Consider the following 72,089-nt stretch of genomic DNA (forward strand, 5'->3'; position numbering starts at 1 on the left):
TTGACCAACATATATTCTCTAGGTTGAGATCTATGGTTACTTTGCATTCCAAGTTTCGGTCACATTTCGATGAATGAATTTATGTGCTGCTAAGGTGAGTTTCATTTGCTCCCTTTTTAATTGCTTTTGCAATCTATATTTTGGGGCTGAGAATACATGCACTTTATTTTAAACGCAATGGATACAAGTACATACTAAATTCTACACCGAGTTTGAACCAAAAATCCCTTAGCTTTAATAACTAGTAACTGTCGGTTATAAGAACTGGTGGGCGCGAGTAGTTATATATGGATCCATAGGGCTTGACATCCCCGTTTGTTCCAGGTACAGAAACCCTAGCCTGAACTATAAAACAGACGTATGCTATTTGAGTTTAGTACACGTTGGATTACGTGTATTGTACATGTTGGTTGCATGTATGTTAAAATAGGGGTACTTATTATAGACGTTAAAGTTTAGTTACCAGGGTGCTCAATTTCGTAGAATATTTTGATAAATGTTTCTGGATGAAACAACTGAAATCTTGTGATCCACCTTTATATACAGATTATACGAAACATTAAAACTATGAACTCACCAACCTTTGTGTTGACACTTGTAGGCATGTTTATTCTCAGGTTCCTAGAAGTCTTCCGCTATTTGCTTATATGTGATACAAGCTATGTGCATGGAGTCATACATGCTTTATTCAAGAAAACATTGTATTCACAAAATCATCACCATGTATCTTATTTTGACTGCATTATCAACGGATGTAGTATTGTAAACTATTAATTACAGTGATTGTCTATATGTAGAAATCATTAAACATCAAAAACCTTGGAATTTGATATTCAATTACGGTGTGCCTTTTTTCAAAAGAATGCAATGTTTACAAAACGTATCATGTAGAGGTCAGTACCTCACTATAAAATCGATGAATCATGTGTTCGTCCAAAGAGATTTGGACAGATCATCACAGTTGGTATCAGAGCTTGTGGTCATAGGGAACCAGAATTTGCATTAGTGTGTTTAACTGGTAATTGTTAGGATGCATTAGTGAGTCTGGACTATGACCGTGTCTGTTTTTACCAAGTTTTGCTTATCATTTCTTGTCAGAAATTACATGCTTACCATTCTTAAGTCTAGACATGTTTGCCTGCAGTTATTGCATGTATAGTGTATAGACAAAATTCATATCTTAGAGTATATGTTACTGTAAACTTTTCCTGACATCTTCTGATAATTCCTCCGTGATTTATGGAATTTTGGTATTATATATACATATGTAAATTATGTATTGAAGAGTACCAATCTAAATTCTATGATCTATTTCATATCAAAAATCATCTCCCTAATTATACAAGATGAATCCCGTATCTAGTTCAAATTCCTTAAACTCCGACAGATATTCCGATATGGATATTCACCTGAACTCCGAAGACAGTGTAACCGGAATGGATCAACCAATCAGCCATCACTTATTCTGGATGAATTGAGGATGGGTTCGTAGCCTGCTTAGTCATTGGAGATAAGAAGAAGGTGATCCCTTCCATCCACCACATTTCCCTCTTGGCGAAGAACCTGAAGCACTTACCGGCGAACCTGTTCGAGACACCATTTTCTCTCTCATTTCCAGAGTATCTCATCACGATAATATACTATCTCAAATTCTGAATCTTATTCATCCGTTCGTCCGAACCAACAATCATCCCGGTGTAATATAAGAAGTCAACGAGCTTCGCGCTCGGATAGTTGTGATGACCCGGGAATTTTCGACCAAATTTAAACTTAATCTTTACATGTTTCGACATGATAAGCAAAGTTTATATGGTTGAATCTCATATATTTTGAAGTGATTTCATTTATGCAATCACCATTTGTCAATGCTCGACGATTCACGAACAATTATTTATAAATGAATATATGTGTAGATATTTATATGATAAAATAATAACTTGAAATACATTAATAAAATATTATACGATTTAATTACTGGAAGTAAAGACTTAAGATAAGTTATGACATACAATAAAAAATTTTGATATTTAAAAACATAAATTATATGTATAGTAGTTTGAATACATATATGAATTCGATACATAACTATTACTATATGTATATTGTTAAATGTATAAATAATAAATAATGTATATTATATAAATATGAAATATTACAAAACTAATAAGGTATATGTAATTACAAGTTAAAAATATAATTATTAACAATATTAGTATTACATCCAATACTAAAATAAATATTAATATTAATACTATTATCTGTATTATGAATATCACTATAGATATAAAATTTGATACATTTAAGTTGTAATTAAAATGAAGATATATACATAAATAGATGAAAATTATTATGTTATATATATTGGAATGTATATAAAAGATATAAATATTATATGTATTATATATTATACAATTATTAAATACTGTATAATTAGTAATAGGTAATATTAATGTATTAAAATACAAGTTAAGTTATAGTTGTTATATTAATATATTATTAACATTTGTATTATCAATATATATATATATATATATATATATATATATATATATATATATATATATATATATATATATATATATATATGAAATTGGATATATTTAATTGCTAGTATTATTGTTATCATTATTAATACTAGTATTATTATATATTGTAGTAAAATTTATAATTTAGTTATTATTATGATTTTAATATTATATTTACTAAAAATTATCATTCTCATTTATAATTTTTTGTTATCATTATTTTATTACTTTTAACATTATTCTTATTATAATTTGTATTGTTTTGATATTATTATGATTAATCTTATTATTACTTTTAGTATTATTAGGTACATTAATATTATTAATTATTTTTATCATTTAATACTATTATTAGTAGTATCTTATTATTAATAAATAGTCTGTGTTATTATTAATATATTTTATATTTTATAATTATCCATATTAATTGTATATATGTATTAAATCGGATGAATGAACCTGTCTTATATCATTGCCTTTTTTTTTTCTCTCTCTCGTTTTCTTCTGCATATGACAAACCACGATTTCAAAATTATCACTACAAAATAACTTATGATCAAATCTTGTCTCTGCATCAATTATTCGATTAACATCATCATATACAGTTACTCCACAACTGAATTTCGAATTAAAAAAACGAATTTCATAAAATAACTGGTTCAGGTACCTGTTCGTTTTTTTTTAAAGCTCGAATTTTAATTAAAATTCAAGAATGTATAAATGTAGTTTGGTTAGAAATCTTTCATTTTAACTATCTGCAAAGTTTCAGTTATCAATTCGCAAAATCGATGAGTAATTTTTAAGTCAAAGTTTGAATTACAAAAAGTCAAATATTTTGTTCATGCGAAATTCGTGATTTTGTTGATGTTTCTGTTAAAATTGAGGATTCACAAAGATTATAGGGGTGATTTGAAGTGTATCTTGTGTTGAAACCTTTTGCTAAAACGTACTCAAAACCTCAATCAATTTTTTTTTCTCTTAACCGCGACTGCAGCAGGGACCTTATTATTTATTTATTTTTTTTCTTTTTTCGCGTTTTCAATAATAATAACTAATTTGGTTTATCATATTTCGGTTAGAAAGTTTAAAGAACAAATTCTATTACTTGTTGCTAAATTGTTTGGATTGATTTTGGTCGATGATAATTCTGTGAGGAAGAAGAAAGATTAGCAAAGTAGTCGGGTTATAAAGTTTGATTTGTCTTATAATTCAGAAAAAGTGAAACGGTTCAGATGGTTAGAGTGTTGTGCTACTAAGTGAGAGGTCTCGGGTTCGAGCCCGGTGAATGGCATTTTTTTGTATTTCGACTAGTTTAAGGTAGTTTCCTTTTTCTTTAAAAATTATCATTATTATTATTATTATTAATGTTATTATTATTATTCTTATTGTTACCACACATATAATTAATTATTATTATGACTTCCATATTTATAAGTATTATAATTACTACTATCGTTAGTATTAGTATATGAGTATTATTTATATAATTATTGTTAATTTTATCATTTTATGTATCGTTACTAATATGATGATTAATATTGTTGATGTTGTTGTTAAGTATTATAACTATTATTATTAATGATAACATATTTATATTTATAGGTATTAAGAATGATATTAACATTAGTATATTTATAAGTATTACTGAGATTGTTATAAACTGTATCCTTTATATATTATTATTAACACTATTATAACTTTTATGAAAATAATAAAACCTATTAGTATTTTCGTTAATACTAGTATTAGTATCATTTTAAAATTTTAAGTATTATTAGTATTGACGAAAGTATTATTACTAATATTACCACTTTCGTTAACATGAATATCAATAACAAGTACTATTATTATTGAAAATTAATATAATTATTACCAAAAGTATCGTTACTTTAAATCTATATGTTATTAAAAACTATTATTAATATAATCATAAATATTATTAGTCCTATAAAAAATTATTATTATTATTATCAGTATAATTATTCTAGTGTTATTATAACTAGTCTTTTGTAAACAAAAGAGTAACTACATAAAAGTATATATTTAATATGCATAACTTAACTATAATAATATTTTTATATACAAAATAAATACATTTAATTAAATAATGAAATATATATATGTTGTTAATATAAAAATTATATCACTAATAATAATATAGATATTTATTCGATTACAATTATATATATTAATGAATATACAAATGATATAGGTTCGTGAATCCGAGGCCAACCCTGCATTGTTCAGTTGTTCAATATCGTCATATGTATTTTTACTACAAAATACAGTACTGTGAGTTTCATTACTCCCTTTTTAAATGCTTTTGCAATATATATTTTTGGGACTGAGAATACATGCGCTTTTATAAATGTTTAACGAAATACACACAAGTAATTGAAACTACATTCTATGGTTGAATGATTGAAGCCGAATATGCCCCTTTTTGCTTGGTAACCTAAGAATTAGTAAACCAGTCTACTAATTGACGCGAATCCTAAAGATAGATCTATTGGGCCCAACAAGCCCCATCCAAAGTACCGGATGCTTTAGTACTTCAAAATTTATATCATGTCCGAAGGAGGATCCCGGAATAATGGGGATATTCTTATATGCATATTGTGAATGTCGGTTACCAGGTGTTCAATCCATATGAATGATATTTTTGTCTCTATGCATGGGACGTATGTTTATGAGAAATGGTAATATGAAATCTTGTGGTCTATTAAAATTATGAAATGATTATTTATGTTAAACTAATGAACTCACCAACCTTTTGGTTGACACTCTAAAGCATGTTTATTCTCAGGTATGAAAGAAATCTTCCGCTGTGCATTTGCTCATCTTAGAGATATTACTTGGAGTCATTCATGATATATTTCAAAAGACATTGCATTCGAATCGTTGAGTTCATCAAGATTATTATTAAGTCAGTTATAGTTAGATATATTATGAAATGGTGTGCATGCCGTCAATTTTTGATGTATTGAAAGATTGTCTTTTCAAAAACGAATGCAATGTTTATAAAATGTATCATTTAGAGGTCAAGTACCTCGCGATGTAATCAACTATTATGAATCGTTTATAATCAATATGGACTTCGTCCAAATGGATTAGGACGGGGCGTTTCAGTTGGTATCAGAGCAGTGGTCTTAGTGAACCAGGTCTTGCATTAGTGTGTCTACCTAATAGTCGTTAAGATGCATTAGTGAGTCTGGACTTCGACCGTGTCTGCATGTCAAAAGTTTTGCTTATCATTTCGTGTCGGAAATTATCTGCTTATCATCCTTAGAAAATTACCTGCTTATCATACTTAGTCAAGACATGTCTTACTGCCTCTATTGCAAAGACAGTGTATAGATAAAATTCATATCTTAGTGTATCTGTTATTGTTACCATTGCCTGACAGCTTCCGTAGATTCCTCCGTAACTTATGGAATTTTAGTATTATATATGCATATGTAAATTATGTATTGCAGGGTACTAATCTACATCCTATAATCTATTTCTTATCGAAAATCCTTCATTTGATCGTACGAGATGAATCCCTCAACCAGTTCGAGTCCCTCAGATTTCGATAGGTATTCCGATAGTTATTCCGACAGCTATTCCGATATGGAGTTTCATCTAAGCTCCGAAAGCAGTATCACCAGAATGAATCAACCAATCATCCATCCCAAATTCATCTGATGGGTTCATAGTCGACTTAATCAATGGAGACGCGTAGAAGGCGATCCCTTCCACCAATCGAATTCAACTCTTGGTGGAGAACCTGAAGCACTTACCGGTTGAACCTGTACGAAACACCATATTCACTCTCATTGCCAGGATATCTCACAACGATTATATGATGTCCCAAATTCTGAATCTTATTTATCCGCTCGTTCGAACCGACAATCACCCCGGTATAATAGAAGAAGTCAACGAGCTTCGCGCTCGGGTAGTAGCATTGGAGAATATGGTGCAAAGGTTACAAACACCAGCAGCAGCATAACCAGTACCACCATCATCAATGCCAACAGTACCATTACCACCAAAAACAACCGCATCGCAAATCTAAACTTCATAATCGGTCACACGAACATAAATGTCATACGCACCATAGATACCAAGGGATACCAACAACAATGAACGATGAAGTATTAATTTATAACTTCATTGAAGAAATATTCTGCAAAGAATATATGGTTTCTAAAAGTTTTAGAGATTATTTATTCTAGCTCAAACCGAAAATCAAATGAGTTTAATATCATATTGACTCGTTAAATTCATAATTACGTCTGGAGAAAATATATATGTATATATATTTTTATAAAGATTGTAATTAAAAAATTCTTTCGTACAAACTGTTAATGGTGAAAATATTTTAACGGGTAGGTAATACCTGAGGAATATTTAGCTTTCACATTAATAAGTTACATTGTACGTTCTTCGAATCTGATTCAACAGTCTTTTACTATCCTACTCACAACCACCGATATACGTATCTGTTCACCGCAGAATAACCATTTTCATTCAATTTCATATTTGGATTTTGACCTATCAGAATCCAACAAGTGGCATAATGAAGAAAACATTGGACAAAAAAATAAAATTTGTTAAAAATAAACGAATTAACTATGAGAAATTCTATTAAGAATCCACGCTAACAAAGTCCTAGCTAACTGTTAATTCCGTATTACATTTTAATTATCGCAATTTATTTATCGCAATTTAATTATCGCAATTTTAATTCTTGCAATTTTATTTATCGTCATTTAATTTCTGTTATTTATGTTACGCACTTTAAATATCGGGACACGTATACAAGGTTTTGACATATCATATCGACGCATTTATATATATTATTTGGAATAACCATAGATACTCTATATGCAGTAATGATCGAGTTCTCTATACAGGGTTGAGGTTGATTCTACAATAATATATAGTTTGAGTTGTGATCGAGTCTGAGACGTATACGGGTCACGACACGTATTAATTAATTCGAATATTATATATATATATATATATATATATATATATATATATATATATATATGAATTATTGGACTGTCAACTGCGGACTATCGACTGTGGACTAATAACATTGGACAATTAAAATGAATTAAAATATTGATTATAACATATGAAACTAAACAATTCTTCAAGTTGCCACTTGATTTCATCCTAAACTTCATTTGTATCTTGACGATTACAATCTGCGTTCAAACCTTTCATGATTCTTGAAAACACCTCAATCGAGAGGATGAACCAACCGCACTTCATCTATGAAAAATAAAAAAAAAAAAATTGACGCATATAGTTATGCACCTGAAAACTCCCGGACCCTAAGTAAAAGTTTAACACGTGTCTGTGTTAGCTCCTTTGGCATTATTATTACCGAAAATAATATTGCAACTCTTTTTCAAATTAGCCAATTTTATCACAGCTTCAACAAATCAACTTCAACTTCCATTCGAATTAGCCTTATTATAACCTCGATATATAAGTTTGCCTGTCTTCATCGTTACCGAAGAACCGTTTATATTTCACCACATCAGCAGTAAAATTACCAGCAACTTCAATGAATTTGGACTTTCCGAAAAATCATTATATTCATTGAAACCCCATCTTGTATTCATCTATACCCTGTAACAATAATTGCCATACTAATTACCGGGAATCAGCAATCAGTATTTCGAATCTCGTAGCATTTCTACATCAATAGTTATATGTATACATATAACAATTATCTCCTAGAATTACGATCTTCAATTCTGAAATTTTGAAAAGGCACCCAGTTTACGAATCGATACTCTGAATGTTGAAAAAGCTGAATGAAGCAGCAGAAACTGTAGGTAACCGTAAATGACCTTAGTCGTTGGAAGTTTGATGATAAAGAATAATATGTTGGAAAAGCTTAGAAACGTTGGAACTGGAAAACAGATAGAGTTAACCATGAAGGAGACCAAGGATAAATACAAGGACCATACTCTATATTCAAAGAATCCAGATAATTCTGGATCCGTTGAAATCTTTAGAGAATATCTTGCTCCGAAGTCATGTTAAAATCTTACGGAAAATCTTTCTCTATCAACCATCGAACTTAGAAATTCCAAAATATCATCATCAATATCTTCGATATTTCTGAGGATATTTTCATAAATATTCTCGTCCGAAATTATATACCTATTCGTGCTTCCTGTGTTTCGTTAAATTAAAAACTTCTGTAAAATCTAAGTTTAATTTATGATTGAATTTTGGAGAAATGTAAAGAAATTGATGCATGAGTTAGTATAATATAATGACACTTGATCAACGTGATTATATTACAGTAAGTCATGCTGAGTTTCTAATGGGACATGATGATTCACAGATCATAACGTCATCATGTGCCATGTTACATAACTCTTTCATTCTGCTTAACTTCAGAACATATCAAGAAAGTATATTCTTGATAGTTCTATTCTCAGTAAATCTGGTAATTTGATAAATCAAATCGTGTCATTACGATTTCCTTCTTAGAACATTAACAATGTTCATTCCGAAGTTTATATCTGCGAATTCTGAACCATTACAAGCGGTGTTTAATCGCAAGAAGAAGAAACGAAGGGACAAAGTTCCAAAATATCAGAGAAAATATAAAGCCCAATAAATAACACGGAGGTTACAAACTATGGATATTAATACGAATAACAATATAAAGACATGGTATAAGTAAGAATAGTATTACCCCAAGGTAATAGTAGGAGTAAACAGATTCTTCTGGTGGAAGATTGAAAAGAATGATGACAGAAATGATAATTGAGAAAACATCAAGGATTAGAACGGGATTAAGCATTTTCACAATCTTTTGTATGTATGGACTAAGAAAGAAAGTATAGGAATGATGAGAATAATGGAACGGAAGAGTTAATTTATAATGGAAATATCAGTCAGAGTAATCGAGGCAGATCACCGTAATTAATTATAGAGATCTTAATTTCCTTACTCGCCGAAGAATCAAATCTTTTAGATTTTGAAGATTTTCTTTAAATCCCTTGAATTCCGGAATTCAACCAAGTCAATGTCAAAAGCTAAGACGCACCATATTTTCTAAATTCAACCATGACTAGTCAAAAATTATGATGAAACTTGTCTTCTCACTTCACTCTTTTGTGATAACTTCACTCATACGTTTCGAATAATCGAATTGTTTTATCTGTATTACTTAATAATGATAAAACTCTATTTATCAACCCATATTCGTCATGAAAACAATTTTATTGTTAGCCATGATCACCTCACTCAAATTTCAGGACGAAATTTCTTTAACGGGTAGGTACTGTGACGACCCGGGAATTTCTGACCAAATTTAAACTTAATCTTTATATGTTTCGACACGATAAGCAAAGTTTGTATGGTTGAATCTCATATATTTTGAAGTGATTTCATTTATGCAATCACCATTTGTCAGTGCTCGACGATTCACGAACAATTATTTATAAATGAATATATGTGTAGATATTTATATGATAAAATAATAACTTGAAATACATTAATAAAATATTATACGATTTAATTACTGGAAGTAAAGAATTAAGATAAGTTATGACATACAATAAAAAAATTTGATATTTAAAAACATAAATTATATGTATAGTAGTTTGAATACATATATGAATTCGATACATAACTATTACTATATGTATATTGTTAAATGTATAAATAATAAATAATGTATATTATATAAATATGAAATATTACAAAACTAATAAGGTATATGTAATTACAAGTTAAAAATATAATTATTAACAATATTAGTATTACATCCAATACTAAAATAAATATTAATATTAATACTAATATCTGTATTATGAATATCACTATAGATATAAAATTTGATACATTTAAGTTGTAATTAAAATGAAGATATATACATAAGTAGATGAAAATTATTATGTTATATATATTGGAATGTATATAAAAGATATAAATATTATATGTATTATATATTATACAATTATTAAATACTACATAATTAGTAATAGGTAATATTAATGTATTAAAATACAAGTTAAGTTATAGTGGTTATATTAATATATTATTAACATTTGTATTATCAATATATATATATATATATATATATATATATATATATATATATATATATATATATATATATATATATATATATATATATATATATATATATATATATATATATATATATGAAATTGGATATATTTAATTGCTAGTATTATTGTTATCATTATTAATACTAGTATTATTATATATAGTAGTAAAATTTATAATTTAGTTATTATTATGATTTTAATATTATATTTACTAAAAATTATCATTCTCATTTATAATTTTTTGTTATCATTATTTTATTACTTTTAACATTATTCTTATTATAATTTGTATTATTTTGATATTATTATGATTAATCTTATTATTACTTTTAGTATTATTAGGTACATTAATATTATTAATTATTTTTATCATTTAATACTATTATTAGTAGTATCTTATTATTAATAAATAGTCTGTGTTATTATTAATATATTTTATATTTTATAATTATCCATATTAATTGTATATATGTATTAAATCGGATGAATGAACCTGTCTTATATCATTGCCTTTTTTTTCTCTCTCTCTCGTTTTCTTCTGCATATGACAAACCACGATTTCAAAATTGTCACTACAAAATAACTTATGATCAAATCTTGTCTCTGCATCAATTATTCGATTAACATCATCATATACAGCTACTCCACAACTGAATTTCGAATTAAAAAAAACGAATTTCATAAAATAACTGGTTCAGGTACCTGCTCATTTTTTTAAAGCTCGAATTTTAATTAAAATTCAAGAATGTATAAATGTAGTTTGGTTAGAAATCTTTCATTTTAACTATCTGCAAAGTTTCAGTTATCAATTCGCAAAATCGATGAGTAATTTTTTAGTCAAAGTTTGAATTACAAAAAGTCAAATATTTTGTTCATGCGAAATTCGTGATTTTGTTGATGTTTCTGTTAAAATTGAGGATTCACAAAGATTATAGGGGTGATTTGAAGTGTATCTTGTGTTGAAACCTTTTGCTAAAACGTACTCAAAACCTCAAACAATTTTTTTTCTCTTAACCGCGACAGCAGCAGGGACCTTATTATTTATTTATTTTTTTTCTTTTTTCGCGTTTTCAATAATAATAACTAATTTGGTTTATCATATTTCGGTTAGAAAGTTTAAAGAACAAATTCTATTACTTGTTGCTAAATTGTTTGGATTGATTTTGGTCGATGATAATTCTGTGAGGAAGAAGAAAGATTAGCAAAGTAGTCGGGTTATAAAGTTTGATTTGTCTTATAATTCAGAAAAAGTGAAACGGTTCAGATGGTTAGAGTGTTGTGCTACTAAGTGAGAGGTCTCGGGTTCGAGCCCGGTGAATGGAATTTTTTTGTATTTCGACTAGTTTAAGGTAGTTTCCTTTTTCTTTAAAAATTATCATTATTATTATTATTAATGTTATTATTATTATTGTTATTGTTACCACACATATAATTAATTATTATTATTACTTCCATATTTATAAGTATTATAATTACTACTATCGTTAGTATTAGTATATGAGTATTATTTATATAATTAATGTTAATTTTATCATTTTATGTATCGTTACTAATATGATGATTAATATTGTTGATGTTGTTGTTAAGTATTATAAATATTATTATTAATGATAACATATTTATATTTATAGGTATTAAGAATGATATTAACATTAGTATATTTATAAGTATTACTGAGATTGTTATAAACTGTATCCTTTATATATTATTATTAACACTATTATAACTTTTAGGAAAATAATAAAACCTATTAGTATTTTCGTTAATACTAGTATTAGTATCATTTTAAAATTTTAAGTATTATTAGTATTGACGAAAGTATTATTACTAATATTACCACTTTCGTTAACATGAATATCAATAACAAGTACTATTATTATTGAAAATTAATATAATTATTACCAAAAGTATCGTTACTTTAAATCTATATGTTATTAAAAACTATTATTAATATAATCATAAATATTATTAGTCCTATAAAAAAAATTATTATTATTATTATCAGTATAATTATTCTAGTGTTATTATAACTAGTCTTTTGTAAACAAAAGAGTAACTACATAAAAGTATATTTAATATACATAACTTAACTATAATAATATTTTTATATACAAAATAAATACATTTAATTAAATAATGAAATATATATATGTTGTTAATATAAAAATTATATCACTAATAATAATATAGATATTTATTCGATTACAATTATATATATTAATGAATATACAAATGATATTGGTTCGTGAATCCGAGACCAACCCTGCATTGTTCAGTTGTTCAATATCGTCATATGTATTTTTACTACAAAATACAGTACTGTGAGTTTCATTACTCCCTTTTTAAATGCTTTTGCAATATATATTTTTGGGAATGAGAATACATGCGCTTTTATAAATGTTTAACGAAATACACACAAGTAATTGAAACTACATTCTATGGTTGAATGATCGAAGCTGAATATGCCCCTTTTTGCTTGGTAACCTAAGAATTAGTAAACCAGTCTACTAATTGACGCGAATCCTAAAGATAGATCTATTGGGCCCAACAAGCCCCATCCAAAGTACCGGATGCTTTAGTACTTCGAAATTTATATCATGTCCGAAGGAGGATCCCGGAATGATGGGGATATTCTTATATGCATATTGTGAATGTCGGTTACCAGGTGTTCAATCCATATGAATGATATTTTTGTCTCTATGCATGGGACGTATGTTTATGAGAAATGGAAATATGAAATCTTGTGGTCTATTAAAATTATGAAATGATTATTTATGTTAAACTAATGAACTCACCAACCTTTTGGTTGACACTCTAACGCATGTTTATTCTCAGGTATGAAAGAAATCTTCCGCTGTGCATTTGCTCATCTTAGAGATATTACTTGGAGTCATTCATGACATATTTCAAAAGACGTTGCATTCGAATCGTTGAGTTCATCAAGATTATTATTAAGTAAATTATAGTTAGATATATTATGAAATGGTATGCATGCCGTCAATTTTCGATGTATTGAAAGATTGTCTTTTCAAAAACGAATGCAATGTTTATAAAATGTATCATTTAGAGGTCAAGTACTTCGCGATGTAATCAACTATTATGAATCGTTTATAATTAATATGGACTTCGTCCGAATGGATTAGGACGGGGCATTTCAATAGTGGCTTTGGAGAATATGGTGCAAAGGTTACAAGCACCAGCAGCATCACCAGCATCAACAGTACCATCGACAACAACACCAACCGTACCATTACCACCAACAACAACAACCGCATCCCAAACCTCAACTTCACAATATGTTCTACGAGCATCAACGTCATACGCACCGTAGTTACCAAAAAATACCAGCAACAATAACCGATGAAGTATTAACTCATTTTCCCTGAAGAAATTATATGTATATTTAATATATATGAATTTTGAAATCAAAATAAATCTTTTCGTACTTAGATATTACGTGTGAATCTTAACTGGTATCTTAACTGGTAGGTACTACTCGGTTAGTTCATATTACTAATATGCAATGATGTACATCTTACATTAACGACATAACCATCGTTAACTACAGTCTATGTTTCAAATTCAATGAATTCCTTTTCATAATAAACTAAGTGTATTATTCAATTACACGTTTGATTTTACACTTTCATTTTCGATGTAATCGAAACTTTCTAGAAAATATCATTCGTACCTTGCGAAGTTAGCAAGAGTTCCATGAACACCAACATGATTCACTGAGAAAATATCAATAAAACTGAATAATGAAGTATTGATTACATTATTAAAATACTCCGCGAAGGTTATGAAATCTTTAATGTTTTAAAGATTTTTCATTTCTAATCCAGCCGAAAAACAAAGAGCTTAATATGATATTAACTCATTAAATCCGTATTACATCCAAAGAAAATATACATATATATTTTCATAAAGTCTGTAGTAAAATTCTTCTGTACAAAATATGACTTGTGAAATTTTTAACGGGTAGGTAATACCCGGGAAATATATAAGTTCACAATTAATATGTTACACTGTACATTCTTCAATTTTGATTCAAGAATCATTAACTATACTCACTACATTCACAGCGATATACATTCTTTCATAAGAATCATAACAACCATTTTCATACAAATTCAATTATACATTCTGATTTTTGACAGATCAAAATCCGAGTCAAGATTTAACAGAAGATATCACTATTAAATTTTCACATCTCACAAAACCATACTTTGAATTCAAAACTGTGCTAGATCCTTTGACATTATTATTACCGAAAATAACTTTGCAATTTCTTTTCAAAGTAGCCAGTTTTGTCACACCTCCAGCAAATCAACTTCGATTTTTCATTCGAATAACCCTCATTATAACCTTGATATATAAGTTTGCCCTTTGTCATAGTTACCAGGGAACCGTTTATATTCCACCATATTAGCAGTAAAATTACCAACAACGTCATTGATCTTTAACTTTCTGAAAAATCATTATATTCATTGAAACCCTATCATGTACTCATCTGCATCTTATAACAGTAATTGTCATACCAAAAAGTTTCAATCATTATTCTCGAATTTCCCAGCAATTCTACGCCAACAGTTATATATGTACATATAACGTCTATCTCCAAGACTTACATACTTCGAATGTGAAGTTTCTGAAAAACAACCTAAACCGCGAATTAGTTCTCGAAGTTTTGAAAATGCTGATGAAGCAGCAAAAACTCTAAACGACTTTAACAGCCAAAAGTTTGATGATAAAGAATAGTGTGTTGGCAAAGCTCAGAAAAAGAGAAGGTTTGGAACTGGAAAACGGATTGAGCAAACCATGAAGGAGGCTGTGGACAAATCATAAAGACTAAACCTACCTTCAAAGGATCCAAATGATTCAGTGTCTACTGAAGTCATTAACGAATACCTTGCTCCTGACTCTAAACCTTTACGGATAAATCTTCTTTATCATCTTTCGATATTAGAAATTCTAAGATATCATCGTATCTTTCATTATAAATATCCTCAATATTTCTGAAGATATTATTATAACTATTCTTATCTGAACTCATTTATCTTTTCGCGATATCAGTATTACATCAGAAAGGAAACTGTTTTAGGTTCTAAATTCTGAAAATTTTGAACTCAAATTATGAATGTTATTGAAGTAGTGTTGGGAACTGAAGCATGAGTTAGTATAATATAATGACACTTGATCAACGTGATTATATTACAGTAAGTCATGCTGAGTTTTTTTAAATGGAACTTAATGATTCACAGATCATAACGTCATCATGTGCCATGTTACACGACTCTTGTATTCTACTTAAACTCTAAACATATCAAGAAAATATTTTCTTGATGATTCGGCCTTTTCCGAGGTATTCTGGTAATTTGACAAATCAAGATCGTGCCATTACAATTTCCTTCTTAGAACATTAACTATGTTCATTCGGAAATTCATATCTGCAAATTCTGGACCATTACTTGCTGTGCTTAATGGATAGAAGAGAAAACAGAGCATGAAGCTCCGAAATAGAAATGGGGGTATAAATCACAGCAAAAAGGAGAGAGCATTAACTGTGGATGTCGATGATGATAGAAAGACAGAAGCAGGGACTCTGAAAAATAAGGAAAGATATAAAGCCCGACGACAACGCATAAATTACAAATCATGTATATAAATAAGGATTGCAATGTAAAGACACGGGAGAACTAAAAACACTATAAAGCCAAGAGTATAGTAAAAGTGAATAGATTCCTCTGGCGGCAGATGAAAAAGAAGAATGATAGATATGAAAGTTAGGAGTATATCAAGAATCAGAACTAGATGAAGCATATTGACGAATACTTTAAAATATGAGTTGAGGGAGGAAGAATAAAAGATGAGCTGTGGAAATAAAGAAACGAAGGGAGTGGATTTATAGCAAAAAATATGACAGAGTAATCGTGACAGGTTATCGCATTTAATCAAAGAAAATCCTAATTTCCTTAATTACTGAAGAATCAAATCTTATTACGAAGATTTTCTCTAAATCCCTTGAACTCCGAAAATCAATCCTATCTACGTCAAAAGATATGACGAATCTACATTTATTCATTTCACTCTTTTGTGATAACTTCACTCGTACTCTTCACAAAATCGAATTATTTTATCTATATTACTCAATGATGATAAAACTCTAATTTTCAGCTCGTATGCGTCATGAAAACATACTTATTGTCATCCATGACCATTTCAATCAAATTTTGGGATGAAATTTCTTTAATGGGTAGGTACTGTGATGACCCGAAAATTTCTGACCAAATTTAAACTTAATCCTTAAATAATTTAATGTTTCCGACACGACAAGCAAAGTCTGATAAGTTAAATCTCAAACATTTTGAACTGTGTTCATGTATTCATTTAACCTCGACCAAATTTCGACGAGTCACGAACGATTGTAAACATAAGATATGTATATATATATATATATATATATATATATATATATATATATATATATATATATATATATATATATATATATATATATATATATATATTATAACTTGAAAACGTTAACAAAGTATTAAGTGTATAATACTTTACATTAAACGTATTTGTCTCAATATATGTTTTACATATTTATCGATAGAATTAAAGGATATTATCAAAAGATCGAAGTAGAAGATATTTTGATAGCATCTAACAATCACATAGCTATTACGATTGTTACGAGTCTCTGTTGTGAGATCCACTTCGATTTAGAAAATCTTTTCCTTTTGATTATATTTGGAATTAGATATATAAAATAACTTGCAACGTGTTTATATTTGTTGGGATTTAACAAGTTTCATGATACATAAAACCTTTTAAGAATCAAATTAAAGCGGAAGCATGTTGTTATTACCATTTAAACTTGTTAATCTTTAACCAATTAAAGTTAAATCCCAATTAGGATCAAGTAATGAAGTATTCTTACAAACTACAAGCAAGTAAAGAGTTTATACCTACTCCAAGCTTGTAAGTGATGATGAAGATGTTGAAGAATGGAGCTTCAAAATGAACCCTCAAGTGTGCAATACCCTAATCCTTTGATGAACCAACACCACCCTTTAAGTTAGTTAAGATTTAGACACTTAACTAGCTAATTAACCAAGCTTAAAACCCTTTTATTTGCACCCAAAATTCTGATCAGCAGCAACTAGAAAGATGATGGTGAATGGAGCCTCAAAACTATGAAACCTCAAGAGATAATACCCCAAACTTTTACCCAACACCTAATACTATGGTTAGGATTTATTGACACTTGAAGATAAGCTTCCAAACAAGCTCAAGGACTCTCTATTCTAGATCCAAAATTCGGCCAGAATGCAGCAAGTTTGAAAACGAGCGTGTTTTTGCATGTATGGATGTATTATGTATTCTCTCTTGAGTCAAGGACTTGATACCCATGTACCTTAATACTTGTGTTATGTTAAAAGTAACAAAACAAGCATGGGATGCTTGTCTTGGAGTCCCAAAATCTGCATTCCACTTCATATGGGTTTTATATAAAATAACCCTTTTATTTTTATAAAACTTGTATACAAAAAAAAACATGACTTGTTAAGTTACATACATATTTATTTTATAAACCTTTTATAAAATATAACACAATGTATTGTTTATCCTTATAAACAATTAAGTCCTTAATTTACAAATTATCCAAATAATTTATCTCAAGTAATAATATTTTAGAAAACCGATTTTCAAAATTCAAGTGTCGCGTATTGATTTAATGATCCATTCATTAAGATCAAATACAATTAAGGTGTGGGTAAGCTTGTTATTGGGTATGACCCAACTTGGATCATAGCATATTAGCCACATTAATTAAATATGTCTCTCGGGCATACGAAAACCTTCAATCTCCCACTTGCACGAGAAACATAAGAAATTAATGCAAGTGATGGATACCACCTAACGACCGTCCATCACCCCCAATATGTTATGACTTTGTGCCATTCAATAACATCATCCCTTTCGAGTTCCCATATCGAATATGAATAGGTGAATCTTTCATCACATCCTTTCGTCCTACATGTCATGTTAAATCCAAGAGATACAGAGTGATCACTCTCTTTTAGATTTAACTTTATCAGGCCTTAGACATCTGACTCTCAATGAATAAGAGGGACAAATTCCATCTTGACTACATACGTCCTAAATATATACCTTGCATTATACCTGAGCTCTTCCTTATGAACTACCATATTTCAGAATAGCGAAGGAAAGAATCAAGGCACAATACTCGATAAATATCTGAACCCAATATGTATCTCAGGTCAGAGGATACAATGATATTCGCCTTTACTCAAGATTACACGTGATCAACCACAAAGGCTCCATTCAGTAAATCTTGAGGGCGGGTCTTCCAATATTTGTATCCCACAAATATCTATGAACCTTGGTTGCAACCTTTCCCCACATTCATTCCGTGAATGTATACCAATCCAAGTTCATAATAGTCTAAACCTCACACTTGCTCCCACAAATGTGATCGACTACGGAATTTAGAATAATAGCTTATTCATGGATAAAATATGCAAAATAGGAACCTGACTCATGATTAATAAATTAACACCATAATTATATTAATGAGTTTGAACAAATTTCGTTCTGTTACAATACTTAAAACAGATCATGACCAATCACTAGAATATCGAAGCCCTAATGCACAAACATGTCCTGCATGTTTTGCTCCATGTAAGAGCTTCGTGAGAGGATCCGCTATATTAAGATCTGTGTGAACTTTGCGAATACATATCTTTCCCTTTTCAACTTCATCCCTTATGTAGTTGAATCTCCGCTCAATGTGACGGGTCTTTTGGTGAGCACGAGGTTCCTTGATTTGAGCAATCGCACCCTCGTTGTCACAAAAGATCTCAAGAGGGTCCTGAATGGAAGGGACTACTCCTAAGTCGTCGATGAATTTCTTCATCCATGCAGCTTCCTGAGCTGCCAATGAGGCGGCAATGTACTCCGACTCTGTAGTGGATAATGCAACAACATCCTGTTTTGAACTCTTCCAAGAGACCGCACCTCCATTTAATGTGAAGACATAACCGGATTGTGATCGAGAATCATCACGATCAGTTTAGAAACTCGAGTCCACGTAACCTTTCACAGCGAGCTCCTCCTCACCAGACCCATATATTAGAAACATATCCTTAGTCCTCCTAAGGTATTTCAATATACTTTTAACAGCAATCCAATGACTGTTTCCTGCGTTATTCTGGTATCTACTTGTCAGGCTAAGAGCGCATGACACATCTGGTCTAGTGCATATCATTACATACATGATTGACCCAATAGCAGACGCATATGGGACTTTCTTCATTCTTTCATGTTCATCTTTTATGGTGGGACACTGAGATGAACTAAGGAGCGTTCCTCTTTGAATAGGTACCAAACCTTTCTTAGAGTTCTCCATCTTGAACCTTTTTAAGATCTTTTCAATGTATGCACTTTGATTCAAACCTATCAATTTCTTGGATCTATCCGTGTAGATCCTAATCCCCAAAATGTATTGTGCTTCTTCAAGATCCTTAATGGAGAAGCAGCTTTTCAGCCAAGTCTTAATACCTTGCATTGTTGGAATATCGTTTCCAAATAACAATATATCATCCACATATAATACAAGGAACATGATAGTGCTCCCACTAGCTTTCTTGTATACACAAGCTTCATCACCATTTTTAATGAAGCCAAATTTCTTGGCTTTCTCATTAAAATGATGATTCCACATTCTAGATGCTTGTTTCAATCCGTAGATTGATTTCTTTAACTTACATACTTTGTTAGGATGTTTCGGATTGACAAAACCTTCAGGCTGAACCATATAGACATCTTCCTCAAGATATCCATTTAGGAAAGCGGTTTTGACATCCATTTGCCAAATTTCATAATCATAATGAGCAGCAATGGCAAATAATATCCTAATAGACTTTAGCATTGCCACAGGCAAAAAGGTTTCATCATAGTCAACCCCTTGAGTTTGAGTGAAACCTTTTGCTACAAGTCTGGCTTTATATGTATTTAAGTTTCCATGCATGTCGGTTTTCATCTTGAAAATCCATTTACAATCAACTAACTTGGAGCTAGCAGGTTGTACAACTAGTTCCCAAACTTGGTTGTCATACATGGATTGCATCTCAGCGTTCATGGCTTCCTGCCATTTATCTTTATCAATCCTTGATAAAGCATCTTGGTAGTTTGTTGGTTCATCCAAATCAACCACATAGCAATCATCCATGAGAAACCCATATCTCTCAGGAGGATTACTAATCCTACCAGATTTGCGAACGTCTTGTATACTTTGATCATCCATTTGATCATTCTCAACATTTTCATGTTGAGTGCTAGTGTCAACCAATTGTGTATCATATACTTGATCTTGAACCTCTTCAAGATCTATCTTCCTTTCACTATTACCTTCTATTAGGAACTTAGTTTCAAGGAATTCCGCCTTCCGAGCAACAAATACATTCTGCTCGGAAGGATCATAGAAATAATATCCCATATCATCCTTGGGATATCCTATGAAGATACACTTCGTGGATCGAGCATTCAACTTATTAGGGACGTAACGCTTAGGATAAGCTTCACATCCCCATACCTTTAAGTATGATAGAGATGGAGGTTTTCCAAACCACATCTCATGAGGAGTTCGTTCCACTTTCTTGGTTGGGGCCATATTTAAAATACGAGCCGCGGAGCATAGACAATAACCCCAAAATGATAGAGGTAATGAGCTTCTAGCCATCATAGATCGAACCATATCCATTAGGGTTCGGTTCCTCCTTTCGAAAACTCCATTAAGTTGGGGTGTTCCAGGAGGAGTAAGTTGCGAGATAATCCCACAACTTTTAAGATGATCTTGGAAAGCATCGCTTAGGTATTCACCTCCTCTATCGGTACGAAGTACCTTGATTGTCTTATTGAGTTGATTTTGTACTTCGTTTTGATATTCCTTGAATGCTTCAAAAGTTTCGTCCTTGTGTCTTAATAAGTAGACATATCCGAAACGACTGGAGTCATCAATGAAAGTAACGAAGTATCTTTCACCGTTCCTAGTTATGGGCTTAAAGGGCCCACATACATCCGAATGTATTAATCCCAATCAGTCCTTAGCCCTTTCATAGGTCCCTTTGAAAGGTGCTTTAGTCATTTTTCCTTGTAAACAAGATTCACATACATCAAATGAGTCTAGTTCATTTGATTTCAAAAGGCCATTGTTTTGAAGTGTATGCATTCGATTCTTGTTTATGTGACCAAGGCGACAATGCCATAAGTAGGAATCACTCAAATCCCTTTTGAGTTTCTTGGTGTTTGCATGGAACATTGAGCTATTGTATGATGTGTCATCATGAACCAATTCATAAATACCATTCGTGTAACATCCCGCGTTTTTCCGTTAAATTTAATTTTAACACCGTCTTTTTTTTTAAAACATAATCTTTCGTATTTAAATTAATAGTTTCCGTGAGTAACGTTCATTATATTCCCGCTATTTAATTTTGACATCACCCGTTTACTCGAGCGTTTTAAAAATATTCGTTTGGTTAATTCCCGCACCCGACTACAAACATGAGGGACTTAAGTTGACAAGTGGGCAAAGTGGTGACTAGGTCAACTAGTCAACCACTTCACCTCCTCCATCCATTTCCATCCATCTCCCTCATCTCTCTTTCTCTCTAGCAAGAACACACACACACAACACCCAATTCAATCATTCATCATCTAAATTCGATTTAGGAGGCTTACAACAAAACAAATTACATATTTGGAATCCTCTCTTCATCCTCTACAATTTGATACCAACTTCATCTCGTTTGGGTAACATTTCTAAAACTCTAGATTTCTCTAAATTCGTGTTTTTGATTTGAAATGGTGTTAGTTAGTGTCTATGGCTCAAGTCTAACATGAATATATGTTTGGTTTGCTCGATTTGTTGTTTTTGGAGTAACTAGCATGAACTTGAAATGGGTTTGCTTAATCCTTGATTTTGGATGAGTAAATGTTGTTAGATTGTTAAAGTGCATGTTTTAATTGTGTTACTAGTATCACTAGCTTCGTTTTGATGCGTAGGTTGATTAAGAAAACTTCAAAAACATGAATATTGATTTTGTGATGTTTGACTAGGGTTTGATAGTTCTTGACATGAACTTTTGATGCTTGAATGCCATGGAATGTTAATTGTTAGTGATTAGTTGTAATGTATGCTTAATTACCTTCGAAACGGCATATCGTATGTGTAAATTGGATTCCCGAAACTTAAAATGCAATTGATGAACTTGAAACTTTGAAAATGGACTTTTAAACGATCACTTGACGAGAAATCGGTTATGGAAAATGTTGTTTTTGTTTGATGAAACATGTTTAGTTGTGTTCCTTGTCAAAAGAGCTTTCCAACGGTATAAGATACGCTTCCTAATTGTTTACGGTTTGAGTTTTGCGTTTGTTTGAAATTTTACCAAGCCTTGAACAAGTGAAACAGGCCAGGGACCAGGCCACGGCCATTGTCGCGCCGCGGAGCAATTTGTCGCGCCGTGGCCCAAAGGGTGATTTTAGAACATGTTTTTCAAGCTTTCTGACCTTCAACATAGGCATTTGTCGCGCCGCGGAGCAATTTGTCGCGCCGTGACAATTGCCTGTTTCATCCGAACTTCAGCAAACTTGTTTTGGCCATAACTTTTTGACCGTAACTCCGTTTTCGATGAATCAAATATCATTGGAAACGTAATAAGATTTCCTTTCTAATGGTAAGGTTTTGAAATGTCAACTCAAACTTTATTACAATCGTTCTAACATGCTTTTATACTTGATTCTTGCATGAAACTTGACAACGTGATTCACATGCTATACTATTCGAGTCGTAACGAGCCATAGGACTAATTGAACACATTTCACCCGACCTTGTGTCGTAACCGGTTAATTGATATAACTTACTTGTTTAGGTCAAGGCTAAGCAACTTTCATGCACACGTTTACTTGTTGAAGTACTTTTATACTCGTGCACTCGAGGTGAGATCATAGTCCCACTTTTTACTCTTTTAAACTTACTTTTGGGATGAGAAAACATAAACGATTCTTTTGAACTAAGTGAACACAAGAACGGGAAAACAAACATTCTACATACGAGTTTAGAACGAAAATCCTCAATCCGATTATCATTAGTTACATCAGATGGTGTAAGCGAGAACTTATGTTATATGGCCATATGGGTTTGACAAACCCTCATTCAAACGGTTCGCTACCGTTTACGAATGAAATATATTTTCGGGAACAGTGTTGTTCTAGCACTAATTAATGGGGTATTCAACGGACGGAACGTTAAGCTTTGATAATTGGGTGCTCGTGAATATTAACTTTTAGAATGTACTATGGCTTTATCAATGTTGCAAATCTTGTGGTTCAACTTACTATTACTCATTTACTTATTAAACCTATGATTTCACCAACGTTTTCGTTGACAGATTTCTATGTTTTTCTCAGGTCTTGCACGATATGTGAAACATGCTTCCGCTTACTATTTGATACTTGCATCCGATGTCGAGTATACATGCATTTCATGGAGCGTCTTTTGACTTTACTTTAAACCGTGTCGCCTAGATTTCAATCGTATCTATAACGTTGTAACTTAACTTTTGGTTGAAAAATTCTTGTAAACTTTGAAACAATCTTTATTTTGAAATGAAGGCGACATATTTTGGTCAAACGTTATCTTAAAGACTTATAATCAGGTAATGGGACCCACGTAGCCGACGCCGTCACTTGACGATTTGTCGGGGTCGCTACAAGTGGTATCAGAGCTTTGGTTGTAGGGATTTAGAGTTCATTTGTGTCCACCCCGATTCATAGGGTACATAGGTGAATCTAGACTACAACCGGCATATAGACTGAAGTAGGAATTACTTGACTATTTGTGCATTTATACTCGAACTCGTCTATCATATCTGACTCGTATTCGATCTTGATCTTACGTTGATAAATTTTGTTGATGCGCCACCTTGACTTTATGAAGTAATGTTAAATGCACATGAGAATCAGGGTAATATAATTTCCGGGATTATATTACGGTGATTCACATGGACGTTCCGACATTATGACATAGAGAATTTAAGGCGAGTCAAGGAAGATTTTCTCTCTATCCTTATTCCATGCCACGGTTAGTATTGTTGAAAATACTAACCAACGATATTCTTGTCTCATGAAGGAACAATGGCTCACCAAGGTCAACACAATACTCCTCTCGAAACTCTAGAACAAGCTCTTCAACGAATGATAACCACCGCCGTGGGTACGGCCGTGGCCGATCACTTTTCTAACAACAACAATCATGGAGCCGGTAATTCAATCGAAGATTGCTCCTACAAGAACTTCATGAAGTACAATCCTCCCACTTTCGATGGAACCGGGGGACCGGTTACTCTCACCCGATGGTTTGAACAAATGGAGACCGTTTTTAACACAAGCGGTTGTCGAGACCAAGATAAGGTCAAGTTTTCCACCCTCACTTTCACCGGTATTGCTCTCTCATGGTGGAACACGTATGTACAATTAGTGGGAAGCGATGAAGCCCACACACTCTCTTGGACCGAATTAAGAGAAAGAATGATCACCGAATACTTCCCGCGCGACGAGACTCGAAGGCTCGAACAGGGTCTAAGGAATTTAAAAACGGCCAGAAATGACCTCAAGGCTTATAATCAACGGTTTACCGAACTAGTCTCGATGTGTCCAATTCTCATGACTCCCGAATCCCTAAGAGTCGAACTTTACATGGATGGCCTCCCTAAGAGCATTCAACACGGGGTAATGGCATCCCAACCCACTAACCTACAAGAGGCTTTAACAAAGGCCCACCAAACTTTAGAAACGGTGAATGAAATGGAAGCACCGGTACGAATGGTCGAGAACCACCCGGGTAACAACAAAAGAAAATGGGAAGCCTCGCAACCAAGCAACCACAACAATAACAACATCTCCAAGAAGCCTTTCACCCCCAGCGGCAAGAAGGGGTATGCCGGAACCCTACCTCACTGTAACAAGTGTCGCAAACATCATTTTGGTGAATGTGGCAAACCATTTTGCGTCAAGTGTCAAAGAAGTGGCCATGTGGCCCATGTCTGTAAGGGTACCGTTACCGTCGCTCGAAGGGTGCCCAACGCACACAGGACGGGTGCATGCTTTGAGTGTGGCCAACTGGGTCATTTTAGGAATGTGTGCCCAAAGAAGAAATCAACCCCAACGCACGCCATTGAACTTTCAACATCGACACCTAGGATGCCCGAGACGACGATGGACTAGTCACGGGTACGTTTCTTCACAACAAACCGTATACTTTATACTTGTTCGATTTCATTACCGTTAGACGTTTTATAACCAAGTCTTTGACTCGTGCTCTTTGCACTCTATTTTTTTTTTCCTAGACACTACTTAGGCAATTTAAGCGACCAACGGAAAAATATTGTGTGCCTATAAATTTTATTGGAGGAAATACGTTAAGACTTTTGACTTGACACCTATAGAACTAGGGAGCTCGGAACCTATTCGTAAAAAAAAAAAAAAAAAAAAAAAAAAAATGTTTCCCCATCATCTTGTATAGATTATTGTGAACTGAGAAATTTTCGGTTGGAAACCGATACCCTCTCCCTCGCATCCATGACCTCATGATTATTTGCACGAATCCCGTATGTTCCAAATCGACCTCCGTTCCGGTTATCATCAATTGGGGGTTAAGTGAGACGATGTCTCCTAAGCCACTTTCCGAACTCGCAACGTTAGTTGTAAATCTCTCTTAGTACCGCTTGATTTATTTAGGGCTCGCCCGTATCCATAAACCTCTTGAACCGCGTATGCAAATTCATATAGACTAATCTGTTATCGTATTTATAGATGACATCTTAACTTATTTAAGTAAAGAAGGAAAACGAACAACATCACCATCTTAAGCTCGAACTTTTGAGAAAAGAGCAACTCTATACCAAATTCTCCGAGTGAGAATTTCTGTTAAACGAAGTCAAATTTTCTAGACCATGATGTTAATGGTCAAGGCATTACAATCAATCTCGAAATCAAGCCACACGTAATCATGAAACTCTCTCAACTCAGACTTGTATTCGTAAAATCCTAGATCTCGTCTATTTTTACCGAAGATTCATTTCTGACTTTTCTCGTGTTACACGACTTTTAAACTCGTTAACTCACTAAGGAAAACTTTAAACCTCTTCATGTCTGAGCCTTGAATGTGATTCTTCACACCAACCTTCCTAGCTAAATGCGTATAGCACTAGATGGAACTCAAACATGGAAATATTTCTACTTGAACGCCGAAAGGCATACTCTCTCGTCTCAAAAATCAACATAACTAAAATTCGTTATTTTGCACGAAGAATTCGAATACTAAATTGTGGATCCGATCAATTTTCTCGTCATCCCGTACCACACTACCTACCTCTGTTATTTCACCGTCACCGTCTGATATTACTGGGATTTAAGATAACACACAATCCAACGATACTTCACTCTTCTTTGACGTAACGCCCTTGTGTTTCTGATAATCGGTCAACTATTATTCAACCCCGAACTATACAACTACGTGTACTACCTCGTTTCTCTTTCAGACTTCAACTTTTGACAACTAGAGGCACGTTATGGCAACCTCGAGATGTAAACTCATCCTATTCTAAGTCCTCATTTCACTACTATCTTTACCGTTCGCATTTCCGTTTAAAGAAACTCCTTGTAACATTTCTCCATGGATAGAGAAACTCCTCATATTACATAAGTATTCGCCACGAGGGTGAATAGTCCTAACGAACATTTTTTTCGAACCCTAACTGACTCGTTCAAACATATCTTAAGAGATTCTATTCCAACACGGTGTATCTTTGTTAATTATCCCGTATCGAAATACTCGTTTCACTTCTAGTTTTACAAGAAGCCTCGGGACCGCGTTTAGACATGAGTACCGCGTACCATCCACAACCCGACGGACCGAACAAACATGTGATTTAAACCTTGGAAACCATAATACAAGTTTGTATTACCAACTTCAAATTTACTTGAGAAAAGTATTTTCCTTTAACCGAATCCTCGTACTACAATGATTTTCATTCAAGTTTTAACGTCACTCCTTTCGAAACCACATGTGACCGGAAACGTCATTCTCCCTTGTCGAACCAAGTAAACGATGATCAATTCACCGGGGCCGAGGTTGTTCATGAGCAACCGAGAAAATTTATTCATATTCAGGTAAAACCCTACGCGACTCGTAATCACCAAGAGCTACGCCGATGTTAGACGTAAACATTTCAAATTCCACGTGGGAAACCGCGTCACGTTAAGAGTCGCACCTTGGAAAGGTGCAATCCGTTTCGGGAAACGTAGGAAGCTAAATCCGCGATATTTTGATCCTTTAAATTCTTGGGGTGTTTTGGACCCGTCGCTAGCCGTTTAGACTTTTCCGACTCATTTTGGGTCTCCGTTTATCCTACATTCGATGTATCAACTCAAAGACGTGTTTTGCGAAACGAGAACTTGTTATCTCCTTTGATGAACTCACTATCGACGATAACCCTCACTTCCTAGGAGGACCGGTTGAAACCATAAATCGTGAAGCCAAACCTTAAAACATCGTATGATCCCGACCGTCAAAATTCGTTGAAATACCCTAGAACGTACTTCTCCCTCACTCGTAGAATTGGCAACGCAAGATCTCGAGGAAGATTCAACAACTACTACTTCCAACTAAATTTCGGGACGAAATTTCTTTTGAGGTGTGGATAATGTAACATCCCGCGTTTTTCCGTTAAATTTAATTTTAACACCGTCTTTTTTTTAAAACATAATCTTTCGTATTTAAATTAATAGTTTCCGTGAGTAACGTTCATTATATTCCCGCTATTTAATTTTGACATCACCCGTTTACTCGAGCGTTTTAAAAATATTCGTTTGGTTAATTCCCGCACCCGACTACAAACATGAGGGACTTAAGTTGACAAGTGGGCAAAGTGGTGACTAGGTCAACTAGTCAACCACTTCACCTCCTCCATCCATTTCCATCCATCTCCCTCATCTCTCTTTCTCTCTAGCAAGAACACACACACACAACACCCAATTCAATCATTCATCATCTAAATTCGATTTAGGAGGCTTACAACAAAACAAATTACATATTTGGAATCCTCTCTTCATCCTCTACAATTTGATACCAACTTCATCTCGTTTGGGTAACATTTCTAAAACTCTAGATTTCTCTAAATTCGTGTTTTTGATTTGAAATGGTGTTAGTTAGTGTCTATGGCTCAAGTCTAACATGAATATATGTTTGGTTTGCTCGATTTGTTGTTTTTGGAGTAACTAGCATGAACTTGAAATGGGTTTGCTTAATCCTTGATTTTGGATGAGTAAATGTTGTTAGATTGTTAAAGTGCATGTTTTAATTGTGTTACTAGTATCACTAGCTTCGTTTTGATGCGTAGGTTGATTAAGAAAACTTCAAAAACATGAATATTGATTTTGTGATGTTTGACTAGGGTTTGATAGTTCTTGACATGAACTTTTGATGCTTGAATGCCATGGAATGTTAATTGTTAGTGATTAGTTGTAATGTATGCTTAATTACCTTCGAAACGGCATATCGTATGTGTAAATTGGATTCCCGAAACTTAAAATGCAATTGATGAACTTGAAACTTTGAAAATGGACTTTTAAACGATCACTTGACGAGAAATCGGTTATGGAAAATGTTGTTTTTGTTTGATGAAACATGTTTAGTTGTGTTCCTTGTCAAAAGAGCTTTCCAACGGTATAAGATACGCTTCCTAATTGTTTACGGTTTGAGTTTTGCGTTTGTTTGAAATTTTACCAAGCCTTGAACAAGTGAAACAGGCCAGGGACCAGGCCACGGCCATTGTCGCGCCGCGGAGCAATTTGTCGCGCCGTGGCCCAAAGGGTGATTTTAGAACATGTTTTTCAAGCTTTCTGACCTTCAACATAGGCATTTGTCGCGCCGCGGAGCAATTTGTCGCGCCGTGACAATTGCCTGTTTCATCCGAACTTCAGCAAACTTGTTTTGGCCATAACTTTTTGACCGTAACTCCGTTTTCGATGAATCAAATATCGTTGGAAACGTAATAAGATTTCCTTTCTAATGGTAAGGTTTTGAAATGTCAACTCAAACTTTATTACAATCGTTCTAACATGCTTTTATACTTGATTCTTGCATGAAACTTGACAACGTGATTCACATGCTATACTATTCGAGTCGTAACGAGCCATAGGACTAATTGAACACATTTCACCCGACCTTGTGTCGTAACCGGTTAATTGATATAACTTACTTGTTTAGGTCAAGGCTAAGCAACTTTCATGCACACGTTTACTTGTTGAAGTACTTTTATACTCGTGCACTCGAGGTGAGATCATAGTCCCACTTTTTACTCTTTTAAACTTACTTTTGGGATGAGAAAACATAAACGATTCTTTTGAACTAAGTGAACACAAGAACGGGAAAACAAACATTCTACATACGAGTTTAGAACGAAAATCCTCAATCCGATTATCATTAGTTACATCAGATGGTGTAAGCGAGAACTTATGTTATATGGCCATATGGGTTTGACAAACCCTCATTCAAACGGTTCGCTACCGTTTACGAATGAAATATATTTTCGGGAACAGTGTTGTTCTAGCACTAATTGATGGGGTATTCAACGGACGGAACGTTAAGCTTTGATAATTGGGTGCTCGTGAATATTAACTTTTAGAATGTACTATGGCTTTATCGATGTTGCAAATCTTGTGGTTCAACTTACTATTACTCATTTACTTATTAAACCTATGATTTCACCAACGTTTTCGTTGACAGATTTCTATGTTTTTCTCAGGTCTTGCACGATATGTGAAACATGCTTCCGCTTACTATTTGATACTTGCATCCGATGTCGAGTATACATGCATTTCATGGAGCGTCTTTTGACTTTACTTTAAACCGTGTCGCCTAGATTTCAATCGTATCTATAACGTTGTAACTTAACTTTTGGTTGAACAATTCTTGTAAACTTTGAAACAATCTTTATTTTGAAATGAAGGCGACATATTTTGGTCAAACGTTATCTTAAAGACTTATAATCAGGTAATGGGACCCACGTAGCCGACGCCGTCACTTGACGATTTGTCGGGGTCGCTACAATTCGAAGGCGAAGCCTTAAAATAGAACACATTATCTAAAGAAACATGGATATCATCATTAATGAAATTAAGATTAAAACCATATTGTTTCAAACGGGATACAGAAATAATGTTTCGAGATAAATCGGGTGCATACAAAACATTTTTCAAAATAAGCTCCAAACCACTTGGTAGCTTCAAAACAAAGTCTCCTTGAGCTTTCACTTGCACCCTTGCTCCATTTCCCATGAAGAGACTTGTTGTTCCCGCTTCTTGATCACTTCTTTTGAACCCCTGCAAAGAATTGCAAATATGAGTTCCACATCCTGTGTCTAATACCCATGTATTAGAAGAAGTAATACTAAGCTCAATGTATACCATATATACATTACCTGAGGTTTGCTCTGCATCCCTCTTTTCTTTCAACTCTTTTAGGTAGACCGGGCAATTGCGTTTCCAGTGACCCATTTCACCGCAACCAAAGCACGGATCTTCCTTGGGGTTAGCCTTTCCGGCAACCTTTTGCTTCTTGTTGTTATTGGTTGGGGTAACCATCTTCCCCTTTCCCTTGCCCTTGCCTTGGTAGGTGGGTCCTTTCCTCTTAGCCGCCTTCGGCTTAGAAGTGTTATTGTTTTTGGACCCGCCTTCATTGATCATATACATGGGTGAAGCCCTTTTACCCATGCTCGCTTCGGCCGTCTTAAGCATGGCATGTAATTCGCCAATGCTTTTATCCCAACCATTCATGTTGTAATTCATTACAAATGTGTCAAACCTTTTTGACAATGAGTTGAGAATAAGGTCTGTGGCTAATTCATTAGACACGTTGCAATTTAGACGGTTTGCTCGATCAATAAGGTTTTTTATCTTAAGGACATAAGATGAAACGGATTGAGAGTCTTCCATCCGACATGCATGAAGTGATCGGACCGTTTCAAAGCGCTAGACACGAGCTTGTTGAAGGAACATCTCCTTCAACTGTGTGATCATGTCATATGCACTATGATGCTCAAAGTCCTTTTGGAGTTCGGGTATCATAGTCCCAAGCATGAGGCAAGAAACTTGCAACGAATCGGTGTAATATTTCTCCCAATAGGCCATGCCTTCCGTATCATCCTCGTCCGGTTGATCGAGAATGGGGTCTTCCAACACATACGCCCTATCCTCAAGTTTGAGGACAATTCTTAGATTGCGGAACCAATCCATGAAGTTCGTATGGTTGAGTTTTTCTTTTTCGAGGATTGACCTCAATGATAGGTTGTTAAATTCGATTGGTGCGTTTGGAATGTTGTTGTTATTGGCGGCCATCTACAAAATTTAACAAAGTTGTTTAAGTATCAATTTTAATTTAACAATCAATACCCTTTAAATCCAATTGATATTTATTAAATTTTAGAAACCAACGGTAAACCAAATTTCGGTTAGGTGACCTTTATCCCGTCATTTGATTTAGCTAGGTAGTCATTGTATGACAATTGCAATCCTTTTGCAACTTCTAAGTTATGGAATCATGCAATCCTTTTGCATGGCATATTTATCCCATCAACGCCTATTTGTTCCTCATGCTTCGGTGACCCTAAGTTCATGATTCCCAAATCAAGTCATCCTACTTGTGTAAATGTGTAAATCTAACATACAAGTGGTTAGGTGACCTTTATTCCACAAGTGTGCCAAATTTACCTTAATCATATTAGTTTGCTCGTAACGGTTAGGTGACCTTTATCCCATTATGAGTTCCCTAATATTTTTAAGTGTCACACAAAAGGATGGCGTTTAACTTGTTTGCCTTGTTAATAAGGGATTTTAAGTTTTCATTAATTCTAGTTTGAGAAAACTTTTACACCATACACCAACATGCATTTAGTGTATGGTTTGTATGAAAATCCATTTTCATGTCTTGTAATTAAGCCAATTACATGATTTGATATAAACCATTTTATATGTGTTTTAATAACCATTTATTATGTGTTCTTAATAACCGTTTATTAATGTCTTTTTGCCATTTCAATTTAACCATTTAAATTGTCGTTTTGCATATTGTTAATAATGTTTAATTTAACCAATTAAATTGCCATTTTGCTTGTTGTTTTACTTGTGTGATTAACTTGTAGCATACAAACATGCAATTCACAATCATACAATAAACAACCATGCATGCAAAACAAATATGTTCACAATCAAGCCAATTTGGTATACATTTGTTTAGCCGAAAACAAATACCACCGGTAAGGGTTATAACATAAAGTAGGAGATTTCAAATCTCCCACTTAATCTTGCATCCAAATGCATGTGTTCTTCCTTTGCTCCATCTTGTGCATCTTCCTTCTCTTTACAAAAAATATATCCTAATACATTTTTCTCTAGAAAATGAAATACAACCTAATCTATTTTACATACCAAATATAAAATAAATTACATAACAAATGAATGAATAAATTACATACCAAAAGAATAATTAATATTACATACCAAATGAATAATTAATCAACCAAATAAGCATGCAACCAAACACAAGGTCAAGGCTTAGATTGTGAACATTTACATACAACAAAAATATGACCAAAATGGAAGAACCCAAACCCACTTTTGGGTCTCCCAAATTCGGCCAAAACATACACCCACCTGATAATGCTAAAAACGAACATATATTTCATAGCATTATTCCTCAAGAAAGACAAGCTTTTAGTTGCAATTGTTCTATTTACAAGTGATATTCTTTTAAATAATAAAAGGTGAAGACAAAAGACAGATTCGACGAATTGAAGACGCAAACGACCAAAAAGCTCAAAAGTACAAAAGACAATCAAAAAGGTTCCAATTATTGATAAGAAACGTCTCGAAATTACAAGAGTACAAGATTCAAAACGCAAAGTACAAGATATTAAATTGTACGCAAGGACGTTCGAAAATCCGGAACCGGGACCAGAGTCAACTCTTAACGCTCGACGCAACGGACTAAAAATTACAAGTTAACTATGTATATAAATATAATATAATATATAATTAATTATATTAATTATATATATATTATATTTATAAATAAAAACCGTCGGCAGAGAAAGACTCCAAGGGACTGAGCTGTAATTTCATTCTCCGCGACTCGCGGAGTTTGAAGGCCAAAATGGCCGCGAGTCGCGGAGCCCCCAGTTTTGAAACTCCCTATAAAGCAAACCGAAATCTGATCATTTTCATCATCTTTTTTCTCCTCATTCATACGATATATTTATATTTATAATTTATATTTTAATTTTAATTTTAATTATAATTCTAATAATAAGGGTATGTTAGCGAATATTGTAAGGGTGTAAGTCGAAATTCTGTCCGTGTAACGCTACGCTATTTTTAATCATTGTAAGTTATGTTCAACCCTTTTATATTAATGTCTCGTAGCTAAGTTATTATTATGCTTATTTAAAACGAAGTAATCATGATGTTGGGCTAATTACTAAAATTGGGTAATTGGGCTTTGTACCATAATTGGGGTTTGGACAAAAGAACGACACTTGTGGAAATTAGACTATGAGCTATTAATGGGCTTTATATTTGTTTAACTAAATGATAGTTTGTTAATGTTAATATAAAGATTTAAAATTAGGCGTCCCTATAAATTACTATATACACTCAATCGGACACGATGGGCGGGGTATTTATATGTACGAATAATCGTTCATTTAACCGGACACAGGAATGGATTAATAGCCACTAGAATAATTAAAACAGGGGTGAAATTATGTACAAAGGACACTTAGTATAATTGATAACAAAATATTAAAACCTTGGGTTACACTCAGTCGACATCCTGGTGTAATTATTAAACAAAGTATTAAAATCTTGTTACAGTTTAAGTCCCCAATTAGTTGGAATATTTAACTTCGGGTATAAGGATAATTTGACGAGGACACTCGCACTTTATATTTATGACTGATGGACTGTTATGGACAAAAACCAGACGGACATATTAAATAATCCAGGACAAAGGACAATTAACCCATGGGCATAAAACTAAAATCAACACGTCAAACATCATGATTACGGAAGTTTAAATAAGCATAATTCTTTTATTTCATATTTAATTTCCTTTATTTTATATTTAATTGCACTTCTAATTATCGCATTTTTATTTATTGTTATTGTATTTAATTGCACTTTTAATTATCGTACTTTTTAATTATCGCAAGTTCATTTTATCGCACTTTTATTATTCGCAATTTCATTATCGTTATTTACTTTACGCTTTAATTTAAGTCTTAATATTTTACATTTGGTTTTAACTGCGACTAAAGTTTTAAAATCGACAAATCGGTCATTAAACGGTAAATACCCCCCTTTATAATAATAATATTACTTATATATATATATATATATATATTTGTATTTTTATAAAAGTAAACTAATATAGCGTTGAGCTTTGCTTAAAAAAGATTCCCTGTGGAACGAACCGGACTTACTAAAGACTACACTACTGTACGATTAGGTACACTGCCTATAAGTGTTGTAGCAAGGTTTAAGTAGATCCATTCTATAAATAAATAAATATCTTGTGTAAAATTGTAGCATATTTAATAGTTTTTCCTAGTAAAATATAAACTATTTCGTATCCCTTAGCTTTGACATCAAGTATTTTTGGCGCCGCTGCTGGGGATCTCTCTTAAAAGCCGGAAGCGCAACACTAATAAAAAAAAAAAAATTTAGTTAACTTTTATTAAAATTCGTTTTTGTAAAAATACGTTTTAATTATTCGAAAATATAAAAAGAAAAACAAAAATTTATGTATTTTTAGGAGTTTAATAAATATAAGTTTTATTTTGTAAAAATATGAGTTTTGTTTAATTTATTTTATAAATATATTTTATAAATATAAAAAAACCGAAAAAAAAGAAAAAAATACATATATATAAATCTATTTTTTTTTATTGTTATAAAGTATTTTATTTTTATCTTAGTTATTAAAGATAAGTTTTATTTAGATTACATAAATATTTTAATAAGATAATATAAACAGAAAATATAAAAACAGAAAAAAAAAACGCGTAAATTTTAAACTGTTTCAGATCTGAATTTCTGAACCCCGCGACTCGCGGGGTTTGCTGCATTGATTACCGCGACTCGAGGAGATTTTCTGACAGACGACAAAACCCTAATTCAGCATTTATTACGGATTATTAATTATTATTATTATTATTAACCCTAATTATTATTATTATTATAATTAAGTTTATTTTTAATTTAAGTTTTATTTAATTTATATTTTAGTTAAATTAGTTTAATTAAATTGTAAAATTAGTAGTTTTATTAAATAAATAATATAAAAATAATATTTTTATAAAAATTGTAATTTTTACAACTTTTTGTATATTTTTATATTTTGTCCCTTTTTTAATCGCTTTAGCGTAACTTTTGTATTTTTAGCTCATATTTAATTTTAAACTTAGTTTTTGCCATAGTTATTTTTACTCCTAGATTTTTAGGCTTTGCCGTAGAATTCCTTAAGTGCTTTTTCTTTAGACTAAGATTTAGGTGCTTTAGAATTTTGCGACGCCTTTTTAAGTTTTAGTTTCTTTTTAAGTTATTTCCATTTGGGATATAGTTTTTCTTGTAAGCTTTAATATTTTTAGACGACTTTTACCTATGTATCAATTATCATTCCAATTAGTAATTTCAATTTGCGATTATAATTTTAAGTTAGTTGTAGTAATAAGGTTAGGTTAGTCAAGTATTTTTAAGTTTTATAAGTTTCTTTTATTTTTCCGTCACCTTTTATTTTTCAACCATTTTTCTTTTTCGACCTTTTTCGACGAACTCTTTTTCTTTCTTATTTCTCGCTATTCTAGTTTTAGGACATAGATTTTTATTCTACTTCTTATCTAAATTTCTTAAAATTACGAAAATTTATTTTAAGTGGTTAAATTAATAGACATCAAAATTTTCTGGTTCGTAGTGATAGTTGGATTTGTACGTGGACCGGGTTATTGGAGCCAAACAGTCCTCAATTATATTGAGACCAAACGAATCCTGCCCCTCTGCTGCATCTTTTGGCTATTCGAAACGTGGGCAAAATCAGAAAAGTCTATTAATTGGATAACTTATTATAATTTTTCTTTCCTTTTTAAAACTAATAGGATATTCAGTGAATGCACCGAGCAAGACGTTCACCACCTTTTGTACGTTCACCACCTGTAACTAGATCAAGACATTTAGCAAATATAACCGCCGTTGATTTTTCTTTAGAATCGTTATCCAGTCGACCAAGTACTTCAGTTCAAATTTCCGATAATCCATTTTTTGAACCCAACCTCACAATTGAGAATCCAGAGAATATTCAGGAACGGTTCGTAGATCCTGAACCATTAAACTTTCCTCCGGAGCCACCAATCATTCAAACAGAGATTGTTGAGGAATGAACCATTAAATCAGAATCATCTAGTGATTCCGATTCAACAAATTCAACTATGGAGAATCTGGAACCTTTAAGTATGGAAGACCGAATGAGAGCTAAACGCACTGGCCAAGGTCACGCAATTACTCATCCAGACATTAATGTGCCAGATTATGAAATCAAAGGACAAATTCTACACATGGTGACTAATCAATGCCAATTTAGTGGTGTGCCGAAGGAAGATCCAAATGAACATCTACGTACCTTTAATAGAATCTGCACACTATTTAAAATCCGAGAAGTGGAGGATGAACAGATATATCTCATGTTATTTCCCTGGACTTTAAAGGGAGAAGCCAAAGATTGGTTGGAATCGTTACCTGAAGGGGCGATCGATACATGGGACGTTTTAGTTGACAAATTTCTTAAACAATTCTTTCCTGCATCTAAAGCCGTAAGACTTCAAGCAGAAATTGTTACGTTTACACAGAAACCAAATGAAACTCTATATGAGGCATGGACAAGATATGGAAAGTTGTTAAGAGGATGTCCGCAACATGGTTTAGACACCTGTCAAATAGTACAAATATTCTACCAAGGATGCGACATCACTACAAGGAAAGACATAGATATAGCAGCTGGTGGTTCTATTATGAAGAAAACCGAAACTGATGCTTACAAAATTATTGATAATACTGCTTCCCACTCACATGAGTGGCACCAAGAAAAAGACATCATTAGATCATCTAAAGCAGCTAGAGCCGATTCTAGCCATGACTTAGATTCCATTTCCGCAAAGATATATGTTGTGGAAAGACGAATGGAAAAGATGACTAAGGATATTCACTCAATACGAATTAGTTGTGAGCAGTGTGGAGGACCACATTTGACAAAAGATTGTCTCGGTATTGAATTAACAATGGAACAAAGAGAGAATATTTCATACATAAACCAAAGGCCTGGAAATAATTATCAGAATAATTATCAACCGCCAAGACCGATTTACAATCAAAACCAGAATTATAACCGAAATATACCATACAACAACCAACAAGGTCCTAGCAATCAACAAGTATCCAATAATACTTACAATCAGCAAAGACCTAATTTTCAAAACAAACCACCACAACAAACCGATGATAAAAAGCCGAATTTAGAAGATATGATGACGAAGCTAGTTGAAACTCAAACGCAGTTTTTCACCTCTCAGAAACAAACCAATGAACAAAATGCTCAAGCATTTAGAAATCAACAAGCTTCTATTCAAAATCTGGAACAAGAAGTAAATAACCTAGCAAGATTAATAGGTGAAAGAAAACCGGGAAGTCTACCTAGTGATACAAATGCTAACCCCCGAAATGAAACAGCTAAAGCCATTACCACAAGAAGTGGTACAACGCTTAAACCACCTGAAATACCTGTAACTTCTGATGAAGCTATTCCTACTCCACGAGAACCACAAACTGATCAAGATAAGGAAAAAGAACCGGTAGTTGAAAAGATTAATGAAGATAATACAGCTAAGGCTAAACCTTATGTTAAACCATACCAACCACCACTTCCTTACCCGAGTAAAATGAAGAAAGAAAAACTTGAAGCCGAGCAATCCAAATTTTTGGATATGTTTAAACAGATAAATGTAAATCTTCCTTTCATTGATGTGATTTCAGGAATGCCTAGATATGCTAAATTCTTGAAAGATCTAATCTCAAATAGAAAGAAAATGGAAGAACTCTCGGCTGTTACTATGAATGCTAATTGTTCAGCAGTGCTGTTGAATAAGATACCAGAAAAACTATCTGATCCAGGAAGTTTCACAATTCCATGTTTTCTGGGTAGTCTTAATTCAATAGAAGCATTGGCAGACTTAGGTGCTAGTATAAATCTAATGCCGTATTCACTATACACTAAACTAGACCTTGGAGAATTGAAACCAACCAGAATAAGCATACAACTAGCCGATAGATCAATAAAATATCCTAGAGGGATAATGGAGAACATGCTAGTTAAAGTTGGTACTTTAGTATTTCCAGTAGATTTTGTTGTTCTGGACATGGAAGAAGATTCTCAAGTTCCTCTCATATTAGGAAGACCATTCTTAAACACGGCTAAAGCAATGATAGACGTGTTCGGTAAGAAACTGACCCTAAGTATAGAGGACGAGAGTGTTACCTTTTCAGTTGATAGAGCAATGCAACAACCACAATCTGCAGATGATACATGTTATTATATTCAAACTATAGATGCACATGCAGAATTATTAGAAGAATTTCCAGAATTACAAGGAACAGGAGAATGTTCTTTAGGAGAAGGTAATGAACCAATTGATGAAGCTGAAATGTTAGCTACACTTATAGCTAATGGATATGAACCAACAACAGAAGAAATTCAAATGCTAAAAGAAGAAGACAGATATCGATACAAATCATTGATAGAAGAACCACCGAAATTAGAGTTAAAGCCACTTCCAAACCATTTGGAATACGCTTATTTACATGGTGAATCTGAATTACCTGTAATAATATCGTCTTCTCTTACTGAAAATGAGAAATCACAACTCATTTCTGTGTTGAAAGCCCATAAACCAGCCATTGCATGGAAGATTCATGATATTAAAGGAATAAGTCCTTCATATTGCACACATAAAATCCTTATGGAAGAAGGTCATAAAACGTATGTGCAACGCCAACGAAGACTAAATCCTAATATGCAAGATGTAGTTAAGAAAGAGATTATTAAACTGCTAGACGCAGGTCTAATTTATCCAATCTCTGATAGTCCATGGGTAAGCCCAGTTCAATGTGTGCCTAAGAAGGGTGGCATGACTGTCATTACAAATGAGAAAAATGAGCTTATTCCTACTAGAACTGTAACAGGATGGCGTGTGTGTATTGATTATAGAAAATTAAATGACGCCACCAGAAAAGATCACTTTCCCTTACCTTTCATAGATCAAATGTTGGAAAGATTAGCCGCAAATAGTTACTATTGTTTTCTAGATGGATTTTCCGGATATTTTCAAATTCCAATAGCACCCGAGGATCAAGAGAAAACCACATTCACGTGCCCCTATGGTACTTTTGCTTGCAAACGCATGCCATTTGGACTTTGCAACGCCCCTGCAACCTTTCAAAGGTGTATGATGGCGATTTTTCACGACATGATAGAAGAATGCATGGAAGTTTTCATGGATGACTTTTCAGTCTTCGGTGATACATTTGAATCATGTCTAGTTAATATGGAACGAATGCTTCTTAGATGCGAACAATCCAATCTAGTACTTAATTGGGAGAAATGCCATTTCATGGTTAAAGAAGGCAACGTTCTTGGTCATAAAATTTCAAAGAAAGGAATTGAAGTGGATAGAGCTAAAGTAGATGTAATTGCTAAACTTCCACATCCCACAAATGTTAGAGGAGTTAGGAGTTTTCTAGGGCATGCCGGTTTTTACCGACGTTTTATAAAAGATTTTTCTAAAATTGCCACTCCTTTGAATAAACTCCTAGAGAAGGATGCTCCATTCATCTTTTCAGATGAGTGTATCAAATCTTTTAATATTCTTAAAGAAAAACTCACTAATGCGCCGATCATGATAACACCAAATTGGAATCTACCATTTGAACTAATGTGCGATGCAAGTGATTTTGCAATGGGAGCCATTTTAGGACAAAGGATTGAAAAACGATTTCAACCTATTTATTACGCTAGTAAGACATTACAAGGAGCACAGACGAATTACACAACTACTGAAAAAGAACTCCTTGCTATTGTCTTTGCTTTTGACAAATTTCGTTCATATCTCGTTCTAGCAAAAACGGTGGTCTATAACGACCATTCTGCTCTTAGATACCTATTTTCAAAACAAGATGCTAAACCAAGATTAATCCGTTTGATCTTACTCTTACAAGAGTTTGATATTGAAATCCGAGATAAAAGAGGAGCAGAAAATCTCGCCGCTGATCATCTTTCTCGTCTTGAAAATCCTGAATTAGAAGTTCTAAATGAATCATCCATACAAGACAACTTTCCTGATGAATATCTATTGAAGATAGATTATAAAGAAATCCCATGGTTTGCAGACTATGCAAACTACTTGGTTTGTGGATTTCTTGAAAAAGGATTATCGTACCAAAGACGAAAGAAATTCTTCAGTGATATAAAACACTATTTTTGGGAAGATCCACATCTGTTTAAAAGTTGTCCCGATGGAATAATACGCCGATGTGTATTTGGAGATGAAGCTAGTAAAATATTAAACCATTGTCACACAGGACCAACATGAGGGCATTATGGACCTCAACTAACAGCAAGAAAAGTTTATGAAGCTGGATTCTATTGGCCTACAATTTACAAAGACGCACACCTTCTTTGCAAATCCTGTGATGCATGTCAAAGGGCCGGAAAAATAAGTCAACGTGATGAAATGCCACAAAATGTCATCCAGGTATGTGAAGTATTTGACATTTGGGGTATTGACTTTATGGGTCCATTTCCAAAATCTCATAATAATCTATATATACTCGTAGCCATTGATTATGTATCTAAATGGGCGGAAGCACAAGCTCTCCCAACTAACGATGCACGAGTTGTAGTCAACTTTTTAAAACGTCTTTTTGCAAGGTTTGGAACACCGAAAGCTTTAATAAGTGATCGGGGTACTCATTTCTGTAATAATCAACTTGAGAAAGTTCTTAAAAAATATGGAGTAACTCATAAAATCTCCACCGCATATCATCCACAAACAAGTGGACAAGTTGAAAATACCAACCGAGCTTTAAAACGTATTCTAGAGAAAACCGTAGGATCAAATCCGAAGGAATGGTCCATTAAATTGGAGGATGCACTCTGGGCTTTTAGAACAGCCTACAAAACTCCAATTGGAACCACACCTTTTAGACTTGTTTATGGAAAAGCATGTCATCTTCCAGTAGAAATTGAACACAAAGCATTTTGGGCTTTGAAGACATGTAATCTTGATTTACATGAAGCCGGACGTCTACGATTAAGTCAACTAAACGAATTAGAAGAATTAAGACATGAAGCATACGAAAATTCGTTAATCTATAAAGAAAGAACGAAGAAATGGCATGATAAAAGAATCAGAAGTTCAAAAGAATTTAAAGAAGGAGACAGAGTTCTTCTTTTCAATTCACGATTCAAGCTATTTCCTGGAAAATTGAAATCAAGATGGTCTGGACCATTCATAGTCAAAAGAGTTTTCCCATACGGAACGATAAAATTAATAAATTCAAATGGGATTGAATTTAAAGTTAATGGTCACAGAGTTAAACATTACATACATGGTCCGATGGAAGTCGACAACGAAGTTAATCACAATTTCGACACCACAGCTAACTAAGTATGGGGAGAATCAAGTCTTTAAAGGATAATATGTATTTCTGTTAGAGTTAGATTGTCTGTTTTCGTGTAGTTCTCGAAAATGGAACCCGAATGGTCTTTCCCTAGCAGACCCTAAAGAACTAGTCTTCTCCCCCCATTCTGAATTTTTATTTTTTTTAGGTTTTTACGAAATGAAGACTGCCTGTGAACTAAACCATGGTCTAATGCTACACGCTTTGATCACTAAACGTAATAATGACATACTACCGAGTGAATTAGTATCAGTAATCAGAGAAAGAATGGACGGAGTTAGAAAAGAATCCAGATGCGAAGATAATAAGTTACAATTTGGTAAAGGAAAATCAAAATCCGCAGCGAAAAGAAGAGCACGACACCTAGAAAGATGTCACAAATGCGGAAAATGGTCACATGGAGGTAAATGTTCAAATAATCAAACCTATTCAAATACCGAATTTGTTACTTTATGCAGAGACGGACCGTTCATATGTTTAGAAGAAAAGACACTGAATGCTCGAGGTTACGCCTATGTAGCCATGGAAAACCAATTAAACCGACTATCTTATGAATGGGATAGATCATATAACTAAGAAATGTATTTCACAGGTATGTCTGTACAGTTTTTATTTTTATTTTTAACCTTTTGATAATAAACGCTAATTTATTCGCTAAAAAGTATTAAATTGGTATTGAATAAAATTAGGTTTGGCGACCGAAATTATTGATATCATTCAAAAATTTATTACATCACTGCGAAATTTAACGTTTATTCTTAAGGTATAAATATCTTTAATCAATCAACACAAAATATTTCAAAAATTCATCATGAGTTAAATTAGGTCTTGGAACCGAAATTACTTTACCGAAAAGAGGGGCGCATATTTTTGAAAATATTTGATTGATTAAAGTGGGATAAAAAGCCAAAAAGATTTTTTACCATATTTTTAAAATTAACATATAAATCTTAAATTAATATTGTAAACATTGTAAAAACAATATATTTAAAATTGTAAATATTTGAAAAATTAATATAAGCTTGGTGTGAATTTTTAAAATATGAATTTTTAATTTTATGCATTTCAAATTTTAAGTTTGGTGTAAATTTTTAATATTAATTTTGAATTTTATATTTAAGTTGTGTAAATTTAAAAACAAAAATTTACTTTATCTCATTAAGTTAAAAATATGATTTTTAAAATTCATCGTAAGTTGAAGACTAGGTCTTTGAACCGAAATTGCTTTACCCGCGGGAGGGACGAGAACTTTTATTATCATTATTTTTAATCTTATTGATTTAAAGTATGCCAAAAACATTAAAAAAAACCCAAAAATCTTAGCTTTTAATACAATCGCTACAAAAAGACAAATTTTAAAATTTTGTCGAGGGACGGACTAGGACATCGATCCGAAACGACCTCGTCCTAAATAACAAGGGAAACAAAATTTTAAAATTAATTACTTAATTGTTTTAATAAGTTAAAGATTATAAAAAAAAATAAAAAAAAAATACCAAACTCCGCGACTCGCGGAGGGGTCGAAAAATCAGAAAAAAATATAAACACCCGAACTGATCAGTCCCAACACAGAAAAAAAAAACTGCGAAAACCACACCCCAAAATCACAATTTTTAACCGTTAATCATCAAATCTTTTGCTAAAATCATGTTGAGAAGGATGATATCTAGGAATTACTCAAGAAAAACGGTAAATTTCTACACCTAAACACCATTTAATCCGAAATTTAGTGTTCTTGAGCAATTTTTTTCCCAATTTGATTTTGATGCTTTTTAGTGTAATTAGGCTTAAATTGTTTATGTATTATGCTTGTATAACCTAGATTGATGCTGTTTAACATGATTAGAAGCCTTAAACTTCAATTTTTGAGTAATCTAGGGTTTGTGTTCTTGAGCAAATTTGGGGCTTTTTGATATAAACAGGTTATGGCCGATTTTTGTCATGAATTGTTGCTAAATTGAGTAGTGTAACATGTCTAGGTAGTTAAATGATCCAAACTTTGAGCCTAAACATGATTTTGAGAATTAAAGTGGACTTTTTCAAGTCTAAAATTCATGAACTTAATTTTTGAAAGATAATGCCATTTGAGACTTGTTTAATTGCTAGTAATGATTATTTTGACATGTTATTTGAGTTGAATGCTTATGAACTTGGCGAACATTTTCGTATATGCTTATTTGAAAAAGTGTAGATTTGATAAAAATGTGAAAATGAGCTTAAGTTTGATATAAATTGATAATGTCATTGTAATTATTTTGATTGATGATTTTGCTGACACTAATGCATATTTGTATACACAAAATTTGTGTTTGATGTGTTTTGCAGACTGAAAGGGGTGAATCTTCATCCCAAGCCCGCAATGCTCCTGCTGAGAATGCGAAACAACAGGAGGTGGATAACTACTACAAGCAGGATATACCTCATCCAGTCATGACCTTTTCCGATATGCACTTGGAAGAGTTGCACCCGAACCTGAGATTTGACAGACTTTGGATAGATTATCCAAAATATCAAAGGGGTTTGCATACTCTTCATTCTAAGGTTGTTGAGGTACCGAGGGTCATAGAATGGGGACCCTTAGAAGCTGTAGAATTGGCCGGGCCAATTAGGGAATTACTTGTACAGAGGTATGGTAATTCTACTTTTAATGACTGGGTACGTTTATTCACCATGCGTAGACCTGTATATAAAGTATGGTGTGAAGAATTGTTATGTAGTATAGAGTTGAATGATCGGGTAGCTAGTTTAACCGATCGTTCTTTTATTAGATTTTTGTTAGGCGGTTTGATGCGCCACATGTCTTTACTGGACATGGCTCAGGCTTTACGTATATATACGCCTGAGGAGTTAACGTCTGCCGATTGTAGAGGATTGATACTAAACGGTAGAAAGATAGATGAAAATTTTGATACACACGGTGTGTGGAGTCAAATGACAAGCCATCACCGTTTCAAAGGGGGAAATTACTCTTATTTGGATATAGATAGAGCCGAATTAAGAGTGATTCATAGGTTTTTAGCTAATTCGATTACACAAAGGGGTAAAAACAAGGAAAAGGTAAATGAACAAGATTTGTTTTACCATATGTGTATTCGAGACCCACAAAGCGCTGTAAGTATACCATATTGTGTGGGTTATTATTTATCAGCTATGGTTCGGGGGATGCGACCGCATAGCATAATAGGAGGTGGTATTTTTATTACTTTGATTGGTGAATATCTCGGTGTGGATATAAGTCGGGGGGGATTATTAGTAGAAGAACTAGAACCCCGCGATACTATAGGTTTAAATGTATACCATGGTGCGAAAGTTTTGAAGAGGCGAAATAACGCCGCAGTACGATACCATGGTAGACATCCACAGGTGGAGAGAAACCAACAGCAAGGTAATGTAGGAGGGGGGAATGAGATGCAAGAAATGCAAAGGTTTATAGCTTCTCAGGAATACGAAAATGCTAGACAAAGAGCATTTGAAGATTGGCAAGTTCATCAGAACCAAATCATAGCTCATTGCCAACATATAGGTAGAAACTATATTCCTACACCGAAACCCATCTTCCCTCCCTGGTCTATAGAGATGCAGCCACCGTATCCTACGTATGACCCTGCCGAAGCATTCTATAGCACCTATGGTTATGCCTGGAACCCCTATTGGTACCAGTATCATCCCTAGTATACTTATTTTTTTTTTAATTTGTAATTATTGATACGTTTAATACTTTTGTTAATATTGTAATCATTTTTATAATTATCTAACTTTTATTCTTAGATTTTAATAATTTTTGAATGTGGGGTAATATACCAAACTTCAAAAATATGTATATATGTTTGCAGTTTATCTTATGTACACAACAGGGTAAAACAACGCATTTTCAAAGACTGGCATTAAGTTCAGCAAAAGCAACTAATTTTGACGACAAGATGCAAAATATATGTGAAATAACAACAAGACGGAATGAACAAATGATGTGCACCATTTATCATTCAGCAAACAAACGCCAATATATTTGGAAACTTTGGTAAAAATTTAATCATTTTCACACAAATCACCCTCAATAATTTAAATAATTACTGATTTCTTGCAAATGAGGGCATTGCAAGATCTTAAGTGTGGGAAGGGGTTAAATTCTTTCGGATTTTAAAATTTTTTACTTTATACACTTGGTTACCATTAAAAATACTAGTAAAGCAGTAGTTGTATTAGAATCTAGTGCTCTCTGATAATAAAGAACAGCCCTAGTCTTATATACTGACTACCCAATTCTAGTAAAATTTTTCAAAATTTTCAATTAAATGAACTCAAAATCATGTTTATACATATTTATGAACGATAAAACTAGGTTTTAACACTGAAATTATTGTTACCTCGGAAAGGACATAAATTGAGAAACAAACCAAAATGTTAAAATTCATTTAAAATGGAATAGAGGACGATAAAAAGGAAAATAAAAGCCAAGTGTGGGAAAATTTACCAAGTTATCTTAAACATATGTCACATATATCTGTAACAAATAACTGAAAATACTTTTGCTTTGGACTAAACTAAACTGTTTTACCCGATGAAAGAAAAGAAGAGATTATCTACACGATGAATCAATTCCATCATTAAAAGGAAGTAAAGTCTTCCGAAAAAGAAACGCGCTTCTTGATTTAGGTCATGAAGTTGTCGTCCAGACCAGCTGTAGGTTGACGAAAAATCTAGAAAAGTCATCACTAAAATCAGCAGGAAATCCACGGACCTCAGCATTAAACAGGGTCGCCAAGTGGTCAGATTTATCCTAACCATGAGAAGGATTTATCTCGTACAATGGGGGGCGCCATGCAAATTAGCTGGATAAGACTAATGAATCAGATCCCCAGAAAGGATAATCTCCTTAAAGATTAAAAATCAGCTTTTAAGACTGATATTATTCAATCCTAGAGATTGACCTTAAAGATTGAGAATTACAAACTCATGGAATTCAATGATATCTAAACTCGAGCTTGAACGAGAAAATATTTTGATCAAAATTACAAACCGATTTGTTTTCTGAAAACCCTATTTTCAATGCGTTCATTACCATTGAACGTAAAATCCTAGGAATTCACCTGGAATTCATTAGGTCACCTGAACTAAATCAGGTGTCAACCGTAAGAACGGTGGTTGCATAGCATGGTCAAAGACAGGACCTTGTGCCAGATCGAAAAATTATAAGGGTGAGCTTTACTATTGCTCCTACCAAGGATAGTAATTGCGTCCGACATGTTATAGACCATAATTAAAAGCATGTCAGGGGACATTGCCTTAACAGTTGCTTGTTCAAACGCTTTCCTTTACAACCGGACGGTAGTTTACCGAAAGGTAATATACGAGACAAGTAAACTGGACGTGTTGCTTTCCAAATACAAGTTTAGCAAGTGGGTGACACAAAACCATAAGTTTTGAGCTAAAATTTTCAAATCTGAAACCCACCAAACCCACAAAAATATTTTGCAAACACCGGTAAAGGGTTATTCCGGAAAACTTATCTAGGGTAAAAACTAGATTTAATTTCAAAAGATCAAATGTTTTCATAAAGATCCAATTTCCTTAATGGATCTAAATTTTTATAGTCATGTGGGACTGTAAACCATATCGTTACTACCATTGTTTATATCACCGTATAGAAATCACTGATGTACAAAGTGTGAAGAATAAAGAAGTGATTCTTGTATTTCAAGACGATATTGCTTGAGGACAAGCAACGCTCAAGTGTGGGAATATTTGATAATGCTAAAAACGAACATATATTTCATAGCATTATTCCTCAAGAAAGACAAGCTTTTAGTTGCAATTGTTCTATTTACAAGTGATATTCGTTTAAATAATAAAAGGTGAAGACAAAAGACAGATTCGACGAATTGAAGACGCAAACGACCAAAAAGCTCAAAAGTACAAAAGACAATCAAAAAGGTTCCAATTATTGATAAGAAACATCTCGAAATTACAAGAGTACAAGATTCAAAACGCAAAGTACAAGATATTAAATTGTACGCAAGGACGTTCGAAAATCCGGAACCGGGACCAGAGTCAACTCTTAACGCTCGACACAACGGACTAAAAATTACAAGTTAACTATGTATATAAATATAATATAATATATAATTAATTATATTAATTATATATATATTATATTTATAAATAAAAACCGTCGGCAGAGAAAGACTCCAAGGGACTGAGCTGTAATTTCATTCTCCGCGACTCGCGGAGTTTGAAGGCCAAAATGGCCGCGAGTCGCGGAGCCCCCAGTTTTGAAACTCCCTATAAAGCAAACCGAAATCTGATCATTTTCATCATCTTTTTTCTCCTCATTCATACGATATATTTATATTTATAATTTATATTTTAATTTTAATTTTAATTATAATTCTAATAATAAGGGTATGTTAGCGAATATTGTAAGGGTGTAAGTCGAAATTCTGTCCGTGTAACGCTACGCTATTTTTAATCATTGTAAGTTATGTTCAACCTTTTTATATTAATGTCTCGTAGCTAAGTTATTATTATGCTTATTTAAAACGAAGTAATCATGATGTTGGGCTAATTACTAAAATTGGGTAATTGGGCTTTGTACCATAATTGGGGTTTGGACAAAAGAACGACACTTGTGGAAATTAGACTATGAGCTATTAATGGGCTTTATATTTGTTTAACTAAATGATAGTTTGTTAATGTTAATATAAAGATTTACAATTAGGCGTCCCTATAAATTACCATATACACTCAATCGGACACGATGGGCGGGGTATTTATATGTACGAATAATCGTTCATTTAACCGGACACGGGAATGGATTAATAGCCACTAGAATAATTAAAACAGGGGTGAAATTATGTACAAAGGACACTTAGTATAATTGATAACAAAATATTAAAACCTTGGGTTACACTCAGTCGACATCCTGGTGTAATTATTAAACAAAGTATTAAAATCTTGTTACAGTTTAAGTCCCCAATTAGTTGGAATATTTAACTTCGGGTATAAGGATAATTTGACGAGGACACTCGCACTTTATATTTATGACTGATGGACTGTTATGGACAAAAACCAGACGGACATATTAAATAATCCAGGACAAAGGACAATTAACCCATGGGCATAAAACTAAAATCAACACGTCAAACATCATGATTACGGAAGTTTAAATAAGCATAATTCTTTTATTTCATATTTAATTTCCTTTATTTTATATTTAATTGCACTTCTAATTATCGCATTTTTATTTATTGTTATTGTATTTAATTGCACTTTTAATTATCGTACTTTTTAATTATCGCAAGTTCATTTTATCGCACTTTTATTATTCGCAATTTCATTATCGTTATTTACTTTACGCTTTAATTTAAGTCTTAATATTTTACATTTGGTTTTAACTGCGACTAAAGTTTTAAAATCGACAAACCGGTCATTAAACGGTAAAAACCCCCCTTTATAATAATAATATTACTTATATATATATTTGTATTTTTATAAAAGTAAACTAATATAGCGTTGAGCTTTGCTTAAAAAAGATTCCCTGTGGAACGAACCGGACTTACTAAAGACTACACTACTGTACGATTAGGTACACTGCGTATAAGTGTTGTAGCAAGGTTTAAGTAGATCCATTCTATAAATAAATAAATATCTTGTGTAAAATTGTAGCATATTTAATAGTTTTTCCTAGTAAAATATAAACTATTTCGTATCCCTTAGCTTTGACATCACCACCCAAAACCGAAAATTTTTGCATTCTACTGTCATGCATGTTCATAAAATGCAAAAATCTAGCGGGTTTAAAAAAACATCTCGAAGCATATTTCAACAACTTCGGCTCTGATACCATTGTTGGGATTTAACAAGTTTCATGATACATAAAACCTTTTAAGAATCAAATTAAAGTTGAAGCATGTTGTTATTACCATTTAAACTTGTTAATCTTTAACCAATTAAAGTTAAATCCCAATTAGGATCAAGTTATGAAGTATGCTTACAAACTACAAGCAAGTAAAGAGTTTATACCTACTCCAAGCTTGTAAGTGATGATGAAGATGTTGAAGAATGGAGCTTCAAAATGAACCCTCAAGTGTGCAATACCCTAATCCTTTGATGAACCAACACCACCCTTTAAGTTAGTTAAGATTTAGACACTTAACTAGCTAATTAACCAAGCTTAAAACCCTTTTATTTGCACCCAAAATTCTGATCAGCAGCAACTAGAAAGATGATGGTGAATGGAGCCTCAAAACTATGAAACCTCAAGAGATAATACCCCAAACTTTTACCCAGCACCTAATACTATGGTTAGGATTTATTGACACTTGAAGATAAGCTTCCAAACAAGCTCAAGGACTCTCTATTCTAGCTCCAAAATTCGGCCAGAATGCAGCAAGTTTGAAAAAGAGCGTGTTTTTGCATGTATGGATGTATTATGTATTCTCTCTTGAGTCAAGGACTTGATACCCATGTACCTTAATACTTGTGTTATGTTAAAAGTAACAAAACAAGCATGGGATGCTTGTCTTGGAGTCCCAAAATCTGCATTCCACTTCACATGGGTTTTATATAAAATAACCCTTTTATTTTTATAAAACTTGTATACAAAAAAAAAACATGACTTGTTAAGTTACATACATATTTATTTTATAAACCTTTTATAAAATATAACACAATGTATTGTTTATCCTTATAAACAATTAAGTCCTTAATTTACAAATTATCCAAATAATTTATCTCAAGTAATAATATTTTAGAAAACCGATTTTCAAAATTCAAGTGTCGCGTATTGATTTAATGATCCATTCATTAAGATCAAATACGATTAAGGTGTCGGTAAGCTTGTTATTGGGTATGACCTGACTTGGATCATAGCATATTAGCCACATTAATTAAATATGTCTCTCGGGCATACGAAAACCTTCAATATTGTATATATATATATATATATAGATATATATGGGTTCGAAATATATATATATATATATATATATATATATATATATATATATATATATATATATATATATATATATATATATATATATATTTTAAGATTTATAGCACTCGTTTATTGTTTCATAATTAAATAAATATTTCAAAATAATATATATTTTACGATGTAATAATATATAATAGTAATTTAGATATAAAACGTTTTGATATTATTATTTATATTTTAATTGATAACGAGATGTTGATTTAAGAAAGCAAATGACCAAAACACTCAAATGTATAGGTTATATTTCGAGTGGTATAGTTTATGGATAATTTAAGTCTATATTTTGGCAAAGGTACGAGTCACGTAATGTAAAGTACAAGTTTTCTCAGTGTACGAAAGGACGTTCGAAAAACCGAAACCGGGACATAAGTCGAGTGACGACGTATGACTTATCAGAACAAAAATTACAAATCAACTATGCACGGGAATATAATATAATATATAATTAATTAATATAAATTATATATATTATATATTATTTTATTATGTCGACGAACTACAAAACAAAAACATATGTGAGCTGGAACTGAAGGCCATGCGATCGCATGTCCATAAGCCTTCAGAACCATACGATCGCATGGGAAGACTGGGCAGGTGATGTTTTATAAATTCAGTCGAATTCAGTTTCGGTGAAACACACATATCTCCATCTCAACTCCTCCGTATTATAATTATTATTTATATTATTATTATTATTATTATTATTATTATTATTATTATTATTATTATTATTATTATTATTATTAAGATTAATAATATTATTATTAATATTATTATTAAGGTTAATATTATTATTAATCTTATTATTATTAGTAGTAGTATTATACATAAAATACTACGACGAGGTCATGAGCGTGTCACTTTCAAAATGGGTTTTTGAGCGGGATAGAGTTAAGGAAACTATGGGTTATAGCTATGGAGGTTATGGGTAATGTTCATGGGTAATGTTCGCAAGTCAAACCTAGTGTTTATCATCTCTGTTGCGTCTAAGTACTTTCCTAAAATATTGAATCATAATATTGATACGTGAGCATTCATATCCTATCTTTTATATATTAATAGTGTATCCATGTCTAGTGCTCGAGTATATATGTTTATACATGCTTATATGCTAAATTTTGTTGTTAGATAGTTTTATGATGAATCACGAATTTAATACATATACTACTGATATAAGGTATATGATATGCATGTTATTGGAAAGCTGGAGAAAAATTAATAACTTTTCATTTAGAAATCGCGTGATTTCGATGAACGGATTAAAAGATATAGTCAACTGAATTATGATTAACGTCAATTGAAATTGTGTTTGAAACTGTAAATTAATATTTAAACAACTTGTCTATGAGATTGATAAATTGTATTTTTAGATATTACTAATCGAGTAAATGAATTTCTATATAAGGCACGGCTTGTCTTGTTGAACAATTGTTAAAGTTGACTGTCTTATCATGTTTTAAAGCTTTATAAACACTATAATCTGATTTTACAAGTATTGGAAAACTATGTGAAATAGTAAAATATGTTCGATTGCCATGATAATTCAAATATAACATAGCTCCTGAAATAAATAATATTTTGAGTTTGATGAACTATAAATTCGTTTAATTACCAAGACTTATACTATATTAATAACCATGTATAGATTTAAAGATCATATTGGGTCAGGTTGACTTATGAGATGACTTTTGTTAACTTTTGTATGACGGTCTCGAGCATTAGGATTGTGATACACTATGACCTGACCTAGCTTGTTAAACATCTATTGACCAACATATATTCTCTAGGTTGAGATCTATGGTTACTTTGCATTCCGAGTTTTGGTCACATTTCGATGAATGAATTTATGTGCTGCTAAGGTGAGTTTCATTTACTCCCTTTTTAATTGCTTTTGCAATCTATATTTTTGGGCTTAGAATACATGCACTTTATTTTAAACGCAATGGATACAAGTACATACTAAATTCTACACCGAGTTTGAACCAAAAATCCCTTAGCTTTGGTAACTAGTAACTGCCGGTTCTAAGAACTGGTGGGCGCGAGTAGTTATATATGGATCCATAGGGCTTGACATCCCCGTCTGTTCCAGGTATAGAAACCCTAGCCTGAACTATAAAACAGACGTATGCTATTTGAGTTTAGTACACGTTGGATTGCGTGTATTGTACATGTTGGTTGCATGTATGTTAAAACAAGGGTACTTATTATAGACGTTAAAGTTTAGTTACCAGGGTGCTCAATTTCGTAGAATATTTTAATAAACTTTTCTGGATGAAACAACTAAAATCTTGTGATCCACCTTTATATACAGATTATGCGAGACATTAAAACTATGAACTCACCAACCTTTGTGTTGACACTTGTAAGCATGTTTATTCTCAGGTTCCTAGAAGTCTTCCGCTGTTTGCTTATATGTGATACAAGCTATGTGCATGGAGTCATACATGCTTTATTCAAGAAAACGTTGCATTCACAAAATCATCACCATGTATCTTATTTTGACTTCATTATCAACGGATGTAGTATTGTAAACTATTAATTACGGTGATTGTCTATATGTAGAAATCATTAAACATCAAAAACCTTGGAATTTGATATTCAATTATGGTGTGCCTTTTTTCAAAAGAATGCAATGTTTACAAAACGTATCATGTAGAGGTCAGTACCTCACTGTAAAATCGATGAATGATGTGTTCGTCCAAAGGAATTTGGATGGATCATCACACATTGGTACCTAAACCTGATGATGAAACTAAGAAGATCATTGGTACCAAGTGGGTCTTCAAGAATAAGATGGATGAAGATGGGATTGTGATCAGAAACAAAGCTAGATTGGTAGCTCAGGGTTTCAAACAGGAAGAAGGATTGGATTATGGAGATACATATGCTCCAGTGGCTAGGATGGAAGCTATCAGATTGTTCTTGACGTATGCTGCTAAGATGAACTTTAGGGTATTCCAGATGGATGTTAAATCTGCATTTCTAAATGGGAAGCTGCAAGAAGAAGTTTATGTCAAACAGCCTCCTGGTTTTGTAAGCAGTAAATATCCAGACCATGTCTACAAGCTAGACAAAGCTCTTTATGGCCTCAAACAGGCACCAAGAGCATGGTATGAGACACTTCATGTGTATCTCACTGGTATAGGTTTTAAAGTTGGAACAATTGATACCACTATGTTCTTAAAAGAGATAGATGGTGATCTCTTGCTGGTACAGATATATGTGGATGATATTATTTATGGATCTAAAAATGAGAAACATTATTAAGATTTTTCAAAACATATGTCAAATACATATGAAATGAGCTTACAAAGAGATTTGCAATACTTTATAGGATTGCAAATTAAAGAACTTGATGATGAAATTTTTATAAGTCAAGATAAATATATCAAAGATATGTTAAAGAAATTTGGTCTGACCTATTTAAAAGATATAGGGACCCAAATGGAAGCATCTATTAAAATAGATGCTGATCCCAATGGTGAACCAGTCAATATCACTGAATATAGAGGTATGATTGGATCCCTACTTTATCTTACAACCAGCAGACCAGATATTATGTTTGCCACATGTCTCTGTGCCAGATATCAAGCTGATCCTAAAGAGTCACACTTGCTAGCAGTAAAAAGGATATTTAGGTATCTGAAAGGTACTGCTAAACGTGGTCTTTGGTATCCCAAAGACCAGGATTTTGAGCTAATTGGGTATTCAGATGCTGACTTTGCAAGATGTAAAATAGACAGGAAAAGTACTACTGGTGGTTGTCAGTTACTGGGTGGTAGACTAGTCAGCTGGACGAGCAAAAAGAAAAATACTGTGTCCACATCTACTGTTGAGGCAGAATATGTTTCTGCTGGTAGTTGTACTGCTCAAGTTGGATGCAAAGCCAGCTGAAGGACTATGTTGTTCATGTTACAAAAACTCCAATCTACTGTGACAACACAAGTGCTATTGCTATTACCAACAATCATGTGATGCATTTTAGAACAAAGCACATTGACGTTCGATATCATTTCATAAGGGATCATGTTCAAAAAGGAGATGTGGAGCTACATTTTATTTCAACAGATTAGCAGTTAGCAGATCTTTTCACAAAGCCCTTAGATGAGAAACGTTTTAACTATCTCATCTCTGAGCTGGGTATGCTTGAACTTTAAAATAAAAGGCAATTTTGTTGGTATACTGGCTCTACAACATGTAGGGCAAACCAGTAAGTCAAAATTTCTTTCACTTACTGCCTACATGTCAAACAGTCAGTACAACAAGGTCTTTTATATCATGGTTATTCAATGTTTAAAACGAAATAATAAATAGCTCACAATACTTAAATGATACCTTAAATCTGAAACTCATTTACTCCCAATGATTTAAAATTAAATTCATTACATATTAAATGTCACAAAGAATTTTTGTATTTAATACAAAATTTATCTTATGGTTTTTAACTTCAAATTGAATTGAAAACTACTGCATTTAATGCTTAATGGGAGGTATGAGTGTTCAAGCCGATTAAACGTCATGTCAACAGTCTGTGTCCCCTCAAAAACGTGCCAGTCTGTCACATCTGCCCATGCGCCTGCAGATGACAGTTGCCATTTTCTCTCTCCTACACTTTTTCCACCAATCCGAAAGGTTAAATAAGGCGATCAATTTCACATAATAATCTTTGGTTATTAACTCTTTGATTTACCTTTCAAATACACACTATTCTCTCTAAAAATCCCAAATCTTCAAATATTTCATACATTCATCTTCAATATTTCATCAATGGAAGAACAACAACACCAATCACCTGCTGAGAATCAGCCAGAGGAACAACAACAGCAACAACAATCGGAACAACACCCTCCTCCAATCATAAAGGAACAGGTTGAACAGGCACCATTATTCAAACTTCACCCCAACCTAATCAGGGCTGCTAATGCACCAGATCATGCACTGATTCGCCTTTCCAGAGGCAATACAGCCCACGCTCTCTCTATTCCCAAGTCTAAAGCCAACATTGGCTATGAGGCTTTGATCAACTACATCAAGCGATGCCCCTTGGTGAGATCCATCACCGGAGTTCCTTCTCGCCTCTATCCGGCCTGTTTAGCGAGATTCTGGTATACTACCACCATGGCCACCACTCAACAGAATGCTCCTTGTATTCGTGGCATGGTGACTGAAACCCTAAACTGCTCGATCACTGTTGATGCCATCTGTCGAGCCCTTCAATTACCCGGTGGTCCATTTGTTAATTCACCGACAAGCGATGATTATTGGAGGGAAGTGCTGGAGACAATCGGATATGCTGGTCCAATTGCTCATACGCCGCTAAGGAAGAACATGCCACCGCTGTAGTATTACTTTTTCGGGCTGCTGACCCAGTGTATCAGCCAAAAGTCTGGAATTTTTGATCAGTGCTCAGATTTTGAGCTGAAGATTGGTCACGGCATGCTATTTAACCGTAATATTGATTACGCCGGTGAAATCTATTTGAGGCTAAGGGAAATGGTGCTTGCACCCAAACGAACACATCTAATCCCATTTCCAAGGTTTTTGAGCCTTGTTTTTGAAAATGAGCTGGGTGAAGCTTACCAACAGATCGCCGATGAATCATTTGACCTGCCTCTAAAGCAAGGGGGGATGCCAAAGGATAAACCTACTGCTCCATATGCTGCTTTGACGCCAGCAATGCTTGAGTATCTCGCTACTCAAGGTCGAGTTGCCCAAACGACTGCCTCTGGTGTTGCACCAGCTGAGGGGAAGGGACCTCAACGAAAGCCAGCTGTGAAAAGGAAGAAGTCAGCTACCTCAACTAGTACAGCCACCGTCTCACATACTAGTAAAGCAGTAGCTGTATTAGAATCTATTGCTCTCTGATCATAAAGAGCAGCCCTAGTCTTATATACTGACTACCCACTTCTAGTATTGGAATCCGTTGCTTAACTATTTCTTGGTAACAGGCAAATCCAAACAAGCTAAAGTTGGCTCCAAGCAAACCACATGAGGGATTGCCCCAGTCTCAACTGCTGCTTCTTCAAAGAGAGATGCTATGGAACCTGGTGCGTCTCTAGTGAAATGTCCCGTTTATATTGATTATAAACATTCCATATTAATTGATTTCGTCGCGAGGTTTTGATCTCTATATGAGACGTTTTTCAAAGATTGCATTCATTTTTAAAACAACCATAACCTTTATTTTATCGATAAAGGTTTAAAAAGCATTACGTAGATTATCAAGTAATGATAATCTAAAATATACCGTTTACACACGACCATTACATAATGGTTTACAATAAGAATATATTACATCAAAAATAAGTTTCTTGAATGCACTTTTAACATAATATCATACAAGCATGGACTCCAAATCTTGTCCTTATTTTAGTATGCAACAACGGAAGCTCTTAATAATCACCTGAGAATAAACATGCTTAAAATGTCAACAAAAATGTTGGTGAGTTATAGGTTTAACCTATATATTATCAAATCATAATAATAGACCACAAGATTTCATATTTCAATATACATCCCATACATAGAGATAAAAAATCATTCATATGGTGAACACCTGGTAACCGACATTAACAAGATGCATATAAGAATATCCCCTATCATTTTGGGAAATCCTTCGGACATGATAAAAATGAATTCGAAGTACTAAAGCATCCGGTACTTTGGATGGGGTTCGTTAGGCCCAATAGATCTATCTTTAGGATTCGCGTCAATTAGTAGATCGGTTTACTAATTCTTAGGTTACCAAGCAAAAGGGGCATATTCGGCTTCGATCATTCACCCATATAATGTAGTTTCAATTACTTGTGTCTATTTCGTAAAACATTTATAAAACTGCAAGTATTCTCATCCCAAAATATTAGATTTTAAAAGTGGGACTATAACTCACTTTCACATATTTTTTTACTTCGTCAGGAAGTAAGACTTGGCCACTGGTCGATTCACGAACCTATAACAAATATGTACATATATATCAAAGTATGTTCAAAATATATTTACAACATTTTTAATACGTTTTACTGTTTTAAATTTATTAAGTCAGATGTCCTCGTTAGTAACCTACAACTAGTTGTCCACAGTTAGATGTACAGAAATAAATCGATATATATTATCTTGAATTAATCCACGACCCAATGTATATACATCTCAGGCTAGATCACAACTCAAAGTATATATATTTTTGGAATCAACCTCAACCCTGTATAGCTAACTCCAACATTACTGCATATAGAGTGTCTATGGTTGTTCTAAATAATATATATACATGGGTCAATATGATATGTCAAAACATTTGCATACGTGTCTATGGTATCCCAATATTACATAATATATTAGAATACATGTATAATACAATATAAGTTAGCTAGGATATGATTTGTATAGAATTGTTACAATATTTTCCGTAGCTACAACAATCAAAAAATATCCAATCTTGTTTTACCCATAACTTCTTCGTTTTAAATCCGATTTGAGTGAATCAAATTGCTATGGTTTCATATTGAACTCTATTTTATGAATCTAAATGTAAAAAGTATAGGTTTATAGTCGAAAATATAAGTTACAAGTCATTTTTATAAAGGTAGTCATTTCAGTCGAAAGAACGACGTCTAGATGACCATTTTGGAAAACATACTTCCACTTTGAGTTTAACCATGATTTTTGGATATAGTTTCATGTTCATAAGAAAAATCATTTTCTTAGAAGATCAACTTTTAAATCAAAGTTTATCATAGTTTTTAATTAACTAACCCAAAACAGCCCGCGGTGTTACTACGACGGCGTATATCCGGTTTTACGGTGTTTTTCGTGTTTTCCAATTTTAAATCATTAGGTTAGCATATCATATAGATATAGAACATGTTTTTAGTTGATTTTAAAAGTCAAGTTAGAAGGATTAACTTTTGTTTGCGAATAAGTTTAGAATTAACTAAACTATGTTCTAGTGATTACATGTTCAAATCTTCGAATAAGATAGTTTTATATGTATGAATCGAATGATGTTATGAACATCATTACTACCTCAAGTTTAGTAGGTAAACCTACTAGAAGTGACAAGAAATGATCTAGCTTCAAAGGATCTTGGATGGCTTGAAAGTTCTTGAAGTAGAATCATGACACGAAAACAAGTTCAAGTAAGATTATCACTCGAATTAAGATAGTTATAGTTATAGGAATTGAATCAAAGTTTGTATATGAGTATTACCTTGATTTAGAATTATATCCTACTGTAAACAACAAGGATTTCTTGAGGTTGGATGTGTAGCGACCCGACCAAATCATGTTTGACGGCGCCGTCTACTTAGGTCCCGTTACGTGGTCATAAGTCTTTAAGACAAAGTTTGAGCAAAATATGTCGCCTTCATTTCAAAATAAAGATTTGTTCCCAAAGTTTACAAGAATTGTCCAACCAATAGTTAAGTTACAACGTTATAATGCGAATGAAATCTAGGCGACACGGTTTAAAGTAAAGTCAAAAGACGCTCCATGAAATGCACATATACTCGACATCCAATGCAAGTATCAAATAATGAGCGGAAGCATATATCATGTATCGTTCAAGGACCTGAGAAAAACATAGAAATCTGTCAACGAAAACGTTGGTGAAATCATAGGTTTAAGTAAGTAAGTACAAGTGAACCACAAGATTTGCATCAATGAATTAATAGTAATACATTCCAAAAGTTTGTTTCACGAGCACCCAATTATCAATGCTTAACATTTCCTTCCATTGAACCCCATCACTTAGTGCTAGAACATACACTGTTTCTCGAAAATATATTTCATTCGTAAACGGTAGCGAACCGTTTGAATGAGGGTTTGTCAAACCCATATGGATCCATACAACATAAGTTCTCGCTTACACCCGGCAAGTGTAACTAATGATAATCGAATTGAGGATTTTGTTCTAAACTCGTATGTAGAATGTTTGTTTTCCTGTACTTGTGTTCACTTAGTAAAAGAAATGTTTATGTTTTCTCATCCCAAATGTAAGTTCAAAAGAGTAAAAGTGGGACTATGATCTCACCTTGAGTGCACGAGTAGTAAAGTACTTCGACAAGTAAACGTGTGCAAAGAACAATGCTAGTCTTGACCTAAACAAATAGGTCGTATCAATAACGGTAAACACGATAGGTCAAAGATGTTCAATTAGTCCTATGGCTCGTTAAGACTCGATCCTAATAGCATGTGAATCAAATTGTCATGTTTCATGCAAGGTACAAGTATAAAAACATGTTAGAACGATTGCACAATTATTTGGTTAAGTTTGATTAAAAGTCAACTTGGTCGGGTCAAAGTCAACAGAAAAGTCAACGGGGTCGGGTTGGATATCCGACAATTTTTCTAAGTTATATAATCATATATGAGCATGTTGGCCAAGTTTCATGTTAATCGGAGGTCCGTAGCATAGCAAACATTTTCATGTCAAATGACCAAAGCAAACAGCCAGTTTTAGCCAAATGGGACGGCGTCCCAAATGGCTAGACGGCGTCCCGGTTTTAAGGTTGGGACGGCGTCCCGAGAAGCTAGACGGCGTCCCGGTTCAAAAGGTGGGACGGCGTCCCAAGTATCTGGACGGCGTCCTGATCTTTTCCCAGGCCCTGTTTGCTGTATTCCTCAAATGGACGAACCAAAACACAAACAATCACATTTTATGATCCGCAAACAATTAGAACATGTATTTTATATCATCGGAAAGCTCTTTCGACAAGGAACGCAACTAAGCACTTTTCATCAAGCAAAAACATCATATACTATAACCGAAATCCCGTCAAGTGATCAATAGAGGTTTATTTTCAAGTTTCAAGTTTATCAATTGAAATTTAAGTTTCGGGAATCCAATTTATACATATGATATGCCGTTTTGAAGGTAATGAAACATGTAACACAACTAAACACTTATAAATAACATTAACAAGCATTCAACGCATCAAAAGTTCGTTTTAAGAGTTGTCAACCCTAACCAAAAGTTCACAAAATCAATAATCGCGTTTATGAAGTTTCTTAAATCAATCTATACATCAAAATGAAGCTAATGATACTAGGAACACAATTAGAACATGAACTTTTAACATCTAACAACATATGATCATCCAAAATTCAAGAACAACACACCAAAATTCAAGTTCATGCTAGTTACACTAAAACAACGAGATCGAGCATACAAATTATATACACGACATCACAATGAGCCATAGACACTAACTAACACCATTTCAAGTCAAAAACACGAATTTAGAGAAATCTAGAGTTTTAGAAATGTTACCCAAACGAGATGAAGTTGGTACCAAAATGAAGAGGATGAAGAGAGGATCACGAATATGTAATTTATTTTGTTGTAAGCCTCCTAGATCGGATTTAGATGATGATTGAATGAATTTTGTAAATGGGTGTGTGTTCTTGCTAGAGAGAAAGAGAGAGATGGAGATGATAATGAATGGGTGAAAGGGGTTTGACCCTTTGACCTAGTCAAGGGTTTGATCCCTTGTCAAGTTTAGTCCCTCAACTTTCGTTCGGGTGCGTGAATTACCTAAACGAGATAATTTAAAACGCTTATCAACGGGAGATGTTATAAACATATAACGGACTTTATATTAGTATAACGGAAAAGTAAATGGAAAAAGGCGGGATGTTACATTACCTACTCCTTAAAAGAAATTTCGTCCCGAAATTTAAGTAGGCGTAGTAGTCGTTGTTTCTTCCTCGAGATCTTGCGTTTCCGAATTCACGAATAGATGAGGATACTTCCTTTGCATTTGGTCTTGTCTTTCCCAAGTAAACTCGGGTCCTCTTTTGGCATTCCAACGAACCTTGACAATCGGGATTCGGCTTTGTTTCAATGTCTTGACGGAGGTGTCCACAATTTCAACCGGTTCCTCCACAAAATGAAGTTTGTCATCAATAGTAAGTTCTTCGAGAGGGATGACGATATCGGGTTCGGCAAGACACTTTTTCAAGTTAGATACATGGAAAGTAGGATGAACGGAGTTCAATTGAGGCGGAAAATCTAAACGATAAGCAACGGTTCCAATACGCTCCAAGATTTCGAAAGGACCAATATACCGCAGATTTAGCTTCCCGCGTTTCCCAAAACGGATTACACCCTTCCAAGGTGCGACTTTTAACATTACTCGGTCACCGACTTGAAATTCAAGATCGTTGCGTCGTTTGTCGGTATAGCTCTTTTGACGACTTCGGGCCGTCCTAAGCCTATCTCGGATTTGAACGATTTTCTCGGTGGTTTCGTGAATGAGTTCGGGTCCGGTGATTTGCACGTCGCCTACCTCGGCCCAACAAAGAGGTGAACGACATTTGCGGCCATATAGTGCTTCAAAAGGTGCGGCTTTAATACTCGCGTGATAACTATTGTTATAAGAGAACTCGACGAGAGGTAAGTGCTTGTCCCAAGCTTTTCCGAAATCAACCACGCAAGCTCGTAACATGTCCTCTAAGGTTTGAATTGTACGTTCACTTTGTCCATCGGTTTGAGGATGATATGCGGTGCTCATGTCTAAACGCGTTCCCAACGCTTCTTGCAAAGTACGCCAAAATCTAGAAACGAAACGGCCATCTCGGTCGGAGATAATCGATAAAGGTACACCGTGTCGGGCTACGATCTCCTTAATGTAAAGTTGTGCAAGTTTCTCCATTTTGTCCGTTTCTTTCATGGCAAGGAAGTGTGCGGATTTGGTGAGACGGTCAACAATAACCCAAATGGTATCATAACCGCCCGTCGTTTTTGGTAGCTTGGTGATAAAATCCATCGTTATCCTTTCCCACTTCCATTGCGGGATCTCGGGTTGTTGAAGTAGTCCGGACGGTCTTTGGTGTTCGGCTTTGACTTTGGAACATGTCAAACACTTGGAAACATAAGTAGCTACATCCCTTTTGATGTTCGGCCACCAATATAGTTGTTTAAGGTCGTGGTACATCTTATTGGCACCGGGGTGAATCGAGTATCGTGACTTATGGGCTTCATCTAAAATAAGGCTTCGTAGATCCCCATAACTAGGCACCCAAATTCTTCCGGCGAAATATCGGAGTCCGGTTTCTTTAACTTCGAATCGAGAGGTGAGGACGTTCAAGTGTTCGAGAGAGATGTTTTCATCCTTGAGAGCCTCATCTTGGGCTACCCGAATTTGGCTATTAAGGTTGGTGTGAATGGTGATGTTTAAAGCTCGGACACGGAGAGGCACCGCTCTTTCTTTTCGACTTAAGGCATCGGCTACTACATTTGCCTTCCCGGGATGGTAACGAAGCTCGCAATCGTAATCGTTCAAAGTTTCGATCCACCGTCGTTGTCTCATGTTTAGTTGCTTTTGATCAAAAATGTGTTGGAGACTTTTGTGGTCGGTAAAGATAGTACTCTTGGTTCCATAAAGATAGTGTCTCCACATTTTAAGTGCAAAGACGACGGCTCCGAGTTCGAGATCATGCGTCGTGTAGTTTCGTTCATGAATTTTGAGTTGCCGAGAAGCATAAGCAATGACTTTCGTTTGTTGCATCAATACACACCCAAAACCATGTTTTGAGGCGTCGCAATATACAACAAAGTCATCATTGCCTTCGGGAAGTGACAAGATAGGAGCGGTGGTTAGCTTCGTTTTCAAGATTTGGAATGCGGATTCATGTTCGGTCGCCCAAATGAATTTCTTTCCCTTGTGAGTCAATGCGGTTAGAGGACGTGCAACCAAAGAGAAATTTTCGATGAATCTACGATAGTACCCGGCGAGACCCAAAAATTGACGAATGTGAGTAGGAGTAGTAGGAGTCTCCCATTTGCTAATGGCTTCAATTTTTGTTGGATCGACTTTAATACCTTGGTCACTTACAACATGACCAAGAAATTGAACTTCCTTTAACCAAAATTCACACTTGGAGAATTTGGCATAGAGTTGTTCTTGTCTTAAAAGTTCAAGCACAAGTCGGAGATGTTGTTCGTGCTCTTCTTCATTTTTAGAATAGATCAATATGTCATCGATGAACACAATAACGAATTTATCGAGATACGGTTTGCACACGCGGTTCATAAGATCCATGAACACCGCCGGTGCGTTAGTGAGACCAAATGGCATGACAAGGAATTCATAACTACCATAATGAGTTCGGAAAGCGGTTTTGGAGACATCTTCCCCCTTAATTGATGATAACCCGAGCGGAGATCGATTTTCGAATATACACAAGACCCTTGTAGTTGATCAAAGAGGTCATCGATGCGAGGAAGAGGATATCGGTTCTTAACCGTCAATTTATTTAGTTCACGATAATCAATGCACATTCGTAGGGATCCGTCTTTCTTTTTAACAAACAAGATCGGAGCGCCCCAAGGTGAATGGCTAGGTTGGATAAAACCACGATCAAGTAGTTCTTGGATTTGACTTTGCAATTCTTGCATTTCGGATGGAGCGAGTCTATACGGGGCACGTGCTACGGGTGCGGCTCCCGGAATAAGATCGATTTGGAATTCTACCGGTCGATGAGGTGGAAGACCCGGCAATTCGTCGGGAAATACATCGGAAAAGTCACTAACAATTGGCACATCATCGATGTGCTTCTCATCGGACTCGACTTTCTTAACGTGAGCAAGGATCGCAAAACAACCCTTACGGAGTAGTTTTCTAACTTTAATACACGAAACGAGGTTGAGTCCGGTGCAACTCTTATCGCCATAGACGATCAAAGGTTCACCATTCTCGATAGGGATTCGGATTGCGTTAAGATCACAAAGGATGTGAGATTTCATTTTGACTAACCAATTCATACCGATTATTACATCAAAGCTTCCTAGTTCCATGGGTATCAAGTCAATTTCAAATTCCTTACCCAAAATGTTTAACGTACACCCCCGGTAATATGTGTCGGCACTTAATAGTTTCCCGTTAGCCACTTCAATGGTATAAGTGGTATCTAATGGAAGAGGTGGAGTGCTAAAAGAATGAGTCAAAGTCTTGGATACAAAGCATTTATCGGCACCCGAATCGAATAAGCAAGAGACATAAGAATTGTTGAGAAGAAACGTACCCGTGACTAGTTCAGTGTCATCCCGGGCTTCCTCGGTGTTGATGTTGAAAGCTCGGTCGCGCGTATTGGTGTTATCTTTCTTCTTTGGGCATGCATTTCTATAATGACCCGTTTGACCACATTCGTAACAAGTGCCCGTCTTTGGTGCATTGGGCCACTTTCGAGCAACGGGAGTGGCACTTTTACAATCGTTGGCCTTATGACCAACTCCTTGGCACTGGTGGCAAATTATCTTACTACATTCGCCAAAGTGATGTTTGTTGCATTTGTTGCAAAGAGGTAGGTTCCCGGCATAACCCTTCTTGCCGTCGGAAGTGAAAGATTTCTTGGCAAAGTTGTTGTTGCTTGATTGGGAGGGTTCCCACTTTCTTTTGTTGCCGCCCGATTTATCCTCGGCCTTAGGTGCCGGAATTACGATTTCGTCAACCGTTTCAATTAGTTGGCGAGCCATGTTCATAGCGGCTTGATGAGTAGTGGGTTTGGATGACATCACCCCTTGTTTGATGCTTTTTGGAAGACCGAGCATGTAGAGCTCAATCCTTTGAGATTCGGGGTTAACAAGATTAGGACACATCAAGGATAGTTCGGCGAAGCGTTGATTATAAGCTTTAAGATCGTTTCCGACCGCTTTCAAAGCTCTTAGTTCTTCCTCAAGCTTTCGGGTTTCTTCGCGCGGAAAATATTCAACAATCATCTTTTCCTTTAGATCGGCCCAAGAGAGGGCATGAGCTTCATCGGTACCCACCGATTGAACATAAGTATTCCACCATGTAAGAGCGACACCGGCGAAGGTGTGAGTGGAGTATTTGACCTTGTCTTGGTCCCGACAACCGCTTATGCTAAAGACGGCTTCCGTTTGCTCAAACCATCGGGTGAGCACGACCGGTCCCCCGGTTCCATCAAAAGTGTGAGGTTTGCACCCCATGAAAGCTTTATAGGAGCATCCCTCGTTTGAGTTTCCGGCTCCATTGTTGTTGTTGTTGTTGTTGTTGTTGTTGTTGTTGTGGTTGTTATTATTATTGTTGTTGGATGAGTGACCGGCCATGGCCGCATCTACGGCGGTGGCTATCATCCGTTCAAGAGCTTGTTCGGGAGTTTCATTGCGGCGTACACGACGAGGAGCCATTGTTCCTTCAAGACACAAGAATATCATTGATTAGTATTCTCAATAATACTAACCGTGATATAGAATAAAGATAAAGAGAAGTTTTTCCTCGACTCGCCTTAAATTCTTTATGTCATAATGTCGGAACGTTCATATGAGTCACCGTAATATAATCCCGGAAATTATATTACCCTGATTCATATGTGCATTCGACATCATTTCATATAGTCAAGGTGGCGTGTCAATCAAATTAAACAACGTGAGATTAAGATGAACTAAGAGTAGATATGAGTAGAAGCGTTCGAGTATAAATGCACAAGTAGTCAAGTAATTCCTACTTCAAGTCTATATGCCGGTTGTAGTCTAGACTCACCAATGTACCCTATGACTCGGGGTCGACACCAATGAACTCTAAATCCCTACAACCAACGCTCTGATACCATCTGTAGCGACCCGACCAAATCATGTTTGACGGCGCCGTCTACTTAGGTCCCGTTACGTGGTCATAAGTCTTTAAGACAAAGTTTGAGCAAAATATGTCGCCTTCATTTCAAAATAAAGATTTGTTCCCAAAGTTTACAAGAATTGTCCAACCAATAGTTAAGTTACAACGTTATAATGCGAATGAAATCTAGGCGACACGGTTTAAAGTAAAGTCAAAAGACGCTCCATGAAATGCACATATACTCGACATCCAATGCAAGTATCAAATAATGAGCGGAAGCATATATCATGTATCGTTCAAGGACCTGAGAAAAACATAGAAATCTGTCAACGAAAACGTTGGTGAAATCATAGGTTTAAGTAAGTAAGTACAAGTGAACCACAAGATTTGCATCAATGAATTAATAGTAATACATTCCAAAAGTTTGTTTCACGAGCACCCAATTATCAATGCTTAACATTTCCTTCCATTGAACCCCATCACTTAGTGCTAGAACATACACTGTTTCTCGAAAATATATTTCATTCGTAAACGGTAGCGAACCGTTTGAATGAGGGTTTGTCAAACCCATATGGATCCATACAACATAAGTTCTCGCTTACACCCGGCAAGTGTAACTAATGATAATCGAATTGAGGATTTTGTTCTAAACTCGTATGTAGAATGTTTGTTTTCCTGTACTTGTGTTCACTTAGTAAAAGAAATGTTTATGTTTTCTCATCCCAAATGTAAGTTCAAAAGAGTAAAAGTGGGACTATGATCTCACCTTGAGTGCACGAGTAGTAAAGTACTTCGACAAGTAAACGTGTGCAAAGAACAATGCTAGTCTTGACCTAAACAAATAGGTCGTATCAATAACGGTAAACACGATAGGTCAAAGATGTTCAATTAGTCCTATGGCTCGTTAAGACTCGATCCTAATAGCATGTGAATCAAATTGTCATGTTTCATGCAAGGTACAAGTATAAAAACATGTTAGAACGATTGCACAATTATTTGGTTAAGTTTGATTAAAAGTCAACTTGGTCGGGTCAAAGTCAACAGAAAAGTCAACGGGGTCGGGTTGGATATCCGACAATTTTTCTAAGTTATATAATCATATATGAGCATGTTGGCCAAGTTTCATGTTAATCGGAGGTCCGTAGCATAGCAAACATTTTCATGTCAAATGACCAAAGCAAACAGCCAGTTTTAGCCAAATGGGACGGCGTCCCAAATGGCTAGACGGCGTCCCGGTTTTAAGGTTGGGACGGCGTCCCGAGAAGCTAGACGGCGTCCCGGTTCAAAAGGTGGGACGGCGTCCCAAGTATCTGGACGGCGTCCTGATCTTTTCCCAGGCCCTGTTTGCTGTATTCCTCAAATGGACGAACCAAAACACAAACAATCACATTTTATGATCCGCAAACAATTAGAACATGTATTTTATATCATCGGAAAGCTCTTTCGACAAGGAACGCAACTAAGCACTTTTCATCAAGCAAAAACATCATATACTATAACCGAAATCCCGTCAAGTGATCAATAGAGGTTTATTTTCAAGTTTCAAGTTTATCAATTGAAATTTAAGTTTCGGGAATCCAATTTATACATATGATATGCCGTTTTGAAGGTAATGAAACATGTAACACAACTAAACACTTATCAATAACATTAACAAGCATTCAACGCATCAAAAGTTCGTTTTAAGAGTTGTCAACCCTAACCAAAAGTTCACAAAATCAATAATCGCGTTTATGAAGTTTCTTAAATCAATCTATACATCAAAATGAAGCTAATGATACTAGGAACACAATTAGAACATGAACTTTTAACATCTAACAACATATGATCATCCAAAATTCAAGAACAACACACCAAAATTCAAGTTCATGCTAGTTACACTAAAACAACGAGATCGAGCATACAAATTATATACACGACATCACAATGAGCCATAGACACTAACTAACACCATTTCAAGTCAAAAACACGAATTTAGAGAAATCTAGAGTTTTAGAAATGTTACCCAAACGAGATGAAGTTGGTACCAAAATGAAGAGGATGAAGAGAGGATCACGAATATGTAATTTATTTTGTTGTAAGCCTCCTAGATCGGATTTAGATGATGATTGAATGAATTTTGTAAATGGGTGTGTGTTCTTGCTAGAGAGAAAGAGAGAGATGGAGATGATAATGAATGGGTGAAAGGGGTTTGACCCTTTGACCTAGTCAAGGGTTTGATCCCTTGTCAAGTTTAGTCCCTCAACTTTCGTTCGGGTGCGTGAATTACCTAAACGAGATAATTTAAAACGCTTATCAACGGGAGATGTTATAAACATATAACGGACTTTATATTAGTATAACGGAAAAGTAAATGGAAAAAGGCGGGATGTTACAGGATGATCACTTTACAAGATTGGAAGTGAGCTAGTAAACTTGGAAGTATTCTTGATTTTATGAAAATAGAACTTGTAGAATTTATGAAGAACACTTAGAACTTGAAGATGGAACTTGAGAGAGATCAATTAGATGAAGAAAATTGAAGAATGAAAGTGTTTGTAGGTGTTTTTGATCGTTGGTATATGGATTAGATATAAAGGATATGTAATTTTGTTTTCATGTAAATAAGTCATGAATGATTACTAATATTTTTGTAATTTTATGAGATATTTCATGCTAGTTGCCAAATGATGGTTCCCACATATGTTAGGTGACTCACATGGGCTGCTAAGAGCTGATCATTGGAGTGTATATACCAATAGTACATATATTTAGAAGCTGTGTATTGTACGAGTACGAATACGGGTGCATACGAGTAGAATTGTTGATGAAACTGAACGAGGATGTAATTGTAAGCATTTTTGTTAAGTAGAAGTATTTTGATAAGTGTCTTGAAGTCTTTCAAAAGTGTATGAATACATATTAAAACACTACATGTATATACATTTTAACTGAGTCGTTAAGTCATCGTTAGTCGTTACATGTATATGTTGTTTTGAAACCTTTAGGCTAACGATCTTGTTAAATGTTGTTAACCCATTGTTTATTATATCTAAAGAGTTGTTAAATTATTACATTATCATGATATTATGATATATTAATATATCTTAGTATGATATATATACAGTTAAATGTTGTTACAACGATAATCGTTACATATATGTCTCGTTTCAAAATTCTTAAGTTAGTAGTCTTGTTTTACATATGTAGTTCATTGTTAATATACATAATGACATGTTTACTTATCATTTATCATGATTAAACATAGTGTAACAATATCTTAATATGATTCATATGTAATTAGTAAGACGTTGTTATAACGATAATCGTTATATATATCGTTTTGAGTTTCTTAATTCAATAAACACATTTTTATGTATATAACTCATTGTTAAAATACCAAATGAGATACTTACTTATCATAATATCATGTTAATTATATATATAATCATATATATGTTATCATATAGTTTTTACAAGTTTTAACGTTCGTGAATCACCGGTCAACTTGGGTGGTCAATTATCTATATGAAACCTATTTCAATTAATCAAGTCTTAATAAGTTTGATTGCTTAACATATTGGAAACACTTAATCATGTAAATATCAATTTCATTTAATATATATAAACATGGAAAAGTTCGGGTCACTACAGTACCTACCCGTTAAATAAATTTCGTCCCGAAATTTTAAGCAGTTGGAGGTGTTGACGTATCTTCTGGAAATAAGTGCGGGTATTTCTTCTTCATCTCATCTTCTCTTTCCCAGGTGAACTCGGGTCCTCTAACAATTGGTATCTTGTTTTGTTTAAGTCTTTTAACCTCACGATCCATTATTTCGACGGGTTCTTCGATGAATTTAAGTTTTTCGTTGATTTGGATTTCGTCTAACGGAATAGTGAGATCTTCTTTAGCAAGACATTTCTTCAAATTCGAGATGTGGAAAGTGTTATGTACAGCCACGACTTGTTGAGGTAACTCAAGTCGGTAAGCTACTAGTCCGACACGATCAATAATCTTGAATGGTCCAATATACCTTAGATTTAATTTCCCTCGTTTACCAAATCGAACAACGCCTTTCCAAGGTGCAACCTTAAGCATGACCATCTCTCCAATTTCAAATTCTATATCTTTTCTTTTAATGTCGGCATAGCTCTTTTGTCGACTTTGGGCAGTTTTAAACCGTTGTTGAATTTGGATGATCTTCTCGGTAGTTTCTTGTATTAACTCCGGACCCGTAATCTATCTATCCCCCACTTCACTCCAACAAATCGGAGACCTGCACTTTCTACCATAAAGTGCTTCAAACGGCGCCATCTCAATGCTTGAATGGTAGCTGTTATTGTAGGAAAATTCTGCTAACGGTAGATGTCGATCCCAACTATTTCCGAAATCAATAAAACATGCTCGTAGCATGTCTTCAAGCGTTTGTATCGTCCTTTCGCTCTATCCATCAGTTTGTGGATGATAGGCAGTACTCATGTCTAGACGAGTTCCTAATGCTTGCTGTAATGTCTGCCAGAATCTTGAAATAAATCTGCCATCCCTATCAGAGATAATAGAGATTGGTATTCCATGTCTGGAGATGACTTCCTTCAAATACAGTCGTGCTAACTTCTCTATCTTGTCATCTTCTCTTATTGGCAGGAAGTGTGCTGATTTGGTAAGACGATCAACTATTACTCAAATAGTATCAAAACCACTTGCAGTCCTTGGCAATTTAGTGATGAAATCCATGGTAATGTTTTCCCATTTCCATTCCGGGATTTTGGGTTGTGGAAGTAGACCTGATGGTTTCTGATGCTCTGCTTTGACCTTAGAACACGTCAAACATTCCCCTACGTATTTAGCAATATCGGCTTTCATACCTGGCCACCAAAAATGTTTCTTGAGATCCTTGTACATCTTCTCCGTTCCAGGATGTATTGAGTATCTGGTTTTATGAGCTTCTCTAAGTACCATTTCTCTCATATCTCCAAATTTTGGTACCCA

This window comes from Rutidosis leptorrhynchoides, chromosome 3 (genome assembly GCF_046630445.1).
Source record: "Rutidosis leptorrhynchoides isolate AG116_Rl617_1_P2 chromosome 3, CSIRO_AGI_Rlap_v1, whole genome shotgun sequence".
NCBI lineage: Eukaryota > Viridiplantae > Streptophyta > Magnoliopsida > Asterales > Asteraceae > Rutidosis > Rutidosis leptorrhynchoides.